The following is a 72,089-nucleotide window of genomic DNA, read 5'->3' as shown; positions in this document are numbered from 1 at the left end:
TTAGCAAACGTTTCTGATAAGAAGGAGTGAGTGGCTCCTGAGTCTATCAGTGCAGTTGTGGATAATCTCTTAATAAAAATGTTTCCTGAGATGCGTTAGCACAACACAACTTATATTCCCAAAATTTCTAACATGAACCTTAAGCACAATAGAACTCAATAACCTTAGGCACACAAAATATTAATAGCACGCTAATAATCCCAAGAAGAAAATTCCGCATGCAAGGCAATATAATACTGAGCTTAGGTAGAAAAGTTTACCAGTCAGTAGGGTGGTGTCTGGGTCCGCCTCCTGTGCATGCATGGCGAATACTCTGCCCTGGGTTGGTTGCTTCCACTGTGGGCACTCTTTCAGCACGTGATCTGTAGCCCCACATTTAAAACATTTCCCAGATCCCCATAGGCACTGTCCGGGATGCTGGCGGTTGCACTTCTGACACACTGGGTAAACAACGGGCCTCTGCGGCGCCCCTTGCTGCTGAACGGGACCCTTGCCCTTCGGCGGTCCCTGAAAAAGTTTCTTTCCTGGCGGCCCCTGATACGGTTTCTTAAAGTGGGGTCGCTGATTCTGCTGCTGATGGTGTGGCTGCGGTGGAGCCTGATAGGGCCTCTTGCCCTGCCTGTCCGCCTCGATATCCCGCTGGTCTTGCTCTGCAGCCAGAGCTCTAGAGACAGCAACTGCATAAGAAGTAGGGCCAGCTACCCTCACGTCACGGCGCAAGATCGGCCGCAAACCATTTAAGAAGTGCCTCAACTTCGCCTGGACATCATTAGCAATGAGGGGCACGAAGTGACATCCCCTCTCAAACTTCCTAACAAAATCTGCCACGCTACTGTCCCCCTGCCGCAACGTCATAAACTCGTTGGTGAGTCTGGTTCGTACTTCCTCAGTGAAGTACTTGGAGTAGAAAACTTCCTTGAAACCATTCCAAGGCAGCACCTGCAAGTTGACTGCCACAGATGCACTCTCCCACCATAATCTGGCGTCCTCTGTCAGAAGGAACGTGGCACATCTGACCCTATCTGCGTCGGTCAGTTCCATAAAGTCAAATATTACTTCGATGGACTTGATCCATCCTTCAGCGACCATCGGGTCAGTAGTACCCGAAAACTCCTTCGGACTCATCCTCCTAAACCTCTCATATACTGCCTCTGGTTGGGGCCTCGCCCCTGCGCCTGCTGCTGCCTGGTTTCCCACAAACTGTGCGAAGAATTGTGTCATACCAGCAAGCATCTGTGCCTGCATATCTGGTGGTGGAGGTGGTGGTGGATTGGCCCTCTCCTCATCTCGATGTTCCCTGTCCTCAACTCGGTGCTCCCTGTTCTCATCTCTTGTTTCCCGGTTAACCAAACGTCTAGGAGGCATACTGTTCCAATAATTCACCCAACACGTAAACCCAATATGCATGAATATATATCAATATTTATGATGCACGTAAATCAAACTTAAAACATGCACATACTGAAATCATAACTTGATGATTACTACATAACATATTGCAAAACTTTAAACTTACAGACTTGAGGTGTGACTTCGTGAGCTTCTTGCGACTGGCAGTAGGCGTGACCCTTTACAAGAATACCGCTCTGATACCAACTGTAACGAACCGTACTTCTCATACTTAAAATTTGCGGAAAAATTAAAAATTTTCTTAAATAAAAACATCCACACGATCGTCACCCATCATTCATAAAATATCTTTAAAATCAACCATCACAATTAAAGTTTGCTAAAAGAAAAGCTGTCTCACATCCAGAACATAAAATCAGAGTATAAATGTTTTCATGCTTAAAATCTTAAAATAACGTAGGCGGTCCTCGGGTCTAGCCTCCCACTCAGTCCAAGCCTGCCCCTTGGTCAGCACCTCCGGTCTCCTCAACATAGTCACCTGCATCGATCAAGTCTAGTGAGTCTAAAGACTCAACACGTATAAACTAGGATAACGAGTACTACATAATAAAATCGCATGCATCTTAAAAATAGAACGTACATAATTTGAAACTTGAGCTTGCATAATAACTTGAACTTGCATACATATATAGACGTGCCATAACGTGAAACTTTCATGATCATAACTGCATACTTGAGCATACTAAAACATACATGACTTCATTTTGCATAGAGGATGTTTCAAAGCAAGTGACCCATACATAATAAACGCCTGATCAGACACACCACAGTACTGGGCTGACAGGGACGTATCCACTGCCGCATACATGAGATCCCCGTTCATAATTTAACGGGCTGGTTGGTCCCCGTTCATAATTTAACGCTTCCCAACCACGATCTAACCCGTTCATAATTTAACGGGGCGGAGAGGTCCTCGGCCACGTTCACCGACTTCCAAACCCATTCATAATTTGGTCACAAGTCAATTAGCATACCTCAAAAACTTAAACATATTTTCTTTGCACGTCATACATACTTACTTGGCGTTGAGGGATTCGTTGGACTTCGATCGGGGCCGTTGCTGCACATACTGATCATGAATTGACATGCTTAACTGGCATACTTAGACGTAGGTAATCATGCTCACTTACGAGTTCATTCAATTCCTTAGGACGTTCTACAATTCCCATGACTCGACTTTGTAAATCATAGTACTAACTCATGACGTCTAACCTCAAAGCATACTAAATTATTTTTCCCCAAAAATGACGGACACGGACCCCGTACCTACATCCGTGTAGGGGTCCGTGTAGGCTCTGGAAATTGACACCGAAGGAAAGCAAAGGCACGGACCCCGTGTCAGGGTCCGGGTGAGGGTCCGTGTAGGTACTGGAAATATACACTAAGTGAAACCCAAAGGCACGGACCCCGTGCCCTCATCCGTGTAGGGGTCCGTGTAGATACTGGAAAAAGACGCCGAGAAGAAAACAACGGCACGGACCCCGTGTCAGGGTCCGGGTGCGGGTCCGTCTGGCCACTGTAAGTTGGAACATGCGTGAAGAAATCTGACACTCAAATTCTTTTCCGTAATCAACTTCAATGGCTACAAAACTACTCCTCAAGAACATTCCTAGCACCCTAAGGCATCATACCGAACCCAAGTGAACATAGACATCAACCCCGAGGGTATCAATTCACAATCATCGACACCAAAAACACGAATTTGACATCAAGGATTAATCCTACGACTCTAGAACCAACTTAGTGCCTATCGACACGAAACAAAACATCAATGACCATCCCAAACATCATAACCGAAGTACCTATACGTAGCAACAATCGCCCGTCGATCTCCAACGAAGCCTGCAACAGAAAACTTCAAGAGTACATCAATATCATAACTTTTCTGAAAACGCAGTTTGAGCAGTCCCACGAAAAACATCATAACTCACTCAATTTTCATCCAAAAATCTCGAATTTTATATCAAATCGAAGGCATCGAAAAGTTCTACAATTTTCTAGTTGAAAGATTTCTCAAAATCCCGACAGAAAAATCGCAGTTTTCATCAGAACAGTAAATTACGAGATTTCAGATCTAAAAAGTATTTCAAACGCATTGAAACCATTTTCCGCTCAAACGACGAACGTCACACATGGATTTTCACGCATTAAATAACACGACACATACTATGACAAGATCGATGCAGAAAGAACAGATTATACGTGCCTTTTGATATTAAAAATACCGTATGACGACACCGAAGCGGAGATGGAAGCGAGGTTGATCCGGGACGAACGTGGCACCGATTTCTTGCAATAAAATTCACTGAAACTAAGCTGGGAATTACAAGGAAGGGGGCGGCTGCTATGCTTATTGAAGAACCCTAGGTTTTGCTCTTTTGAAAATAATAAAAACTGAAAGATAGAGTGTGGGTGTGTGTTTAGGCGTGTGTTTTAGTGTAATTAGGAGACTAAATTTTTAGTTTAATAAAATAATTATCTCCTAAATAAAATACTAACTCTTTTCCAACTTTAAATAAAAATAAAAGGTTCAAGTGCTAGACTTTAAAAGTTTTAAAATGTTAAAACCACTAAATAACTAACTTAGACTTTAAAAATGCTAAAACACCATAAATTATTTAAAATTCCCCCAAACTCAACTTAAAATAAAATACCACATTTTTAAATTGCCAAAAATCGTCCCCAGTCTTTTCCTCTATCCCGCCTCGACTGTTCGTGTAATGCCCGGAAATTTAATCCGAGTAATCTGTAATTATGGATTTATAATTTGATATGATTACGAAAGGATTAATCGGGACACGAAATAAGAGTACACATGACTTGGGTAAGTTTCGGACAGAACTGTTGGCGTCCGAGCGGTAGAAAATGACCGCCCGAGCGCCATTGTGCAACAAGAGTATGCTCCGGGCAGAGGAGGTGGCGCCCGGGCGGTAGTTTATGACCGCCCGAGCGCCAACGCAGATGTATGCGGACAGAATCCTTCGCGCCCGGGCGGTAGATTTTAACCGCCCGAGCGCCGAGCTCGCGCCCGAGCGCCGAGCTCGCGCCCGAGCGGTAGATTTCCACCGCTCGAGCGCGAGACGTGTTGCGCGTAGATTTCGCCATTTGCCCTAATGCATGTGCGAGAGATATATATATATATATATATATATATATATATATATATATATATATATATATATATATATATATATATATATAGAAACATGCAAAGCTTTCCTCAGAAATCAGAATCGAGAGAAGAGGGTCGAGGAAAGTTGTTGAAAATCCTTACGCCTTTTCTGAGAAATCCGTCCGTCTGAATTGTAATCCGACTTCGATATCAAGTTCCTAGCAACGTAGGCTATAACTTGATGTAAGTTTTACTACGTTTTGACATGCTTTGAAATTAGGCTATTGTCAGAATTTAATAGAATTCATATATGATGTTCTTGACTTGTTAGACATCATAGAATCGAAGTCAGATTTGGAAACAGACTGATTATGAAATTGTTATGAATTTCTGGGGTATATTGATCTATACCGGACAGATTTGAATTGTGATTGGATTACGGATTGTATTGGATATGGGTTATGGATTGTAACTATTATCTGAGGATATTGTATTGACGGGGATACTGAAATTGTACCGTTATACCGTTGATTTTGAATTAAATCCAGATTGATCAGATTGTTATCAATTTGAATGGTATATTGACATGAGATTATTGATATTGTCATTGCCAGACAGACTGTGAGTTCAGGACTTCGACTGAGCCAGAAACCGACGAAAGAAAGGTATAAGTCAATGTGGTATTGGGAGATGGACTTGAGTCGGTTTAGACTTGAGTTTCCCTAAATCACATACTTTATTTTATTGCATGGATATTTGCATTAAATTGACTTATGTACTTGTTCTCTTGATATTAGATAACAGGTATTAGACAAGTTATCTTGTGACAGAAGTGCCGGATAGTGGTGGTATCGCCACGGCACATTGCACGATGTCTCAAGATAGGATATTAGCGATAGAGCTACAGTCCATGACGGTTAGGTCAGGACACCGGGTGTTTGGTTATATCGAGTAACAGGGAATGGGAATTCGTCTATTACGGAAGTCGATATAGGAACACCGGATAGGGTTATATCGAGTAATAGAATTACGGTTCCTCCTATTACGGAATTCGATATAGGAATACCACATCTGGAAACCGGGATCCCTAGACTAGGATTGAGTCTAGTCTTAAAATGACGTAGCTACTAGTATTGTCGACAGCTTGATTTGATATTGTTTATGTTTCGAATTATGATACATATTCATGTTACCTGATTACATGCTTTATATTTGATTATATGATCGCATGTTTCATTGATTTATACTGGGATTTATTCTCACCGGAGTTATCCGTCTGTTGTCTTGTTTGTATGTGTACTTGACAACAGGTGGGACAGGATCAGGGTCCAGGAGATGAGAGAGATCATGATTATAGTGGAGGCTCCGGACTTGGACTAGAGATAGGGTTGGACTCTTGACATTAGTTGTTTAAACCTTAGTTTAATTTGAATGTATGCAGTACAGGACTTGGATTGTATTTTATATACTGAGATGTGTATATGCTTGTATGTCACTACGTTCCGCATTTAAAAAAAAAAAATTAGACCCTGTTTATAATTGATTAATTAGTCCCAATGATGATTAAGAACTTGATTAGCGTCCGGGTCCCCACAGTTCGCCTGAAACATGAAACTCAAAAGACATTTTAACGTGCATTACATAAACGTAATTAATTTAAAATAATGCATTTAAATAAATTATGCATGACTAAACTCTTTTAAAATTAAGTAAATGCTTTAATAATTAATTTCATGCATGGGTTATACATGTACTGAATTTGGGCACTACAAAAATATTTTTACTTAAAATAGCTTTTCATGAACATGCATAAACTTAAACATTTTCCTTTTCTCGTATCATATCATATTTCCTTTCAGCATATCATATTTTCTTTCATCATATACGTATAAGTTTTCTTTTTATTGAACTCAGATCGTTAATTGTGACTTTTGTATCAGCTGAAGGTCGATAGATCCATCTACGTGTAACCACAGTACTGGGCGACGGGGACATCAGCGAGACTCTCACCTGTCAAATGAGTCTTGGCCTTACATATCATCGTATCATCATAATCATCGTATTAGTCACAATCACTTCACCTCCTTCAACTTTTCATATTTTCATCACTTATAAAAATTCATGCAGATATAAATCATTTTTCTTTTAAACCAAGTATGCAACATATTTTTAGCAGTAACGTGACTCATGTGACCCTTACACGCTGGAAAATCGTCCCTCCAAGTTACCCTACCATGGCAGCCTCTTTGTGCAATAATATCATAGGTTTTGGATCACAAAAACTTGAGTTATTGACATTTCATGGCATAAAAACGAAAATAAATACAAGGTAAACATATTTTTCATGCAATCATACTTCGAACATATAATATGGTGTGATGGATGAGAAAAAGGAGATTAAGGCGTGCCTTTTCATATTTTACGCACAAAAAACAAGTTGAGATACGGAGAACGTTGACGAATGGATCGGACCTTGCTGAATTTTTCACTTCAAAGCGTGACCTTCCCTTCAATAATATGTGTGTGTGTGTGCTTGATTTCTGCTAGGAGAATTCTTGCATGTGTTGTGTCTAGTGTGCGTGCGTTTAAGGGTTTTGGAGTAGGGTTTAGGGCTTTTTATTTGTTAATTAAATCATGTGTACAAGCTTAGGCCCATTAAGCACATTAGTGAATATTTAAAATATTTTGTTTTGGGAAGTTCGTGAAAATATTAGCCGAGTTCTTGAAAAGTTCATATTTTAGTCGAAAAGCGAACACTAGTTGAAAATACGACTCGACGCTTAAAATCACTTCAAAACACCCCAAATTCGAAATTTCCATTTAAATACACCACACATTAAATAATTAAAAATAATTGTTTAATAAAAATATTTTCCCTTATATAATATCTGGTCTCCATTCATCGACTGTATCTTGAATAAGCTTTAAAACACAGTTTTATGCATTCATGTAGAAAAGTGCGTTTCAAACATGCAAACATGCACACCATATTTAATTCATGCCTTCTTAGTCATTTTTTATTTTCCCTAGATTTCCATGCAGTTGGATTATGTTATTGTGTTTTGGACCTTACAATTCCTCTCCCCTTAAATGAAATTTCGTTCTCGATATTAAAACTCACCGAATAACTCCGGGTAGCGACTCCTCATGTCCCCCTCGGTTTCCCAAGCAGCTTCTTCCTCTGAATGATTTAGCCAATTGACTTTGACCATTTGAATAACTTTGTTTCGGAGTCTTCTTTCTTGCCTATCCAGAATTTGTATATGTCTTTCCTTGTATGACATGTTTGGAGTCAACTGCAGGGGTTCGTGATTTTGTACATGTGAAGGGTTCAACGTGTACTTTCGCAGCATCGAGATATGAAACACATTGTGTACTCCAGCTAGCTTTGATGGCAACGTCACTCTATAGTCTAATGTTCCAATCTTTTCCAAAATCTCAAATGGTCCTATGAACCTCGGACTAAGTTTGCATTTCTTGCTAAATCTCATAAAACCCTTCATATGTGATATTTTTACAAATACGTGGTTGCCTATGGCAAACTCTAGCTCTTTTCGTCTCTTGTCAGCGCAGCTCTTTTGTCGGCTTTGTGCAGTCTTTATCATATCTTGGATTTTGACTACTAGCTATGTTGTTTGCTTGATCAAGTCCAGACCAAATATCGGTGATCTACACTTCCTTCCATAAAGTGCCTCATAGGGAGCCATTCCTATTGGCGATTGGTAGCTATTGTAATAGGTGAACTCTACTAGAGGTAACTTCAATTCCCAACTTCCTTGAAAATCGATCATACAAGCTCGAAGTAGATCTTCCAAAATTTGAATCACTCTTTCAGACTGACCATCAGTTTGAGTATAGATGTTGTACTGAATAACAACTTGTTCCCCATCACTGCATGTAGACTCTTCCAAAAATATGATGTGAACCTCGGATCTCGGTCAGAAACAATGGACACTGGAATTACATGCAGTCGGACTATCTCTCGAATATACAGCTCTGCATATTGTGTCGTGGTAAAGGTCGTCTTAATAGGTAAAAAATGCGCTAACTTCGTAAGACGGTCAACTATCACCCAAATGACATTGAACCCCTTGATAGTCCTTGGCAATCCTACAACAAAATTCATGGTAATATTTTCATATTTCCACTCCAAAATATGAAGTGGTTTAAGCTTTTCGGGTGGCCTCTGATGCTCAGCCTTAACTTGGTGGCATGTCAAACACTTGGACAGAAACGCAAGATGTCTCGTTTCATGCCCGGCCACCAACACAACAACTGTAGATTCTTGTACATTTTTGTGCTTCCAGAATGGATGGAGTACGGCGTATTGTGAGCTTCCTTCATATAACCTCTAGTAGTGAATCGTCACTAGGAACTTATAACCAATCTCGATATCGAACTATGTCATCGTCCTCAGAATACAGCTTCCGACCCTTAGCTTCATCTCTCAGTCTCCATTTTTGTAATTTCTCATCAGAAAATTGACCTTCTTGAAATCTATCCTTCAGAGTCTACTGAACTATCATAGTAGCAAGATTGGGGGCCTCACCCCTAGCATATACTGCAAGCTCGAATCGTTGAATCTCGGACTGCACTGGTCTTTGAAGTGATAAATGAGTAATGACTGTTGTCTTTCGACTCAGTGCTTCCGCTGCTACATTAGCTTTTCCCAGATGGTAGGTAATATCACAGTCATAGTCCTTTACCAATTCTAATCATCTTCGTTGCCTCATATTCAACTCTTTTCGGGTGAAGAATTACTTTAAAATTTTATGGTGAGTGAAAATCTTGCACTTCTCCCCATATAAGTAATGTCTTCAAATATTCAATGCAAACACTACTGTTGCAAGCTCTAGATCGTGTGTCGGGTAATTTTTCTCATGAACTTTCAACTGTCTAAACGCATAAACTATAACTCGGTCATTTTGCATCAGAACTACGCCCAACCCAAGTTTCGAAGCGTCTGTATAAAGAATATACTCTCTTGCCCCTATGGCATCGATACTGGCGCTGATATCAAAGCTTGCTTCAACTTGTCAAAACCTTATTGGCATTTGGGTCCGGGTCCCCATATAAACTTTGCATTTTTCTTTGTCAAGCCGGTCAATGGTACCGCAATAGAAGAAAATCCTTGTATGAACTTTCGGTAATAGCCAGTTAGTCCCAAGAAACTATAGATCTCGGTTACGCTCTTTGGTACCGACCGCACTCTAACTGCCTCGACTATGCTTGGATCAACTTCAACTCCATTTCTAGAAATAATGTAGTCTAAGAACGCCATTCTCTCTAGCCAAAACCCGTACTTGCTGAACTTGGCGAATAACTTTCGATCTTGCAATATTTTTAACGTCGTTCTCAAGTGCTGACCATGCTCCTCTCGGCTCTTCAAATAAATCAGAATGTCATCAATGAATACTATGATAAATTGATCAAGATACGACTGAAATACGCGATTTAAGTATTTAAATAAAATCATGCAGTTTAGGTGTACATTTAAATTCTATTGTGTTACATCCTGCCATTATGCTACTAAGGGTATCCGCATTCGTTATTGTTATAACACTCATCACATTATCAAAAATGGTAGGATCCACATGCCACATACAAATTATATTAACATATCTATTCTCCACATTCATTTTAAATAACAGTACAACATATAAAAATAAATAACACTTGCATAAAAATAAAAAAATATATATATATAAATTAAACTTAAGAGAAGATGCAAAACTTATTGTGTGAAAAGCTAAAAAAATTAAAAATAAATAAATAAATAAGAAGAATGGGTCGAGCTCTTCATTGTGTGAAGAGCTCGACTCAGCTCCTCGACCCACCTGGGTTGAGCTCTGGACACTTGGGTCGAGCTCGACCTAGGTCTGAAGAGTGGGTCGAGCTCGACCCAAACAGTACATTTTAATTTATTTTAAAATCCGATTTTTTTTTTTAAAAAAATGATAAATTTAAATTTAAAACAATACATTAAAAAAAAGAGACATCATCACGTGTGTTAAGCCACCATTGTTAACAATTCTCACGCCCTATCCAGCGCATGAATGTACGCACGTTAAATAATGTGTGTGGAGTGTACAGACATACACTAATATGAGATTATGACTACTTTTTGTTTTCCGGAATTGAACTCGTTCATTTAAATGAACGAAAGTGGGGTAAATGCTGGCATGTGATTGTTTGAACAAACATCTGTATTGGTTTGAACTTCACTTGAGTATTTAAACACTCTATTTTGAACATGAAGATGCTCTAATAGTTTATTTCTGTGTGATAATGGTAATAGTAATATAATGATGTTGATCATACTAATCAACCTTAGCTTTAAAAAAAATTCAAACATGTCTAACATAATATGCATAGCCATTAATGAATTTCAATGTACTCTATTTAAATGACGAAAATTCCATGCTGTGGTAATATGGATTTGGGGAAGGAAAAATAAGAGCTAGTTATTTGCTGCCTAGCTACAAGCCTAGAAAGCCAACAAGTTTCATATTTGACTAATCTCTTCTTCCATTTCTTTTTCTTCTTTTGCCCTTTTGTGAAGTCAAATTTGACTTGTCAATTAACGTTCCAAGAAGTTTCAAATATCGGCCGCCTCCAAGAAAAGGTCGAAAATGTTGGAAAACGAGAATTAAGGTATGTACTATTGAAGAACACAAAAATTTTCGTGTGACAATTTCGCAGATTAATTTACTGACATGAATCTTCTATTTGGGTCACTCATACTTTTTTTTTACTTCTCATATCAAAATTATTACTTATTATTTTAAATATTGACAAAGTTTGCTCGTCTCACGGATAAAAAGATATATAGATATATGATATCGTTTCACAAAAAATCTAGTAATAGACAAAATATTATTCGAGGCTTGTACAAGATGATGTTATTATATAAATGTAATTTTTTGTTTGATGCAATTGAATTTGAAACTTGGTGTAATACAATTATTGAGTATGTCTTTTGTGAGACAGTCTCACGAATCTTTATCTGTGAGATCAGTTAACCCTACCGATATTCACAATAAAAAATAATACTCTTAACATAAAAAGTAATATTTTTTCATGAATGACTTAAATAAAATATTCGTCTCGCAAAATACGACTTATGATATCGTCTCATACAAATTGTTATCATATTATTTATGTATAAATGCATCATCATGTGTACCTGGGAAAGATGACTGGATTTTGCAAATTCTTAGTTGGAATTAAAGTAAATACACTACGCGTAGGGTGTGTTTGATTGAGTGGATTAAATAAGGATAGATTAATAGTTAAATATTTATCGTTAAAATTTTAAGATGTTTTAATAATCATTTTGACCTGGTTTAAGATCCAATTTTATTAATCAAATAGTTATCCATAAAATTGGATCTTAAACAGGTCAAAATAATTATTAAAATAACTTAAAATTTTAACGATAAATATTTGACTATTAATCTATCCTTATTTAATCCACTCAACCAAAAGTGTACGGGACCCACTCCAACCTTCATTATACAAAACAAAATAGTTCCCACAAGCCCTTCAATACGTCTCTCTATTAATTCTCTCTGCTCTCACTTTCGAACCCCGCTGAGCCCGAGGAAGGAGCAATCCTTTGACGGAGGGAGAAATTAAGCCGAGGTCATGAGTTACTACAACCAGAATCAACCCCCGGTCGGTGTTCCTCCCCCACAAGGTTAGGGAAAAGATGATCCGTTCTTCGATTTTTCTGTCTTTTTCCTGTTGGATGGAAGAATTTTTACTTGATTTTCTTAAGGGGGTTTTTTATTTACAGGATATCCGCCGGAGGGGTATCCGAAGGATGCGTATCCGCCGGCGGGTTACCCTCCGCAAGGCTATCCACCCCAGCAGGGCTACCCGCCCCAGGGGTATCCGCCACAGTACGCACCTCAGTACGGTGCGCCTCCTCCTCAGAAGCAATCCGGCAGTGCCGGGTTCATGGAAGGATGGTACGTAAACGGATCCGATCGTGTCAATTTTGTTTAGATTTTCTTAATTTAATTTTTTTGTTAGCGTTCAATTGACTGGCGGATTTGCCTTGTGTTCAGATCTGGGTGATTTTTTTTTTAGGTTATTTTCTATAGTTTTTTGGGTTTTTCGATGATTTGACCACCGCGTCTCTTCCAGGCTGTCAAAGGCTCCGATGACAATAGGCTCGCTTTTTCAGGGATTATAATATATAAATTATTATAATTGGATATGTGGATATCATATTGCCCTATTTTTTAATTTATGATTTGCTGAGTCTATCTATTATTCTAAAAAAAATTATAAAATTAAATTTTAGTTCATACGATTTACAGTTTGAAATCCAATCTCCAAATTTTAACTACAAATATTTATATGAGGATTAATTAAATATATTACTTTGGTGAAATATATTTTTCATGCATAACTTTCTTTGATTTTTTTCGAGTGAGTCTCATGCGAGACCGTGGATCCGAGTAAATTCTATCGATATTCACAATAAAAAGTAATACTCTTAACATAAAAAATAATACTTTTTCATGGATGATACAAATAAGTTATTCATCTCACAAATACGACCCAGTCTCACACAAGTATTTGGTTTTTTTTTTATATAGTACTATGCATAGGATAATGTTTAGAACTTAGTAGGATAATGTTGGTGAAATGAGAAGTTTGTGTATCGAAATTTTTGGAAAATAAAGGTTAAATATCTTGATTTCCTCACTTTTTTTAGGAGCATACTCACAAAATTAATGGTTTTGGTAATTCCACGCGAGTCTGGACTTCTGTTCATTTTTCGTCATAATAATATATCTGTGTTTGCGACGCTATGGAAATGTGAATAAATTGAATTATTATTGGTGCAGTTTGGCTGCTCTGTGCTGCTGTTGTCTGCTGGACGCGTGCTTCTGATGAAGAAAAGAAGGAACATTGGAAAATGGATATCTCTTCCCCATTAATCTTTCATTTAAGGGTTGCTAATGCTTGTCATTTGTGTCTGAGATTGCCCTTTGAAAATAATATTGGACTGGTTTCTTGAAATTCCACTCTCCTTTTATTATGCATTTTTTTGCTAAATTTCTTCACTGGTTTTGGCTTTTGAGTATATAGTACATCAGCTCAATGTGTTTTCATGCTATTTATCTCTCCATACACTCCTCCAAGTTCAATTTTGCAAAACAGAAATGAGGACAAAAATAAATTTTACAGGTTACAAGGAACTTATTGAAAACTGGATCGAAAGAAAAATATTGTAGTAGTTTTTTTGTGAAATGGTTTCACGAATCTTTATTTGTGAAATGAGTCAATTTTATCGATATTCACAATAAAAAGTAATACTCTTAGAATAAAAAATAATACATTTTTATGGATGACTTAAATAAGATATATGTCTCACAAAATAATATTCGTGAGATCGTCTCACAAGTTTTTGTCAAAATATTGTATCATCAGGAATAATTTCATAATTTCTATCAAACTACAATGTATTTGAGAGCATTGATTTAAAATCTATGGTTTGGATAGCTTAATCCAAATACAGGTTTCAATTCATTTGACTTGTTTGGATATGTTAAATTCAAATTATGTTGAAAGTCAAAAGCGATTTTCAATAATAATGTTGATATATTTCAAATGTGTTAGTCTAGGATGACGTTCAAAATACGTTCTTTTAATTTTATCTCTCTTTTAACTTACAAAATTTTCCATTATTTTGTTACTTTGATTGCTCACTACTCATTAGTTTCCAGAGGAATTTGAAGTTCGGGTGGGTAATATAGATGTTGCCTCTACGGGTACTGCCCTTAACCATTTATTAGCTGCCAAGTGGCAATTAATTTCAAGCTTTTTAAATAAATAAAAATTTATCAAAACTCATATGTTATCTCAAAAAGCCGGTTCACTAACCGGCTTTTCGTCATAATTATTTTGCCTTATTTTATTTTCTTGTTATTTATATATTAATATTAACAAAAAAAAAGATTGGGAAAAAAACTTAAAAATAAAGGTGGAAAAAGGAGTCTCGAATTTGACGAGTTCTCATTTTTAAAAAGTGAACCATGGTTAGTGAACCGTTTTTTGAGATAACACTTAAGTTTTCATAAATTTTTATTTATTTAAAAAGTTTGAAATTAAGTGCCACTTGGCAGCTAATAAATGGGTAAGGGCAGTGCCCTTAGAGGCAGCATCGACGAAGCCGTTGGAGTGGATATGGAATGGGTGGCTTCAATTTTAATTTCTTTCGAATAAAATTTGGAATTTATAAAATTATAATGGGACATGCATTGTGACGGGGAATATTCCAAAGAATTGGGCATATGTTCCACGAAAAATTTGTGATTATTACAAATTTTAAGTTAAATTTATAATATATAAATCAATAATAGTTAAATCCTTAATTTCACAAAATAAAACAAACATAATGTGGACGAGTAACCCTTGCATGAAAGCCCCAAGAATTTTCACATGGCAAGTTGCGAGTTTTCACGTGAACTCAATGTCTGTTTGTTTTTTTTTTTTTTGGGTACACAATTGACTTTTTTTCTTTTCTTTTGTTCATAAAAAAAATAGTATTACTACCACCAGTTGATGTGATATTCGCAATTATTTCTATACTACATTGAATATTAATTAATTAATTAGTTAATATCCTCAAAATGAATGTAGAAAATATTTCAATAAAAAAATCTCTTTTACGTAAAATTTCGGTTAAATCGAATTAATCGATCGAACATAGCCAATTTAGAAATTCAGTTTGGTTATTTCGGAAATTTTATTTTTAAATTAAAAAAAATTGATTATATCGATTACTTCGGTTCGGTTAAGGTTTTCAAAATTTTGAAATCGATTAACCGAATTAACCGATATAATAAATGCTATTATTTAATAAATTTTTATTATTTATCAATTTTTATATAAATTTAAATTTTTAATTTTAAAATCAACCTTAATTCTAATCTAATTCTAAACACCTTGATTTTCTCGTTCTCACTTCTCTATTATCCACTATTGACTTCATCCGCCGCCCACCCATCTTTAGTCATCGGTCGATATGATGTCCGTCCATGTTATGTTATTTTATAAAAAAAAAACATGTATTAATTGTATTCAAACAAAACTTATAAATTTGTGATGTGTGTGATTTTATATTTTTATGAATTTTTCTAGATTGTATTGTTCAAGAAAAAATTACATACATAATTAAAATTAAATTAAAAATTTTTTGTAAAGTTAATCGGTTAATTCGGTCGGTAATTCGGTTCGGTTTTCATCGATTATGAAAATTAATTCGGTTGGTTCAGTTATGGATAAATATTTCGTTTCGGTTTGGTTATGACATATTCGATTTGGTCGGTAACAGAACCGATCGAATGCTCACCCCTAATTGAATGGCCTCTGCATCGGCTTACATGTTGCTTCTCTCATTAGCTTACAATGCTGAATAGTTTAACATCAGTCTATGATACTGAAGAGGCTTTATATATGTGTGTGTGTGTGTGTGCGCGCGTGCGCGCGTGCACACATAAATGATTGATAGCTTTATCAATTAATGTGTTCCAATAGATTCGATTATCTTCGAGATCTTTAATACTCCGATTAGATCTATGATATCGAGAAAATTTATTTTTGACATTTTTCCGGTTAATCGTAGTGAGTTTTTATCTTTATTGAGTACTGTTATAATTATGAGTAAGATAATTTTTATTAAGTCCAATTTTTAAGAAATATAATCTAGCATTGTGTGTGAATAAAACCTGACGGAGAAAGTTTTGTAAAATAACTTTATAAAAGAAATATATGTATTCAGGCTTTTCCTCAGTAGAAAAGGGCATTTGGTCTAGTGGTATGATTCTCGCTTTGGGTGCGAGAGGTCCCGAGTTCGATTCTCGGAATGCCCCGATTTTGTTGGTTTTCTTAAATCAGACAAAAAATTTAAAATCGAACAGTTAGTACCATTTATCAGTCCAAACATTGTAATTTTCTTACATAATTTGTAAATCTATATATATAAAAACAGAGTTTTTGCCAAAAATAGTAATTTCCCTCCAAAATGTCATTTCTAAAAAAGAAAAGATTTATTATGATTATTGATATATGTGTACTACAATAAATAATCACTTCAATTATTGTTTGCATTGATTATATCAATTCATTTAATTCAATTTTGAATTTAATTAATTTTATATTAATTCAAATGTAATTTATATATTATATGTTTTTTAATTTTTTTTATTCAAATTAAAACTAAACTCTATTGAAAAATAAATTATATTAAAATTTTGTATTGATTATATCAATCAGTTTAGTTAAAAACAATATAAATAAATTTAAAATACAAATGATTGCAATGTTCAGTATCACTCATTAAGTAAACCATTCAAAAATAAATTTTTCTATTTTAAGTAATTTCTGCCCAAATTACTTACTAAAAAAGAAATATAATATTTAATTAGTTTATTTAATTTTTCTAAAAATAAAATTGGTTGAGTGTTAAAAGTTATCAGTACAACAAAGTTTTCCAACATTAATTTACCATTTAATAATCATAATTTTTTTTATCTCAAATACATATTATTTCGAAATTACCTTAATTTGAAATAATTAATATGTTGTAGTTTTCTTCCAAAACCATATGTATATAGTATATCTTGAATTGTCTTCTTAAAAATTCAAATAAGAGAGCACAAAAATCTATATATATATTTATAAAAGCAGAGTTGTCTACTATTTTTAGTAATTTTTCGCCTAAATAAACATTCTATAAAAGGAAATAATCGAAACATGTTATTATAATAAATGACTAAAGTTATTTAATTCATTATTAAAACTACATATTAATGTATGTGTATGTATAATCCTTGAAAATTGAATATATTCTTGGAATAACAAACAAAATTAAATTACATTTCAATTTACCAATACAAATTCAATTCCCTTCTGGGAATTATAAACCTCATACATGTTGGAATTAAAAACGAAATACAAATCTAAATTTACATTTGAATTCTGAATTTTGACACATGTCCCAAAATTTTTGCTCCGTTTGAAATCGTTTCATTTAAAATCGATGTTTTTTTTAATCTATAAATACATATGTAATCGTTTCATCACGCACAACAGTCAGATCACAAATGTGATATTATTTTTCAGCCGAAATACAAAAATGGCTCTTTTATTCATTTTTTATTGTTAAGATCTATATGTATATGAAAACAATAGACATTTCAGTTTGTTAAACCGTCATTTTATGTAGAAAGTGAAACAGATTATCATACTTACTAATTTTAATCATTAATTAGAAAAAATAAATGTCCGTGCATCGTACGGGTGAAATACTAGTTACAATAAAATGTAGCTTTAAAAATTTAATATAAAATTTTAGGGAAGACTAAGGAACTTCAAACTAAAATAAATCCATGCCAATAGTTTAACCCAATTAGCCAATACAAAAATAAAAATAAAAAATTATTGTGTCACACCCCTTGGGAATAAACCCCACCTCATTTTTACTTGCTTCATTCATTTAATTATCACAAATTTTTTAGACGAATATTTTATTCGAGTTATTTATGAAAAATAGTATTTTATTTGAAAAAAATATTATTAATTATTATAAACTAGTATTTCACACGTACGACGCACGCACATTGTTTTATGTAATTAATGACGAAAATTAGTAAGTATGAACATTTGAATAAATAATTAAAATACAAATAAATTAAATATATTATACAATGTATAATTAATATAAAAAAATTAATTTATGAATTTCAATTTTTTTAAATACAACGTTTGTCGTTGAATATTTTGTTATCAATAACACATATCAAATTTTTAAGACACTTATGAATCATGACTCTGGATAGCATCATAAAACTCACAATGACTCAAAACCCTAAAAATATAGAAAGAGTAAATATTTGTACTTCATAACAATAATCAGATAGATTTGTGAGAAAAAATTATACAGCCCTTTAACCATTAAAGATGGTGCAAGCTATTTTCAAAAAAAAAAAAAAAAAAAGATGGTGCAAGCTAAAATTTCAATTGTTTTTATGTGCAGGTAGATAGGAATAACAAACTAATCGAATTTTCAGCGTCCAATAAATTTTCAAAGGGTCGATCGCTCAGATGACATTAAACAGATAAGCCATTTTTATTTTGTCTAAAGTGAGGGATGAAAGATATTAAAAAAAAAAATTTCGAAAGCATGTCGTACTTATTTATATTTTCGAATTCAAATAATATTCAGCACAACCTAAATCAGGTGATGGAGCCGAGATCAAATTTTTGAATGCTATTTTTTAGACTCGTTTCTTCTTTGAGTCATTTATCAAAAAATATTATTTTTATGCAAAAGATATTACTTATTATTGTAAATATAGGCATGATTGACCCGTCAAACAAATAAAAATTCGTAAGACCATTTCATAAGAGACATATTAATTAATTATTCAGTTCTCATTCAACGCTGGTTTTAGTTCACTTTGAAACTAAAATAAAAATTTATTTTAAAAATAAAACTTTTAAAATTTAACCACTACGTACGTAAGATATCCAAATAAATAACTTGGTCTTTTAAACAAATCATTAGTGTCAAAATATTCATTATCCATATTACTCTTATTTTTACTTGAAACTAAAATTCGGACGATCCATTTTCAATTAAAAAACAAAAAAACAGTGGTGGTACATCCATCTTTACCTAAATTTAGGAGGATCCACATATCTTACTATTTATTAAGTTTTGGTATAATATAGTTAAAATACTTATTGTCATGGCCTGTTGTTGTTTTTATAAAAAATAAAATTATTTCAAAATTACAGTTCGATCTCTCTTTTCATAATTATATTATAATCCTAATTTAAATATAATCAAATTAAATTACAATATATAAATTTCAAATTAGAGCATGACACGTCATTTGTGGGGACCCGAACTTAATTCGTCTTCTTAATCATTATTAAGAATCAATTTAACGATTAAGTAATGTGGTTCATAAATTTTTTTTCTTTAGAATGCAAGCGCGGAAACGTAATGTATTCGATCTGATATATATATGTCAATACAAAAGTACAAGTCTTGTACAACATTTATTCATCGCAAACTAAAGTTCAGTCACTACATCAGGTACTGAAAGTCAATCTACTCTAAGTCCGGATCTCCACGCTAATTGTAATCTCTCATCCTCTTCCTGATCCATTTTCTGTGCTTCTTTGATTCTAACAATCAGTTCTGGCTCAGCTTGAATAGCATATAATCTCAAAGGTTGACAATCGGCCTCAAATACTAATCCAGAATGACAACAATCTTCAATCAAATTTGAAACACCAATAGTCGATAAGGACAAAGAACATACCTTTCGACTCAGTGCATCAGCTGCTGCATTCGATTTTTCTGGGTAGTATTTGATTTCACAATAAAAGTCTTTCAATAAATCAAGCCATCTTCTTTGTCCCATATTCAATTCAGACTGTGAAAACAAATATTTCAAGCTTTTATTATCAGAATAGATTCCGAACTTCTTACCATATAGGTAGTGTCGCCATATCTTCAAAGCAAATACAATGGCAGCCAATTCAAGATCATGAATTGGGTAGCGAGTCTCGTGTACCTTCAGCTGTCTCGAGGCATAAGCAATAACATGTCCTCGCTGCATCAGAATACAACCCAATCCTCGGTGAGATGCATCGCAATAAACCACAAAATCACCAGTACCTGAGGGAATAGTCAGTATCGGTGCACTGGTCAGTCTTTTCTTCAATTCAAGAAAGCTGGTCTCACATTCTTCAGACCAAACAAATGGAGTATTCTTCTGAGTCAGCTGAGTAATCGCATGCTAGAAAAATCTTTTATAAATCGACGGTAGTATCCTGCCAAACCCATAAAACTGCGAATCTCGGGTATTGATGTCGGTCTCGGCCAAGAAATCACTGCCTCAACCTTACTGGGATCAACTGATATACCGTCTTCGGATATAATATGCCCCAGAAATACAAGTTGTCTCAACCAAAACTCGCATTTCGACAGTTTAGCATACAGTTTCTCAGTCCTCAGAATTTTCAACACAGTTCTTAAATGCTCAGCATGCTCAATCATATTCTTCGAATAAATCAGAATGTCATCAATGAATATAATAACGAAATCATCAAGATATTTCTGAAATACACGGTTGATCAGACCCATGAATACAGCCGGTGCATTCATCAAACCAAATGGCATGACAATAAACTCATAATGTCCATACCTGGTTCTGAATGATGTCTTCGAGATATCAGAATCCCTGACTCTCAGCTGATGATATCCAGATCTCAGATCGATCTTGGAATATACAGAAGAACCCTGCAACTGATCAAACAAATCATTTATACGAGGCAAGGATATTTGTTCTTTACCGTAGCTTTGTTCAGTTGCCGGTAGTCAATGCAAAGTCTTATTGAACCGTCTTTCTTTCTCACAAACAGTACTGGAGCACCCCAAGGAGACACACTTGGTCTGATATACCCCTTGGCCAGTAAATCCTCCAACTGTTCTTTCAATTCTTTCAACTCAATCGGTGCCATTCTGTACGGAACCCTCGAAATCGAAACTGTACCTGGCATCAACTCAATACTGAACTCTATCTCTCGAATTGGAAGCAATCCAGGAATCTCATCTGGGAAGACATCAGCAAACTCACACACCACTGCAAATCCGCCAATGATGGACTCGATTTCAGTAGATCAACTGAATAGACGAGGAATCTCTCTGCTCCTTTCTGTAACAATCGAGTCATAGATAATACGGATATCAAAAAAATTCTAGATCTAGAACCATTACCGTAGAATTTCCACTCATCAGTCATATCCGGTCTGAATCTCACAATCTTGTGGAAACAATCAACATTAGCTATGTACTTGGTCAGCATATCAATACCGATGATACAGTCAAAATCAGACAACCCAAGTACGATGCAATCTAACTCAATCTCATGCTCGTCATACTGTAGCATACAATGTTTCACAGAATTCACTGATATCAAACATGTCCCCAAAGGAGAAGAGACAGACACTATGATAAAGACTCAACTGGCAATGGATGACTCAATGCAAATTGTTCAGATATAAATGTATGAGAAGCACCCGTATCTATCAATACATAAGCAGGGTAACCACATCAAAAATAGTTACCTGCAACAACATCATCTGGTGCTTCCTGGGCCCGCTCCTCTGTCAAAGCAAATACTCTGACCTGCTGTCTAGGAGGCTGGCTCACGGTCTGGCTACCTCCTGGCCTCTGTTGTGACTGAGCTGGGGTTGGTTGGAACGAATGAACAGCAGCGGATTGTCTATCAGTCTGTGCCGCTGATCCGGAGTTATTCGGTAGTTGCCGTATTTGTAGACAGCATGGACATTTTGCTAGAGTCTGCCCTCAAAGGGATACTCAGAGATCTCAGGGTGTTGATTCTCCCCCTCCGAGACATGATTTCGTCCTCGAAATTGTAGGTAGTCAAATCATATCAGATAAGAAGATAACAGAAGCTAAAATAAAAGACTCACATCAGTGAAATAACTCTGGGAATTCCTGTCTCATATCTGATTCAGTCTCCCAGGTAGCTTCCTCAATGCCATGAGGAGTCCACTGGACTTAACAAGAGGAATAATCTTCGTTCTGAGTTGTTTTTCTTTACAATCAATAATCTGGATTGGTTTCTCGATGTAACTCAGAGATTCATCAAGTTTTGCCTCGTCTGGCTGAATAATGTGAGAATCATCAGGGAGATACTTCTGCAGTATAGATACATGAAAGACATCATGTATTCCAGATAGAAAAGGCAGTAATGCGAGTCGATAGGCACGATCTCCTATCTTCTCGAGAATCTCGTACAGCCCAATATATCGTGGAGACAGCTTCCCTTTCTTGCTAAATCTGACAACTCCTCTGAAAGGTGAAATCTTTAAAAATACTCGGTCTCCTGTCTCAAATACCAACGGTCTACGTCGAAAATTGGCATATTTGGCTTGTCTGTTTTGAGCTGTCTTCATTCTCTTCTGAATCAGCTTTACTTTTTTCTGTCATATCTCAATTATATCAGGTCCAAACTCAGGTACCTCAGAGATATCATCCCAATACAAAGGGGATCTGCATTTTTTCCCGTACAACGTCTCGAAAGGAGCCATCTCAATACTTGTCTGATAGCTATTGTTGTACGAGAACTCACAAAGTGGCAAAGAATCTTGCTAACTAGTGCTAAAATCAAGTACTACAGCTCTAAGCATATCTTCCAATGTCTGGAGAGTCCGCTCTGACTGTCCGTCAGTCTGTGGATGATATACGGTACTCAGATGTAACTTCGTACCCTAGAGTGTGCTACAAACTCTGCCAGAAAGTGCGAAGTAAACCGAGGATCATGGTTTGAAACAATCGACTTCGGCACTCCATGCAGTCTGACCACTTCTCTGACATAGATCTCTGCCATTTGGTCATGTCTGTACGTCATCTTACACGGAATAAAACATGCTAATTTGGTTAATCTGTCAATCACAACCCAAATCGCATCACAACCTTGGGAGGAACGTAGTAGCTTCGTTACAAAATCCATGGAAATGTGATCTTATTTCCATTCAAGAATAGACAAACTCTGTAACAGTCCTCCTGCTTTCTTTCTTTCGGCTTTCACCTGCTGGCAATTCAGACATTTGGATACAAATTCAACAATATCAGCTTTCATCTGTGTAGGGGACCCGGACGCTAATCAAGTTCTTAATCATCATTGGGACTAATTAATCGATTATAAAACAAGGTCTAAAAATTTTTCTTTTTAAAATGCGGAACGTAGTGAAATCAAGACATATATACATATCAGTATATAAAATACAAGTCCTGTATCATAAACATTTATTCAAACTAGAGTTTAACAACTAATATCAAGTGTTCAAACCCTATCTCAGATCAAAGTCCGAAGTCTCCACTCTAACTCGATCTCTCCTCATCTCCTCGACCCTGAACCTGTCCCACCTGTTGTCAAGTACACATACAGACAAGACAACAGCCGGATAATTCCGGTGAGAATATAATCCCAGTATAAATCAACGAAACATGCAATCATATAAACAAATATAAAGCATGTAATCAGGTAACAGATATATGTATCAAACTCTGAAACATAATCAATCATAGACTGTCGACATATACGTGACTCCACGTTTCAGACTAGACTCAATCCTAGTCTAGGAATCCCGGTCTCCAGACATTGGCATTCCATATCGACCAACAGTAATAGAAAAGACTCCAGTTCTATCCACGTCGATATAGTATCGATCACCAGTAATAGAGAAGCTCTGGTTCTATCCACATCAGTATAGTATCGATCACCAGTAATAGAAGAAACTCCGATTATATCCACATCGATATAACATCGATCAACAGTAATATAAGAAGTTATAATTCTATCCACATCGATACAATACTGATCACCAGTAATAGAATGAGCTATAATTCTATCCACATCGATAGCCAATTATCCAGTAGCAGACTATGGCACCTCCGCCAATACAATATCTCATGACATCGAGCAATGTGCCCGTGGTGATCCCACCACTATCAGGCACTTCTGTCATAAGACTACTCGTCTAATACCTACTATCTATAATCAAGAGAACAAGTATATCAATCAAATCAATGCAATATCAATGCAATAAAGTAAAGTATGTGATTTAGGGAAACTCAAGTCTAACCGACTCAATTCGATCTCCCAATACCACATTGACTTATACCTTTCTTTCGTCGGTTTCTGGCTCAGTCGAAGTCCTGAATTCACAGTCTGTCTGGCAATGACAATATCAATAATCTCATGTCAATATACCTTTCAAATCAATAACAATCTGATCAATCTTGATTTAATTCAAAATCAACGGCATAACGGTACAATTTCAATATCCCCGTCAATACCACATTCTCGAATCACAGTTACAATCCATAACCCATATCCCATACAATCCGTAATTCAACCGTAAATCAAATCTGTTCGGTATAAATCAATATACCCTAAAAATTCATAACAATTCCATAATCAGTTCGTTTCCTAATCTGACTTCGATTATATGATGTCTAATATGTCAAGAACATCATATATGAATTCCATTCAATTCTGACAATATCATAATTCTAAAACATGTCAAAACGTAGTAAAACTTACGTCCAGTTGTAGCCTACGTTGATAGGAACTCAATACCGAAGTCGGATTCAAAATCAGACGGACGGATTTCTCGCAAAAGGCGTAAGGATTTTCAACACAATTCCTCAGACCTTTTTCTCGATTTTTGGCTGAATGATTTCGAAGGGATAAACGTTATATATATATATATATATATAGATATATATCAATGCATGAATTCGACGAGGTGGCACAATTTTCGCAACACACGTCGCACCGCGGGTGCGGTCTCGTTAGCACAGCGGGTGCGGTCTCAGTTTTTCCAAAAATTGCTAACCTACTGGACATCGACCGCGGGTGCGGTCTAACCATGAGCGCGGGTGCGGTATTGCATCGGCAATACATTCTGAAATTCTAAATAAATGGCCGCACATTATCTTAAATCGTGTCTCCGTTGGCTCTTTTGTAATTACGTTAAATTATAAGTCAATAATCTTTGATTAACAGTGATTAATTCTCGGGCATTACAATCTGTTTCCACCAAAACTATCTTTTCAAATCATTATACATCTTTCTGCCACCAGGATGGATACTGAATCGACTGCTATGCGCTTCGGACAATATCTGTCATTTCAACTCTGATACCACCTGTTGTGGGGACCCGGACGCTAATCATCTTCTTAATCTTCATTGGGATAAATGGATCAATTAATTAATCTGGGTCTAAATTTTTTTTTTTAAATGTGGAACGTAATGGAGTCAAACTCATATACATATCAGTATAAAAGTACAAATCTTGTACAACATACATCAAACTCAAACTAGGGTTCGACTATTATACATCAAGTGCTGAAACCCAAATCTATGTCAAAGTCCGTAGTCTCCACTCTATATCAATCTCTCCTCATCTCCTTGACCCTGATCATATCCCACCTGTTTCCATGCACACATACAAACACGACAACAGCCGAATAACTCCGGTGAGAAATACATCCCAGTATAAGCAATGTATACATGCAATCATATCAAACATATAAAAGCATGAAACAAATATCAATAACATGTAATGTAATCTGAAAACATGAATCGATATAAAACTGTAACTCAACTAGTGACTCGTCATCTCCGACTCAAATCATCTCTAATCTAGGGATCCCGGTTCCTGGACATTGGAACCTATATCGACTTTCAGCGATAAGAGTCAATCCACTCTTAAGCAACATCAATATAAGTCAATAATACAGTGTCCTGGCATATCCGCCACAGACTTGGCACATCCGCCTTTCCTATTATGACAATGTGAAATGTGTCTGTGACCACTCGATCACCATCAGGCACCTCTGTCAGTGACTCTTGCTCAATAGCTATCTGCTATACTCTGCTTTTCTATAAATAAAGAGACTAAACATATCAATGTCAAAAAATTGCAATAAAATAACATTGACTTAGACATTCGTTCGTAGTCTCGGTCTGAAGAATTGGAAGTTCTGAATTCAAGCCTGTCTCTGTCAATCTGAAATGACATATCGAGGATAGTAATATCAACATTCCATTCAAAATTCAATACTGAATCTGATTAATCTGAATTTAATTCAAATCAACGGCATAACGGCACGGTCCCAATATTCCCGTCAATACTATATTAACAGATATCAATTACAAATCATAACCCATATCCGATATAGTCTGTAATCATTCCATAGTTCAAATTTGTTCAATTTCAATCGATATAATCAGAATTTCATAACAATTTCATAATCAATCTGTTCTTCGATCCGACTTCGATTATACGATATCTAGTACTCCCAGAGCACATAATACAGATCAAATAACAATTTCCTCCAATATCATAATTTCAAATGATAACAGAACTCAATAAAACTTACGTCCAGTTGTGGATGTCGACGAGAGGAGCATGGTACTTGTTGGAACTTTTCAAGTTTGCAATCTTGATTTTGATGTTAACAAAACTTGTTATTGTGTTTCTAATATATTTATTCAAGTGTGAAGTTGCAAACATAAGAAGCAAGCTGAAACTGAATTTTGCACAAACTGAATTTCTGGCGAGCTTCGGTATTTTGATGATATCTCTCAACTGGATTATCCAAATGACAATCCGCCAACTACAATGATTAGAAAACTCAATTTGGAACAAATCGTATTTCACGTCAGTTGGACAAAATCAGATATTATCATGGTCTAACTGATCGCTCAATTACCGAACTTATCACACGAAAACAGCAATCAGTTGAGTTTGAGCAGCTGCGGTATTTTGGTCATATCTCTCATCTCGGTTATCGAAATGAAGCGATTTAGTATGCGTTGGAAATATAAGACAATGATCTACAAATCATCTATAGAAGTCAAAGTCAGAATCAAATCTTAAGATGCTGATAAATGACGATGAAGTTACTGGTTCTGCACAAACTGAAATCAGCTAGGCTGATCTCAGCACACCAGCTGAAACTGAACCAACTGTTGACCAGCTAACCAACCAACTGAACTGAACCAGCTGCTGACCAACTGAAACTGAACCAGACCAGCTGAAGACCATTTGAACCAGACCAACTGAACTGAACCAGCTGAAACTGAACTAGACCAGCTGAAGACCAGTTGAACCAGTCCAACTGAACCAGTTGAACTGAACCAGACCAACTGAACCAGTTGAACTGATTGACCAGTTGAGTTGACCAGTTGATCAGAGTTGACCAGTCGAGAAAATGTCCAGCAAGACAAATTTGACCGTTGCAATTCCAAAAACAGTACAGAAACTTTCCAACGGTCATATTCTTGTGTCTAACGTATATATTAGTGTTGGAGCCTATAAATACAACATATTGAAGATCAAACAATAGCTTTTGAAGAGGATTCAAAGCATGGGCAGTTAGCATGAAGAAATCAGCTAGTTGAGAGCACAATCCCTTGTGTGAGGATACATTTGAGATATACACTGTAAATGATAAATTTCTCACACACAATCACTTACACATATACAAGAGAGTTGAACTTCAAAGATTAGTTGAGTGAGTCTTGCACAAAGACAATAAACTTGTGTATGTAGTCTTTGCATATGAGACATTAAACAATATGCTGATTGTGAGGTGCTGGCTACAATCTTGAGTGCTAGGAGTTCTAGTTGGGTGCTTCCCTTCCGGATTAGGTTTGTACAAGTAGTTGTATAAATCAAAGTCTTCTAGTGGATCCTTCCCAAGGGGAAGAAGGGGTGACGTAGGAGTGTTTGAAATCTCCGAACATCCATAAAAAAATTCGTGTCTATTTGTTTATTGCATTTACTTATCATTTTCATAGTTTTAAAGATGCATTATTGAAGCATTGTATGTCTTCTTCAAATACCAAAATATTGTATACCAAGTGTTTCATAAAATGCTTCAACTGAATATTTTAACTCATTCAACGTGCATATATTTTAAATGGTTTACAAAATATTTATTCGGTTTCTACGAAGGATTATTTCGAGTAATTTCCGCTTGATTTGAACACCAAACTCGATTTAATTCATCGGTGTTCATTATTTCAAGAACCGAGCTATTGTAGCTCAACGATTTTCTCCCTAATCGATCCCATCAGTACTGTGTTCGGATTGAAAATCTGATACACGAATAGTATAAAATCACGGTTTGAAGATTCTAAAAATCTTTGCAATTCCTTTGAGCTCTCGGCTGTTTCTCCTTTATCCGAAATGTTGAGGAAGACCAAATTTTATAATCAAATGCATGACAAGTGTCCCACTCAAGCATAATTGCATTTTAACCCCTGAAATCTTCACTATTTTCAATTTGGTCCTCACAACTCTTTTTAATTCAATTTCAATCATAATTAATTACAAAAACCGTGGAATCTAATTCATCATTCCAAAATTCGTAAATTAAATAATCTCGGATTAAAATTCTAATATCTCGGGCCTTACATCATTAATTTTTACAATTATGATATTAGCTCTATCTGAATATAGCGATCTAAAAGTTTTATTTTATGTCATTAATGATTAAATTTAGTAAACATTTTAATAATTATTAAAATTATTGATATAATATAATGAATATATTTAAATTTTAAATATTATAAAAAATAATGTATACAAAATGTTTATATCTTTTGAGATAACAATTAAATTATGATAATAATTTTCTGCTGTTAGGTTGAATTTTTTATCTTGCTCGAGTAACAATATTACAGATAATATAAATATATATTGTGTCTATCAATATTAATTATTGTGTCTATCAAAATTTTATCTTGCTCGAGTAAAAATATTACAGATAATATAAATATAAAATTAATTATTGTGTCTATCAAAATTTTAAATAATAAATAAATATTTTTCAAATGGTTAAATTTTTTGTCATTTATTAAATAAATAAATTTCGATAAAAAATTTATTTGTTTTTTAGAACATGTTAAAGATATTTATATTGAAGTTCTAATTAAAATACATGATGATAATAATAGTTATTTACAATCAATATACCAAAATTTACTATGACACTTTTTTGAAAGTTTGAAAAACATAATATTATGTAAAAAAATATATTTTATTTAATATGATAGAGAATTTTGAGAACTAAATATAGGAAAATACCATTCAAAAATTAAATCCGCAATTAAACGAAATAATATAATCAATGTAGACACTTAAATGTAGTTTACAATTTCAAGAGACATCAAATGTAAATTTGAATTTTAAAAAAGTTGAAAAGATTTCACATTTAATTACGTATTTATTTTTAAATATTTTATTATGATATATGAATACGTTAATACTAATAAATAATTTTTTTGACAACAATTATTTTTCCTCGAACTTTCTAAATATTGAGAAGCTCTATTTTTATATAAACTAGTTTTTCACCCGTGCGACACACGGAGAATTATTTTATCTAATTGATTATTAAAATTAGTATGTATGATAATTTCTTTATTTTCTCTACAATGTGACTTTTTATCAAAGTGAAATGTTTATTGTTTTCATATGTATATAGATCTTAACAATGAAACACTAAATAAAAGAGTCATTTTTATATTTCGACTGAAAATTAATATCACGTTTGTATTAAATAATGAATGACATAATGTGTCTATCAATTATATTGTTTTCACATATAAATTTATGTACGATGTAGAAAACAATACTTGTAACAAAATAAAATGATAAACATGATACAAACTTTTAATGTGGTTTTAATTTAAATAAATAATTTAAATTAAAATATAAATAAACTAAATGGATTATAGATCATACAATTAGAAAAAAAACAAATTACAAATTTTGAAAAACTTCCTTAAAGACAACATTTGTCGTTGAATTTTTTGGGTTGTTATCACTATGACATATCAAAATTTTTACACTCTTATGATTCGTAACTCTGGATACAACAACGTACAATTGATCATGACTAAAAATAGGGTTCTTAAAAAAAAGTCCTACATGTGACAATGATTGCCTCTGACTTTTGTTAATTATCGTTGCATATGATACAATCAAAAAATACTGAACTGTCTTCGTTGAAATTTAAAAGGAAGTCTTAGATCAGAAGGCGTCAATGACATTCTTGAAATAAGCACTTTATGACCTGCATTACTTCCAGTAAGAATTTTTCCTTCCAAAACATGCTTTTCGAGCCTTGTCACGATCAATCTAGTGCCATTGCATAATCTAAGAGAATGATCTATGTTGGAGATAAATTACTTTATTTAATTAAAAGAAATCATTGTATTTGTAATATCACTTAATGTGTATATCGATGTTGCAATCAGCATCTTGACTGAACCATGAAAACTAAATTGTTGAGATACTCTGGCTCTCAAATCCATGTTTTTGTTTAAATATTTACAACAAAAAATAATTAAAATAAATGGAACTAATTCTAAAAAAAACATTTATAATGATACCTCACAAGATAAATGTATTCAAGTATAAAAAAATGGTATTTAATATAAATTTATTTAACAGTGATTATTAACAATAGTCTCCATAATCAATTTTGGCCTTGAAGTAATTTACCTAACAAAATTTGTCTGTTGAGTATGTCAAATTCCATACATATATTTTAATTCTAAATATGTTAATTAAAATTTTTTCCTTGTTTATATTATTTTGCATGAATAAAAAAATTATAATAAAAATGACAGTTTATATTAAATTGATACGATTATTTTTTAATCATCTATAATAATTCAAGAATTGTTGGTTTAAGATTAAATTTAATATATTGAAGAGAAAAATGATTTTATACTATCATTCAAATAAATATATTAGATCTCAAAAATAAAATCAAATTAAAAATTAGTTCATCTAAAATATAGATGAAATTTTTTAATTATAATAACCTTACATTTATATATATACGCCATTAATTTTAAATTAATAAAATGATTTCAATGGAGCACAATTTTTGAAACGTGTTTCAAATTTTCAAAATTCATATTTAAGTTTTGAATAACAATTTGAATTTGGTTTATAATTCTCAGAATGAAATTTAATTTCTGGATTTGAAACTTGAAATGTAATTTAATTTGGTTTGTAATTTCTAGGAGAGATTCAATTTTCAAGCAGTTATACACAGACATTAATATGCAGTTTTAATAATAAATTAAATATCGCAGTTTTAATAATGAATTAAATTATATAGATATATATTGGAAAACCTTGTTGTAGTGATAATTTTTAGCACTCAAACAATTTTATTTTTAGAAAAAATAAATAAACTAATTAAATATTGTATTTCTTTTCAACAAGTAATTTGGGCAAGAAATTACTTAAAATAACAAAATGTAATTTTGAATGATTTACCTAGTAAGTGATATTGAATATTACAATCATTTTGTATTTTAAATTTAATTATACAATTTTTAATTAAATTGATTGATATAATCAATACAAAAATTTTAAAATAGTTTACGTTTTAAACAGAGTTTAGTTTCAATTTGAGTAAAAAAAACAAAAAAAAAAAAACATATAATACATATATTACATTTGAATTAATATAAAAATTAATTAAATTCAAAATTGAATTAAATGAATTGATATAATCAATGCAAACAATAATTGAAGTGATCATTTATTACAATAAACATATGTCAATATTCATTAAATATTTTATTTCTTTTTTTAGTAAGTAATTTTGGCGGAAACTTTCCTATTTTTACAAAAACTTTATTTTATACATAGATATATAGATATATCAACTGATCATTAAAAAAAGAAAAATAAAAAATCACGCAGAGTCAAGTAATAGAAAATACTTGATGACATGTCATGACAAGTTATGTTTGTTTTTTAGCCCTTCGCATCCTCTTCGAGCACCTATGAAGTTCATATTTCAAGAATAAATTTTTTACCACGAAGCAAGAAAATTCGAAGACCAGGTATTGTTTCTTCTTTCTTTAACAAGTGCACGCAGTGATTAATTGGCTAGTTGAAATGATTATTGAGTTGAATTGTTCAAGATTTTCTCTGGAGTTGTTCTTTTCTTTGTCCATGGTGGATGAAGTGGAATGATTTTGGTTGAAGACAGTGGAGTTGATACTGTAAAACCCGGGATTTTGAAGTATCGTGATCTCATCAGAATAATATTAGATTAATAATTTGATGGTGTAATCTTGGATATTAATATTTAAATCAGTCAGAATATAATATATTTTTGAGTTATCAATCTAAGGATTTATTAAAGAATTTCGAAGATTTCGCAGATAAATGTCTAAGATTTGAGTCGATATGGAGATACCAGGATAAAAGATCAAGCAAGAGAATTTGTATGGGATAAAAGATTTAAATTTCGAACAAATCACGGATAGATATATCACGATTTGAGATAAAAGATTTAAGTCAGATTTCAACGCGATATCACTCGATCCCGATAACAGCCAACCCCTATAAATAGGAGGGCCCTGTATTCGAAAATCACACCTCACAACACATTCAAATTTTCGAGAATCTCCCCCTAGTCCCCTTAGGAGTTTTCGAGCACAGCGAAGCGCTGCCGCCGTCCAGCCAGGGAAGTAGGAATTTCGAAGAACCCAAGTTTTTCAAGAATTTAATGTAAGTGGGCTGTTTTAAATTTCGGTTTTATGCATATTAAATTTTCGGTTTTTGGTTTAAAAATGCGGTCGAGTACCGTCGTTTTGTCTATACGTTTTTACGAAAGTTGGTACGTTTTGATTGACACTGTGAGAATTCCCTGAAAATGGGTGGAATTCCAACATATGACCCCTAACAGTGGGATAGAACTGTTTTACGGCCTCGCCCCCTTAGAGGATCAAAACTTAGGGACTGACGTCAGTAAACCATGAAAGGTGAAAAATCGCAGTGTTATTATGTTACGGATACGATGTTACGATTATGAAAAACATGCTATGTTATGATTCGAAATTGTTATAAAATGTTATGTGGTATTCAAATTCCCCCACTTGCTGAGTATTTCCCAAAATACTCACCCCTTACAATCTTCCTCAGATAAATCTGAAGAACAGGTTGAAGAAGAAGAATCTGAACAATTTTGGGGATGGTGAATTTTGTGATTTTAGTTTAGTCGTGTTATTTCTTTTTGAATTTTAGTACTTTTAATTTCATGTAAGACGCTTCCGCATTAATTATTTCAGTTGTAAAGACTCAAGTTTTGAGAAATTATGATTAATAAACTGGTATTTCGGTTTATACTGTGCTACGAGGCTGGTTGTTTTTAATTGTGTGATTGATAAACAACGCCGATATCGACTAACCTCGGTATCGGGGATTTTGAAGTATCGTGATCTCATCATAATAATATTAGATTAATAATTTGATGGTGTAATCTTGGATATTAATATTTAAATCAGTCAGAATATAATATATTTTTGGGTTATCAATCTAAGGATTTATTAAGGAATTTCGAAGATTTCGCAGATAAATGTCTAAGATTTGAGTCGATATGGAGATACCAGGATAAAATATCAAGCAAGAGAATTTGTATGGGATAAAAGATTTAAATTTCGAACAAATCACGGATAGATATATCACGATTTGAGATAAAAGATTTAAGTCAGATTTCAACGCGATATCACTCGATCCCGATAACAGTCAACCCCTATAATAGGAGGGCCCTGTATTCGAAAATCACACCTCACAACACATTCAAATTTTCGAGAATCTCCCCCTAGTCCCCTTAGGAGTTTTCGAGCACAGCGAAGCGCTGCCGCCGTCCAGCCAGGGAAGTAGGAATTTCGAAGAACCCAAGTTTTTCAAGAATTTAATGTAAGTGGGCTGTTTTAAATTTCGGTTTATGCATATTAAATTTTCGGTTTTTGGTTTAAAAATGCGGTCGAGTACCGTCGTTTTGTCTATACGTTTTTACGAAAGTTGGTACGTTTTTGATTGACACTATGAGAATTCCCTGAAAATGGGTGGAATTCCAACATATGGCCCCTAACAATGGGATAGAACTGTTTTACGGCCTCGCCCCCTTAGAGGATCAAAACTTAGGGACTGACGTCAGTAAACCATGAAAGGTGAAAAATCACAGTGTTATTATGTTACAGATACGATGTTATGATTATGAAAAGCATGTTGTATTTATATGTATGTTTCGAAAATGGTATAAAAAAGTGTTTATGTTGTTTTCAATATCCCCCATTTACTGAGTATTTCCCAAAATACTCACCTCTTACACCCTTCCCCAGATAAGTCCGAAAAACAGGTTGAAGAGGAAGAATCTGAACAGTTTTGGGGATGGTGAAGTGATGATTTAGTTTAGTTATGTTATCTTTTGAATTTTAGTATTTCAGTTTTATGTAAGACGCTTCCGCATTAGTTATTTCAGTTGTAAAGACATAAGTTTTTGAGAAATTATGAATAATAAACTGGTTTTCGGTTTATACTGTGCTACGAGGCCTGGTTGTTTTTAATTGTGTGATTGATAAACAACGCTGGTGTCTACTAACCCCGGTCTCGGGGCGTGACAGATACAACATATGTTCTGGTTCGATATTTGTATTTCTTGTATGGGTTCTCATTGGTGGGTTCCTTTCATTGACCTCTTTATTGGTATATTTATTTGTAATTTTGTTTATTTTTCATTGTTTGTTGTTATTTTGGTTTGGTCTTGGACTTGGGTGGATTCATAAATGGGGCGGTTGGTTACAAAATTCATCAAGAATGGTGTAGAAGGGATGGAGTGTCGAATAGGCAGGTTGAATTCTTTTTTAAAAAAAATTCGGAAAATATTTTGTTTTTCTGGTTAAGACTTAGTAATATCTTGTTAGAATTGGTGTTCACTGAACCAATTTGTGACTTGAGCTTGTTGACTCTTATGTAAAAATGTTTTTATCAAATTATAACATTTATTTTATATATATACCCATGTAAGTTGCATAGATAAACTTTTTGAATATGGAAACGGTACAATTAGTTTTGCTTCTCAACATAAGATCATGAAACTCATTACGAAGTATACCGTATATTCTAAACAGATTCTTAGTCGAATCTACTGCTTAAAATAAGGATAAAGTTCGCTTGAGGTTGAGACTAACATATGTGATGTAAACGCCGTATTTCATTGGCAAGAGCATGAATATATCCATTCATACATATTAGTAATCATTTGATAATGCAATGAATAACCCTCACTCGGATTGTCCAACTGGTTATCACTTATTGAGTGAAATATTATGCAGTTATGGTTGTACACCATTATTCGTTTAATTCGAGACAACATAGATGCTCTACGTACTAACAGTGCGAAGGATTCATCGTTTACCTACGAGTGAAGATATCCTATGTGATCTGGTGAGTTAATAGTGCAAAGAATTTCTGGCAAAAGCAATAAATGTGTTTAAGGGAAATGCGTCTTCCTAGTTGCACATATGATGTCACTATTATTACTCAAAGATACATCACATCATTATCGAATTCATATGTAACTCTCGATATATCAATGATTGCAGATTCGATCGGGATATATGAGTTGAACGGACCATACTGTAAGCTAATAATAACTTAAGGTTGTTGCAGGCACTATAAGTGATACATAGGGGATCATGGGGCGATGCTACCATAAGCTCTTACCATGATCTAATGGGTGTAATAAGACTTGAGTTCTGACATTCTTGATCAAAGTGTTGATTAAAAGAATGATGTTAATTAGGGTAAGCCGATAAGAATAAACATTATTTTGAATCATATGAAGTTGTGTACTCACGACTAGCTATATCCATGAACCATTGAGAGTTCACACAAGTATCGGATTCTGTGTTTCTGTCGAGATAATCAAGTTTAAGGAGTTGAATTTGACAACTTTAGTTTGATGGAGATCAAACAGATTGCTTATAAAAGAGTTTATAAGTGTATTCTATATATTGAAAGTTGTGGAAGTTAGCTCAACTGTTAATTAAATGAGAATATTAGGAATGAGTGTTTTGTTTTTGGTAAAGGAATTTACAAAACTAGCAGCAGTAAAAAATGGATCATAGAAAATTTTGATCTTCAAAATTTTCAATTTTCATTATATGAATAAGATTATTAACCTTGATACATCATCGCTGTCTAATCGTCGATCGATGTTATAATAAGTTCACAATTATTTATTTAGTAATATAGAATCTATTAATTAAATAATAATGTTTATAATAGTGATTACTATATGTACATAATTTTCATGGAATATTCTAGAATGATGTAAAATTGATTAATTAATTTACTAACAATTAATTAAGAAATTAAATAATTGTTATTTATTTTATATATATATCTATACGATGTGGGTATATATATAATATATATATATATATATATATATATATATATATATATATATATATATATATATATATATTATATATATATACTAGGAATGATCACGTGCGATGCCACGTAGGTGACTAATAATGAAAAATAAAGATTTAGATAATTTGTAAAATCGTTTGAATTAACATCTTGTTTATAAGTATTATTAATCTAAATATAACAAAACACAATAAATATAAAATACATGAGATGATAATCAAAATATTCATTTATTTATATAATATTTTTCAATTCGTGTAACTTATAACATAATGATAGCTCTATCAAATTAACAAAAATATTTTCCATTCCAATATTATTCACAATGGAAAATAATAAAAATTAAAATTATAGAATAATGATATTACTAAAACCAAAGTCACAATATTTTAAATGAAGTGATATAGCGATTGTCAAATAAAATTAGTTAAATAACTAAATAATCATAATGATGTTAAAATAAAACCCATAAACTTGTTATTAAGTTAAATATCAATTTTGTTTTTGCCAACTTTTAACTCCTTGCGAATTTTGTTTAACTTTCTCCTTTTTAAAAATATATATTATACATAGTTAACTTATATCATAATAGATCATTTGAAAAATAATATTGATGATTAATAATTTCATGTTAAATAAAATTTTAAAATAATATCAATCAAATAAATATGTGTAGAAAACACATATACGCAATATTCAGTTTAAAAATATCATATCTAAAAAATTTAATTTCTAATAAATGATAATAAATTAGCGTTATAATTCATATTTATTACAAGGATTGTCTTAATTAAAAAATTATAAGGATTATCTCATAAATTTAATATAAAAGTATAAAGTAATTTTCATTCTTTTTAATTTCTCATTAATTTCTTTTCTATGAATAACGTTGAAATAACTCAAAATTATCAAATTATATTGCATATAAAATATTCAAAAAAAATTGCAAAAGAGCATATAGAATTTGCATGCTCTCAATATCCATTTTAATTGGAAAAAAATCATAAGAAAAATAACATTTTCTCACATAGTTTTTATAACACTTGTAGAAAAATGTAAGCTTGAGATATATATTGAGACATTAATTAATATCACAATTATTAAATTAAAAATATAAAAAAGTATCATACTAATATATTTGTAATATTTTTCGTCGATCCAACTAAAATAATGAAATAAAGTATTCTCATTTTCCATCTCAACTCTTAAATCATAAAATTAAAAATTCACCAAAATAAATAAATGAAACATTAATTAAGTAATAGTGTGTAAAAGTGTAACTAAAAAAATTCACAAATCAAACTCATATATTTATAGAGGTATATATAGATCTGCTAACTTTTAACCATTTGCAGATTTTGTTTGACTTTCTCTGTTTTTTTAGAATACATATTATAGACAGTTAATTTTATATCAGAATGGATCATTTGTAAATTAATATTGATGATTAATATTTCATAGTAAATATATTATTTAAATAATATCAATCAAATAAATATGTGTAGTAAAACACATATATAAATAAAATAATAAGTAATACAAATTTTAAAAATATCATATTTAAAAAATTAATTTCTAATGAATGAAAATAAATTATCACTATAATTCATATTTTTTAAAAGAATTATATTCGGTAAAAAATTATAAGGATTATCTAATAAATTTAATACAAAAGTAGAAAGTAGTTTTCGTTCTTTTAATTTATCATTAATTTCTCTGTCTAGTTGAAATAAATCAAACTAATCAAATTATGCGAATAAAATATAAGAAAAAATTGCAAAAGAGCATATAGAATCTACATGGTCTCAAACATTAATTAAGTATCACAATTCAATAAAATAAAATATCATATTAATGTTTTGTAATATTTATCGTCCATTCAACTAAAATAATAGAATAAAGTTATTTTTATTTTAAATCTATATATATATATATATAAGATATATATATATATATATATATATATATATAATGTATTATCAAGAGCTGACTTTGTATGATAAATATGAGAATTTAAATTAATTAATGAATAAGATTAAGATAATGAATCACAATATGAGCAAGATTCTTGATGGAATCAGGAATCAAATCAAAGCTTATAAATAAGGTCATATGAAATAACACAATTTTACACAAAATTTTGAAGATCTCCTCCACATAGAAAAATCTGCCTTCTAGAATTTTCACGACCAAGCCGTCCTAAGATTTCTGATTGGTTTAGTGTCCAACTTTGAATAAGCAAAGGTAAATTAACTAAAACACATACATAATGAATTGTTATAAATCATATGACGCTCAAAGAAAGTTTTGAACGAAATTAAAATTTTTAAACTTTTCAGTTTTGAACGAAATTAAAATTTTGAAACTTTTGTTGTGCTCAAGTTCAAGAAAACTGTATTCCAAAATATATGTGCTGGACAAACTTTGTTTAAGCAATATAACTTTGCGGGAGGCCTGAATCAAAGTCTGGTTGAGGCAGAATTAATAATCAAATTTGTAAATTAAATGCCTGAAATCAATAGGGATTCGAGGCCGTGTAATCCTCTACGTTCTTCTCTTCTTTTGGTTCGTGAGGAATCTTCTTTTGTATTCCTAGTCTCAATTCATGTATGTCTACACTATGGATTCTGTAGAGAACTGTACTCAAATTGTACAAATATGTTTCTTAGAAAATATACGATTGCTTCAGTGTTTTTACTTTTTAGTCTTCTAGATTCGACAGATCATTACCCGATTGACTGAAAATTCTCTTTACTGTCTAGACTAGAGTTTGTAAAGTTCCTGTGGTAATATGCTAAGATCTCTGTTATTCCTTGAGTCTAGATTCTTGTTTAATCAAATTATTGAACATTTTCACTTAGCTGAATCCACAAATTCCCTTTGAGTGTTCTCTTGATTGTCCATAATTTCTCTTTCCCTTTTCACATTTTTTCCCTTTTGGCCATTGAAACGAGAATTTCAATTCCTTAATCTTAAGAGGGTCTCCGTATTGCGTTGTAACTTTCAGTTTCAAGAACCCATTTGTTTGTTTATTTTTCATTTATTCATACTTTTGTTCTTTTTTCGTTGTTTCTTATTCCCTTGGTTTTTTCTTGTACTTTCTTGAATGAATTAGTTAATGGGTTATGTTGTTTTGTTGCTTTAAATTCCAAGGACTCCTTTTTTATCTGTTTATAATTTAATGTTTGTTTGTTTTTATGGCCGCTGTAAGTTCTTGTTACTGTGTGCCATTCCCCAAAAAACTTCAGACCAGATGACTGTGTTATTTAAGACAACATGAAGTCCGAAATGCAAAAATTGGCTTGAGATAAATACAAAGTGGAGCATTTCTAAAATCCCATAAGATAGTCAAACTGTTACATCCACAAATCAAGAACTCAAATTAGATTGCAAATAGAATAGAAATAATTTCCCAGAGATGATCTATGTGCACAAATCCTAGCCAAATGCTAGTATTTCCATAGCTAAGCTAGTTACAACTCTCAAAACAAAACAACCGAATGACCATAATAACTCCCTCCCTCACATATTTATTCCTTCCTTTCTTTCTAGACTTTTGTAAGGATTTATAACAATTGAGCTTGTTTTATCCTAGGCCCATTACACATAGGGCTTGGGCCGTAACATAAACACATCAAATTTAATGTGGACGCACAATCTTGGTCATTGTCAAACTTTTAGAGTATGTTTGGTGTTGTTTTCATTGTTTCCCAGTGTTTTATGACTTTTAGAGTATGTTTGGTTTTGTTCCCATTGTTTCCCAAGGTTTTATGGAAATGTGAATTATCAACTATATATTCTTGTTTTTTGCAGGTCTTCGCTGCAGCAGATTTGTTGCATGTCATTCCAATAATAATTTATGCTGAATTAAACCAACTTGTGCTCTACACCAATGGATCGGGTTTTGGATGATTTACTCCACAAAAGGTGCCACCGTCTTGTTTGACTTATAAATTTTGCTTCTCATTATTTTCAAGTTCTTTGATGACCTACCTAGTATACTTTGTGAAGGGGATCAACAAGGGAGGGAGCACTATCTTCGATTATTTACAGCTTTACTGTTAAATGTCGCAGCCAAATTGCTGGAAAAAAGTAAGCACGTGCACTGCTTTCTTGATCGGTTTCTGAATTAGCATTCATTTCAGCTCTTTTTGCTTGATGATTCATGAACTTGAACAGCTATATGATTTAATAACGGTGTGCTTCTTTACCTGGATGTTTTAGTGAAAGAGACTAACTATGTTCCTTCACATAAAAAAACATTTTTTACTAGCCTTGATACCGTATCCAATAGACTTTTGGTGCTCTGTTTCCTTTCTCACTTTGTTAAAGATGCCTGTGTGGCTAGTTGTGTACAAAACTTTGAGATGAATTACTCTTGATCTTCTGCAGCTTTGCGACATTAATGTATAGATGCTTGAACTCTTTCAAGAAGGCGTCTTCCAAAGAGATTGTTTTAGCTTCTCGTGTCCTCGGTTATTCTCCATCCTTAGCAACACATTTTGGTAGAAATTCTCTTTTGCAATAGCAGCTGCTTATACATAATTTAATGCAGGACTCTTGGCAATAACAATAGGTTGTGGGGATAACGCACACGAACTTTACAAGGAGTCAGTTCCCATAATCTCACAAACATTCAGTTCTAGGAATGAAACATTTTTATTATCTGTATGTATGATTCTCAATTATGGATTTGCAGTCTAGAAGTTGAATTACTCATTTTTGTCTCAATATTAATGCTAAAGGAAGTATCCCTCCATCTTCATCTTTTTGTCCATTATTTGAGTTATACTGTTATGTTGTCTACAGGTGATCGACTGTTTGTCAATCATCACATTTGTTGGTGGAAATGATTTTGAGGAAACTGAAGCTTCCATGCAGATAATGTGGAACTTCATTAATTCCAGACCCATCGAAAATGTATGTGCGTCCTTGTGTTTGAATATGATTAAACTATGACGCACTATTATGCCATAAGATAACATAGACATTTCTCAAAATATTTTATTATTGCCAAATGTGGTGCTTGATTCAATAGATTTATGGTGAACTTTGTCAAGATCATTTATATACTTCAGTTTGCGGATTCTATTTTGTTGAGATTTGTTGAGACAGAATACAATATTTTAACAATAAAAAACATTAATGCTTGTAATGCCCACTAAAGGTATGATTAGTTTGCTGTAGCTTCAATATTTTTCTCAGTTGTTTATCTCATGTATTGACTGGTGATAACCGAGTGATGTCCATTTGGAAAAAAACTAGTCCAGAGAGAAAGAGAACTATTGACGAGACAAATCCAATTGTGACTCTACTTCTCTTATTCATTTTGTTACTTAGTTAAATGTATTCCTAATGAAGGTGCCTCTTAAAGCTCTTGATGACCAGACTGTAATTTAGAAGCTATGGTTTATGATTTCTAGACCGCATATATTTTACATCATGATTCTACCTGATATTTTCTCGTTGACTCCTTCTTCGACATTTCTGAATTTTCTCTTTCATTTCTGTTTTAATCTCAGGTTGTAGAAAGAAAACATTCAGATTCTATTCTGTCTGCTGCCATTTCTGCTTGGTCGCTTCTTCTGACGACAGTTGATGGCTGGAACATCAATCACAATCGCTGGAGAGGGTAAAGTAAATACTCACAAATGATTAAATTCCAGTATATGATTAGCAGTGTATTTAGCAAAGAATACTCGTGTATCTGTGAAGCATTTGCTAATGTTCCCTGCTTGGACCAGGAAAAAATATCATTGCCTAAAAAACGTATTCTTCAATGTCACTTAACAGGGCAATACATTTTTTCATGGATCTACTAGAAGTGGAGGATCGATCCATTTCTATGGCAGCTCTGGAAGCCCTGGCTTTAATATGTGAAGTGGGATGTCTTGAGAAATTTGATAGTGATTCTTCTGCTGATAACATGAGTTTTATAGATAAAGAAAAGAACATATCAAATCAGTGTTCCTCTAAGCATGAGTTGCAACAAATTGTATCTAATCACGCCAAGAGACTTGTAAGACTAAGTGACCTCGACAGTTCAGCTACTAAAATTCTGAAGATGAACTTTTCGTGGGACGTTTTGAAAGTTTTGGAGGTATTAATTTATATTCTTCTGCACTGACAGTAAATTCTTCTATCAAGTTTCTAATTTCTTCAAGCTTTTCAGGAAGGTCGTTTTCATAAAACTAATTTGAAGATTGGTAAACATAGCATGCAGTTACATACACTGTCCCAATTGCTGCAGGTATATACTTTTATATGATCTGCTATTCTTCATGTCTTTGATGCTTAGGCCACTCTAATTTTTTATTGTGTTCTTTTCCAGGTCAAATTTCTCAAACAGTACCTGGAACGTGGATTCATAACGCACATGCTGGTTCCTTTCATACTTCTTAGTATTGTTTAATACTCTGGTGTGACAATTCTTTGCTTTTATTATATTTAATGATAATAATGTTTATACAGGAAAATGAGTTTCTACATGATGTTTTCAACTTCACACCCAGAAAACAAACAGCAGATGCTGGATTGTACACTTCCGAAAGAGAAGAGGTACACCCACCTTCTCTTTTGAGTAACATGAAAGAGATAGTTACCTTATTTTTTGCATAAAAATTGGTTTATTTATCCGATTTTATTTAAACATAGGTTGTTATCCGGGTTTTTGTGCCTGAACATAGACAAAGTGACTCTGAAGATGACTCGCCAGTAAGTTTCTCAAGCTTATCTCAACAGTATCACGTTCTTAAATTTCAACTTTGTTTCATCATATGCTGTTTTCCTGTAAAAATGTATTTGCTGTCACGGATGAGGTGTTATTATCGAGTTTCTTTCGCTGCGCAGAGAGGTAACAGGCCATTGAACTCAGCTCTCCGCAAAGCAAAGACTCAGTTATTAAACAAGCAGCGGATGCTAAAAGGTTCCACAGCCTCAATTCTTTTTCCAATGTCATTGAACTTTGTTGAGATTAAAAATATTGAGGAATCCAAGCCTTGAGAGCTCCAAGATTGAGTCATCTTGAATCCTTTCATATTTATCTATTCTGATAACTGATTTTAGAAGATGAACCATTACTGACTTGTTTCCTGCTTTTTGAAAAATTGAGTTGTTTTAGCTTGAGCTAACTTGAAAGACGTCCGATATAAGTTGTCCCAATCGACTGCTAGATCATTTTCTTGTCGAATTCGAATAATAAGATCCCCATGTATCACTTGACAATATTAGGAGCATAATGCGAACATATAATACTAAGAAAGCTTTTTCTGGTTCATCAGGCAAAGAACTTGCAACATTCGATGATTAATGTTGGGATGAAGCTGCAGCAGTCTTTGATTCTTAACTCTATGAGCTGTTGTTTCGGTTCAGTGGCACACACTATGGCGGTAGCTAACTATCTTACCTTGAGATCTTGCTTGGCTTGCATAATACACAAGCTCGCCTCGATACGATTGTAGACAACTAATTCGACAGCTTTGGGAGTTTTTTCTCCTCCCTGTTTCTCATTTGTTTGGCTCGTATTTCGGGCTAATTTCTATGAATTCGCCATGTATAGTTGGTCAACAAGCACTATGAGAACCTGGAACATGGCGTGGGGCTCTCTAAAAACACAAAAAGGTCCCACATGATCTAATGACTCTCGGTCTCGGGTGAAATCACCCTTTGATGGAAGCAAATCCAGTATTTGGCCACATTTATCACCAGTTGATTGTGTCCATTTGATTTAGCCATCTTATTTTTTATAATCAAAACATTTTTTCCCCAATATTTTGAGGACTGCTAGAAGTTTCACATAAAACGTTGAACTTTGTATAAAGCATGATGCTTGCTTCCATATTCCTGGCTGCTTTTTTCCAAGTCTATTTTACCTTGACATGATTTTCTTTGACCAGCTGTTTTTTCCCCATTTCTTGTGTATGTAACGTATCGGATTCAGACGACCGTCCTCACTGTAAAAATAAGTCTTTTCAACGAGCTTATGACCTTACTTAAACGCACACTAGAAAACTTCCTAGGAGATCATACATTCTATAATTGCTCCAAGTCAAACACGTTTAACTTTGGAGTTTTTATGTGACGAGCTCTCGAAAAGTAAGGACATAAGAACGCTGAAAAAACTCGCCTTGGTACAGTGAAAAAAATCATTGAATTCGGGACATTAGTGTGTATGCCAGAAATATTATTTGAGGAATCAGATTTTTGAAAGTGGATTTTATTTAAATTTTCATTAGTAAGGAAATCAAAATTTTGAAATAAATTTAAAATATGTTTCTCTAAAAATGATTGATTTGTGAATGAGAACATGGTAATAGTTAGTGGATTTGATCGCGATTTTTTTGGAATCGAAATCAAGTTTGTTTTAATAGTTTTTGTTTCAAAATCGAAAGTGTATAGATTCCGGTTTCGGCTGAAATCTTGTTGAATCTTAGCCAAAACTATGTGAATTTATAATCAAAATTTATAAATAATATTAAAATTTTAATTTCTCTCCCTGAAAAATATTAAAGTTCTTTGATAATTTGTAGACAATTTAATTTAAGTGATTAAGGTATGACTTGATGTAAATTAGATATATTCATATTTTAACCCTTTGTAATAAAAAAAAATAAAAGAAATAAATATTTAATATTTTTTGAAATACAATTGTTAAATGATTAATTTTAATTTGTTTGATTAACTTATGATGCGTACCGTAATTTTTTTTGGTGATAGTTAAAAGTTGAAAGGAATAAACTTCAATTTAAATTGATTTAATCGTGACAAATTTGGAACCGAAAATATCTCGAACTGAGTCGTACCATGTCTAAACAGAGGCAAATAACATTTTGCATCATTGTAAAAAAATAATAAAACTACAATAAATAAATATATCGTATAATAATATTTACAATAATTATATCGTAAGATTTTAGAATAAGTTTTTTGTGAGACGGTCTCACGAATTTTTATCTGTGAGACATGTCAACCATACCGATATTCACAATAAAAAGTAATACTCTTAGCATAAAAAATAATATTTTTTCATGGATGAACCAAATAAAATATATGTTTCATAAAATACGACCCGTAAGACCGTCTCACACAAGTTTTTGTCACTGTTAAAAATACAACGTACAATAATATTTACAAAAATTATATCTTAAGATTTTGTTTCTGTATTTAATTTATCATGACATTTTAATAAAAAAAAATTAAGAAATCACATAATTTTTATGAGTTGGTTTTTTGTGAGACGATTTCACAGATCTATTTTCATGTGACGAGTAAACTCGATCCATAATTAAAATGAAAAATAATACTTTAACTAAAATATAATATTTTTTCATAAGTTGGATTTGGTTAAATATATGTCTCACAAAATGAGGTTATGAAATCGTTTCACGTGAGTTTTTGTTTATTTTGATTGCCATGTGTTTTACTTAAAACTCTCATACGGGCGAAACTAGAATGATCGAGTTGCTTCTCGCAACAAATCTAACTTTTTCGGTTTTAATAGTGACATTGATTGTCTAAGGAAGAACCTTCACCTAATCTTCAAGTGCATTGAAACCTCTTTCCGACTTTTTTTATGAGGTGCGGCATCGGATATTATTGTTTGATCTTTCCTATATTTCTTGGTTTGTTTTTGCAAGTAGTTTCATTTTCCAAATGTAGGGGCTAAAATTGTGCCATTTTAGATGCAAAAATCTCTTGTTTTATTAAAAAAAAATAGCAATATATATAGATATATCTTTCTCTATGCAATTTTCGATAATAAAAAATTTGTTTCTCATATGTTTTTTCAAAAATAAAATACTAAAAAAAGTGTAGATGATCTTTGCATATTCAAGGAGCGTTTGGTATGAGAGATTAGGTGAGTTCATGGTTTTTTAACCCACATAATCTCATGTTTGGTAGGATTTTTATTTAATCAAGTCAATACCAATGATTAGGTTAACGGTAAATTTGCAGTCAGTCCCCAAATCAAACAAATTTTGTTCCTGACTCTCTAGTGAGAGAGTTTTAATTCACAAGTGAAGTTGAGGGTTTTTTGGGTGATGGGGAGTAGAAGTAAAAGTTGAATAGAAATAGGGACTGATAAGTAAGTTTCCCATATAACTCATATAAAATAATCATTTATCACTCTCTGAGATTATTTATCTAACTCTTAATCCATCATATTTTTTAAATTTTACTCTTCTCCTATATCCAAACTCACCATCACTTCTCGTCACCGACCGCCGTCGTCGAAGTGGATGGACAATCTTATCAATTCATCAAAAAATTCTTAATTATCTCATTCTTAACTATCAAACTAAATATAATATTATTTTATTATTATATATTATATTTTTATTTTTGATTATTTATTCCTGTATATTTCATAATTTTATCCACCAACCAAAACGACAAAACTTACCTTAGATCGTAAATGTTGTATTTGATTCTCTTACAATACAAGCAACGTGTCCAAGCGCCACATGAGTCAATTCAACTCCCCTTGCAAATTCCACGTCTTCCATGGTCAAACAGCCCAAATCTCACGCATGAACCTCATACATTTGAGTGCTTGTTTCATTTGATTCAACACCCGGAAGAACTGCACAGAAGGAAGAAATAACCCGAGAGTAGAAAATCTCGATTCTTCCAAGATTCGTTGAAATTTCTATCAGATGGGTTGTTCCACAAGATCAAAAGGTAGAATCTTGCTGGGGATTTTGCTTCTGATTTTCTCAGAATTCGTTGTGGGTCGGTTCGTGGTGGAGAAGAACAGTTTAAGGGTGACTTCACCGGACAGCATAAAGGGTATACATGACAGTGCCATTGGCAACTTCGGGATTCCACAATATGGTGGGAGCTTGGCTGGAACTGCGGTGTATCCAAAAGAGAATAAGAAAGGGTGTAAAAGTTTTGATGATTTTGGGATTTCTTTCAAGGACAAGGCTGGAGCTTTGCCTAACTTTGTTCTTGTTGATCGTGGAGGTATGTACTCTTTTGGAGAAACCCCTTTTTTTTGTTTTCTTGTCTAATTTCTCTGTTTCACACTAGATATGATGTTATTCTAATCTGGGATTTGTCGTTTGGGTGCCATTTTCTGATAAGATTCTATAATCTACGGTGTATATTATTTTTGTGATCCAATATGGCACTTCTGCTTTTTATAGAAATAATCTAATCTGAGATCTTTCATTTGGATGCGATTTTATTCTATATAATCTACGCTGTATCTTCTTGTATGAAATCAAATCTGGCATGTTTACCTCTTTTGGAAATAACTTGATTTGATAGATGGTGGTTGGGTTTGAAGTCGTTCCTTTTGAAGTCTAATTGTTTGTTATGGATACGCTTTCTGTTTATTCTCCCTCATAGCTAAAACAGCCTTGGCAACGGAAACCTGGCTGTTTAGATAGGGCTCAAATTATTTACTTTTTTCTACGCGTGATCTTCTCATTAGCAAAAATCACATTGCCGCCTTCCTGAAACAATGCTTCAAAAAAATTAACACACAGAACCAACTATCCTGATAATTTTAAAAAATTGAAGAGGTCGTATGTCAAAAATGTTAGTCAAACAATGGTTAAATAGCTAAGTTTTTTTTCAGAAATCAGGTGCAGGTAGGACACGGTCTATGACTGGTGTGGGAATTGATTAAAAGTTTGTGGATTTTAGAGATATAGTCACTGGTAGTGCCAGTTGAGAGGTTTGAAAAATGAATAATCATGTTACTTTTAATTGATAAATGAAGCTTTTAGCCGGGTCAGAGTCTGATCTTATTGTTTCTTCTGAGTGTCATGGTTGCTGATAGTAATCACAACATTGATTTTTGAATCTTTATATTCTATTTAGCAACTTTTGTAACTACGGGAAGTGCTAAAAAAGCTTAGAGAATTATGATTTATTTGTTTGATTTTCGGTAAGAGGTTGACTCCGTTAATAATTTGACTCCATGCTGCAGATTGCTTTTTTGCTTTAAAGGTTTGGAATGCTCAGAATGCCGGTGCAGCTGCAGTTCTAGTTGCTGATAACATTGATGAACCATTGATAACCATGAACTCACCTGAAGAAGCTGGTGCATCCGCAAAATATATTTCGAACATAACAATACCGTCTGCGCTGATCGATAAAAGTTTTGGTGAGAATTTAAAGAATGCAATCAGCAGCGGCGACATGGTGAACGTGAATCTTGACTGGAGAGAAGCTGTTCCCCATCCAGACGATCGAGTGGAATATGAACTGTGGACTAACAGCAACGATGAGTGTGGAGTTAAGTGTGATATGATGATCGAGTTTGTGAAGGATTTTAAGGGTGTGGCTCAAGTCCTTGAAAAAGGTGGTTACACTAAATTTACGCCTCATTATATAACTTGGTATTGTCCTCAGGCGTTCACTATAAGTAGGCAGTGTAAGTCTCAGTGCATCAACCAAGGACGATATTGTGCTCCAGATCCTGAACAAGATTTTAGCTCTGGTTATGAAGGAAAAGACGTTGTTCTTGAAAACTTGAGACAGCTATGTGTGTTTAGATTAGCCAATGAGACCGAAAAGCCATGGTTATGGTGGAACTATGTTAATGATTTCCAAATTAGATGCCCCATGAAGGAGAAAAAATACAACAAGGAATGTGCTGACAGTGTTATCAGCTCATTAGGTAACCGTACATGTCTTTCATCACAAATTATCTGTCTTCATGTCATGTTTATTTTGTTTCATTTTTGGTGCATACCAGGGCTTGATCTTAAAAAGATTGAAAAATGCATGGGTGACTCTAATGCTGATTCGGACAATCCTGTTTTAAAAGAAGAGCAAGATGCTCAAGTACGTTATATCTTGATGCTATGTTTGTCTGTGATGATAATCATGTAAAATGTCTGAGAAGTAAAAGTTCTATAGGTTGGAAAAGGGTCCCGTGGTGATGTAACCATATTGCCTACCCTAATGGTGAATGATCGGCAATATCGAGGTCTGTTTCTTGGGTAACATAAGTTCCATAATCCATCAATCAATCTAGGTACTATCTTATCCAATGTGTTTATATTTCAGGTAAACTGGAGAGAGGCGCAGTTTTGAAGGCTATATGTTCCGGTTTCGAGGAGACTACAGAGCCGTCTGTTTGTTTGAGTGGTGGTAAGTTGATCCAATTGATTGATGACTTTAGATCAATCAATTGTTATTAAAAATGAAATTGAAGCTGATGTTGTCTTGCCTGCAGATGTTGAAACAAATGAGTGCTTAGATAATAATGGTGGCTGCTGGCAAGACAAGACGTCTAATTTTACGGCTTGCAAGGTTCTTTCTGCTTTAATTTACGGATTTTTATCTAGCTTCTTCAACTTCTTCTGATAATATTTGTGTATGCATATTTAGGACACATTTCGAGGAAGGGTGTGTGAATGCCCTATCGTGAATGGTGTGCAGTTTAAGGGTGATGGCTACAACTCTTGCGTTGGTATGTTTAATGATATAATTTATTTTTCAGTTTGTTCGTTTGAGTGGTGGGTAGTTTCTGCAAATGATGTTAAAAGGCCTACTGGAAATAGTTATTTGTAGGAAGTATCTTGTGACTTTGTATTAATTTGTTATACTTGTTTTAGCATGTTTATTGTTGATTTATATCTCATCTTATCTTTAGCATAGAAAGATTAATATAAATTTTGTTTCTTTCTTTCACAAACATTTTGACCCCCGAGGTACAGTAATTTAACTTGATCTGATTTTTTTTGTACGCAGCAAGTGGACCTGGGAGGTGCAAGTTGGGCAATGGAGGCTGTTGGCACGAAAACAGAAATGGAATCACTTTCTCTGCTTGTGTGGTTAGTGATTCTTTTTAAGTTTGTCTTCATCTTTTTTCCGAGCTAAAAAACTTGAATAAAATGGAAATTATTTTATATTTTGATGTCAGGATAACGAGGATGGAAAATGCGCGTGTCCTTCAGGGTTTAAAGGAGATGGTGTTAAAAGCTGTGGAGGTAAGAAATATATGAGTTTCACTTTTTTTAAACTTAGATCCATCCAGAATAATAAAATTATTTTGGTAACTTTTTGAATACCATATTATAATTGTTGCTAGACACATTTCCATCTCATATCATTCTCAGCTTAGTTTTTACCATATACCACACCCGTGGTTGACGTCATGCGGTAACACCATGATACAAACATGAGGCAGCGTTGGCAAAAGTTTAAGGATTATATCTCTACCCTTAAATGGTAGTTACAATAGTTAGTTACAACCAATTGAATAAAAGGGATACAAGAGACTTGATTGTATTCATTCAAAAATTGCATAATAAGAATTCTCCCTCAATTCCCTTTGAAATTCTCTTGTTCTTCTTTGTTCTTCGTCCTCATTCTTAGCAGTCCGGCTGACTCGAACTAGCCATCCTATCAATTGGTGCTCTTGTTGATTCCATCCTATGGCAGACAACACGAGTCAAGCAAAACTCGATGAAATTCTCGCCAAACTCACGTCATTACATGTAACTCAAATGCTCTTGATTGATAAGCAGAGTACCAGTATGGATTTGCTTACTGATTCGAGAAAGAAATTTACAGATGGCTTTCGAACATTAGATGCCAAGGGCAGAGTATCTCCAGTGTAATCTGAATTCATTTGCCAACAGTCTACCATCTTCTCAGATAGACCTTAATTTTTTGCAACAGCGGAATCCCAAATTGACTGTGCAAACTACTCAACTTGATTCCATTCTCCTAAAAGTGCCTCGCTAGTCGCTTCTGAGGTGACAATTCCACAGCTTGGATTGCTTACATACAAAGGTACTTTGATCATTACAATACTCCGGATTCCTGACGATCGAAAAATGCTTCATTTTATTTGGATGGTATTGCATTAATTGGTATGAGTGGATGAGCTGCAACCCTTTCATTTCTTGTTGGAAGGAATTTTTGGTAGCATTAGATACGAGATTTGGTCCTCATGGCCCCATTTTTGGCAACATCAACAAGGTGTTCGAAGAAAACACCAAGGGGGATAAGGGAGGCGCAGGGAACAGGTATGAATATCCTGCCTTTGGGCTTGAGGAGAAGAAGAGTGCTGATAATTTTTACAAAGTTACTAAAGTTGTGCATGAGAAACCTGCTGATTTTTTGTTCGGTGAGTTGGCCGACAGTTCCAAAAGTGAAAATGATAATGCAATTAATTCCAAGACAAGTGACTCCTTGTCCATGGGAGCTGAATTAGTTTATAACTACAATAAGTATCAGTTTATTCTTGGCGAAGATACAAGTGGATTCATAGGAGCACCTGCCCTATCTGTTCAGTATAATGATGCTTCTATTGATTATGGAAAAATTATCAAGATTTCTGATTGGAATTCACTAACTGAGAGAAAGCTAACTAGCGTGGCAACCACCAACACTCAAGTTCTGCCCTTCATCTTCACACAAAACCAGGCTTAATGCATCAATTGGTGGGGGAGAGGAAAGGGTTGTTAGCAGAATATTTCAAGCAAGATGTCGAGGTTGAGGGCGGGCTGCTGGTCAAAGAGCACTGGCAAGATAGTGATGGATTGAGAGAAACACTGAGAAAGGTTGAAAGTGTTGCTCTTGAGGGAGTCGCTTACACTGGACAGAGTTCAGAACAGGCGCTGCATATCATCAGAGTGACGTCCAATTTGGTGGAAAAAAACCTTGGTAATAGGGATGAAATAAGAATGACACTGGAGCAGAGCATCAATTTGCTAGAAATTAAGTACGTTGATGAGGAGGGGCCACAGATCTTCTGGGTCAAATGGATTAGAAAGGAAGTTCCTTACATGAATTGGGGGTGGTGTCGGGTAGGATTATTTCACAGGTACAGTCTTAAAGCCTTGCATGATGGTTTAATGAGGTTCATAGAAATTATTATGGTTTCAGTTGCTGGGTTTGAAGGTCCAGAATATGTTCCAATATTCCAATTTCCAGCGGCTTCAATTGTAAATCAAGTGGTGTCCACTCTTCTTATCATTCTTAACTACCCGAAAATAAAATAACACAAAAGAAATTCTTATCTTGGTCACTCAAATATTGGTTCAGCGGGACGGGTTGCCGTTGGAAGAAATTGTTTTCTTTCATGGCACATGTCCTAGCTTTCACCTTGAGGACAAGGTATTATCCGAACGAGTGAATAATGATACGAAAATAAGGCAACGTTGGTACAAGTTCAAGGATTATATATCTCCTCTTAAATGGTAGTTAAAATAGTTAGTTAGTTACAACCAATTGTATAAAAGAGATACAAGAGACTTGATTGTATTCATTCAATATATGCATAATAAGAATTCCCTCTCGATTCCCATTGAAATCATCTCGTTCTTCATGCTCATTCTTAGGAGTCAGGCGGACTCGAACTAGCCATCCTATCACACCATTACCAAGTTGTGGGAACATAGAAGAGGAATTACGCATAATATCGAGTCACCAATTCAGAAAACATATGCAGTGACTTGGTTACTCTTTATCTTTTGCATCAAGAATGTGAACGTGTAGCTAAACGATCAAATACTATTTGTTCCTAGATGCAGTTTGCTTGTTTAACTTTTGTTCTCGTATCTTTCATCTCTTTTAACTCACAGATATTGACGAATGCCTGGAGAAGAAAGCTTGTCAATGCCCTGAATGCAGCTGCAAGAATACGTGGGGAAGTTACGAATGCACTTGTGGCAAAGATCTTTTGTATATCAGGGACCATGATACCTGCATAAGTTAGTTCACTCCTAAATATTTTGTTGTTTGTATGTATGGGTACATTCATAAATCTTCGGACTTATTTCTACGATGTTTCTTGTACAGGTAAGAGGGCTACTGGTGAGAAGTTTTCCTGGGTGGCCGTTTGGCTTATTTTGATTGCATTGGCCATGGCTGCCGGCGGAGCATATCTTGTTTACCGATATAGGTGGAGGGTAAGTTTTCTACACTTAAATGCTCTCTTTCCTTGCATGCAAACCGCCAAAAAGAAAGGAGTTTGTTTGAGAGCAACGACGCAATAATAGGCACTTATATTTGTTTCATCCAACATGTTATACAAATTATTAGAGCCCTACGACATTTTGTTATCCATATGTATCGACTTATCATCTCTATATTATGCATTCTCCATCATCTCATCCCACGAACCGAACCATCTAGAAAAAACTTACTACTAAGCTCAATACCAAGTCCAAAGTGTATCTGTAGTCTGCAAGTTCAAGAACACTCGGCACACTATCATATCTAAGCCATCCACTGGAAGATCCATTTTCTTACATCTTACCGTTTCTTTTTCTGTGCGCCCATTTTCAGTCGTATATGGACTCGGAGGTAAGGGCTATAATGGCGCAATACATGCCTCTAGACAGCCAGCACGAAGTTCCAAGTCACCAAAAATGAAGGCAGTGCTTGAAAATGAAACTGACTTGGATATTTTTCTGGACAATGGTGATACACTGGGCGCGACTTGCTGTCCGAAACCGAGGTTTTGAAGGTAGATAGATACACAAAACGAGAATTGTCCTAACGTCTGCATTTCTTTCCATGGACAATATATGGGTGTTGATCACATTTATTCTTTTAGTAATATAGATAAAACAGCAAAGCGTTCAACTCTATTAATAGATATACGTACATTAATCAAATATACATTAAAAATTAGTTATGTGTTTTTAATCAAATACTAAAGTATGTCTCTTGTGAGATGGTTTCACGAATTTTATCTGTGAGACGAGTCAATTTTACCGAAATTCATGATAAAAAGTAATACTCTTAGCATAAAGAGTAATACTTTTTCATGGGTGATCCAAATAAGACATCTATCTCACAACTACGACGACGTGAGATCGTTTTACCAAATTTTGTCTATACAATGCTATTAAAACTAAATAGAATTATACATTAAATTTATAGATGAGTATGTGTTCGGTGCTTCAACCTTTTTCTTGTTGGATAAATTTTATTATTCTCGCTCATATTAATATTAAACTTTTTGTAGGTAGTACGTATTTTTTATATATAAATATATTTAAATTTAAAGTATTAAATTGATTTGGGAAATAATTGATTTTATCTATATTACAAAATATTTATAATTTTTTTCTAAGTATTTACTTACTACAAATTTAGAGTGACTTGAAATTATATCCAAAACTTAATTGCTAAATAAACATTAAATTACATATTACGGCCATTATTTTGATTGTGGTTGAAATCCTTCGTCGGTCGATCGATTTCTACTCGATTATTGTGTTGATAGACAAATTAATTAATGCTAAATTGTCTTAAATTAATTCTAAAATGTACGGGCTACTAATTAATATTTACTACATTTACGAAACTTCATAAATTTTCTCTTGCTTACTTTTATAAATTTATTACTCTTGCTTTACTTAAAAATCTTTGTTTGTTCACAAAACAAAACAATGGGAAAAATGCGTAAATTAAAGAGAAAAAGAAGTTTATAGAGGTTCGAGAGGATCTCGAACACTTCCTCTCGATCTTGATAATCATGCTAGATTGCATATATAATACAGTTGCATTTTTTTTTGACGAACTTACGGATTTTATATATATATAAGACAGGTCGATCTTGTAATGGACGAAGCGATTTCCACAACTCTTTAGTTGGCTCTAAACCATCCGATCAATCCGTGTAACATAACTCATCCTCTCTAATTATAACCGAAGTTCGTGCAAGATTATGTCCACATAGGCAAAAACTTGTGTGAGACGGTCTCACGGGTCGTATTTTGTGAGACGGGTCTTTATTTGGATAATCCATGAAAAAGTATTACTTTTTATGCTAAGAGTATTACTTTTTATTGGCATGTTGACCCGTCTCACAGATTGAGATCCGTGAGACGGTCTCACATGAGACCTACTCGTCCACATAATACTCATTTCTTATCTATACCTTTCAAATTAAATAAATTACAACTCACTAATCTTTTATTAGATAAATACTAGTGCCCATCGCTTGCATGTATATATTAGAAATTACATTAAAATTAAAAACATTTAAATTGTTCTTTTTACAATAGTTTTTTGTTATTAATATACTTAGAGTTGAAGTATGGAAATTGGTTTTTAGAAAATACCAATCTACCAAAATATTACTGGAATATAGATTTGTTACCATTTTTTTTTACAGAAGAACATTTTTTCCCGTTATAATATTTACAGTATTTATAGCAATAATAATAATAATAATTAATATCTTTATTATAACTATTTTAATTAAAATAATAGTAATTATATTAAATGAATTCATTATTATAATAATTTTTTTTAATTAAACTAGCAATGTTAACATTAGTAATAATTATTCTAAAAAACTAATAAATAGAAAAGTAACTACAATAACAATAATAATAATAGTTACAGTTACTTTAATATTAATGATTTTTATATTATAAGTATAGTACACAGTACTAATTCAACATGATTAATATATTAATGTAACCAAGTGATTAATTTGGTGCATAATTAAAGAATTTTTATTATAATTATAATTAATGCTTGCAAAAATTTATCTGCCTTACTAAAATTTCTACAAATATACATTTGGTATATATCTCAAATATCATAATCATTGTACAGAGTCTGGATGGAGTAATCAAGCAATACTCTATTACTTGCCCATATTCAGAGTACTTGAATACTATCAAGAGCTGATTTGAGTTTTGCATAATCACACCAAAAAGGATAAAAAAGTTGATATGGATTACAACCGAAGACTCGTTAATGTAAACCAGCAGCCCTGATATGACGATCAGTGCACAATCAAGAGTACGTGCACAGAATAATCCAAGGCATTTTCGGGTTTTCTTGTTCACCTAAATCCGGAGGGGGATGCCTGAGGACCAACCCCAGCTGCTCTTCTCATTGCCAACAATTCGTCATAGTTCTGATGACGACAGAAAGAGTTAAAATAAACTAAAATGTGCCGAGGCGAGAGTGTTAAAAGTAGACAATAACATATTGCAGAAAGAAATACCCGTTTCTCAAAGGCAGCATCTTCAGAGTCGATGATCTTGTCAGCAATGCCATAGTTGATAGCCTCCTGAGCTCGGAAATACTTTGGGCGTTGGATGTCCTTCTCAAGTTCTTCTTTTGGCTTTCCAATCCCCTTGGCTAAAAGCTCGATGTAGGATTCTGTGTTTGCGTCTAGCTCTTTGGCCTAAGGCAGTGCAGAGGATATAAACGTGATGTGTACAGAGACTATGACATAAATATAGGGATGAGAGAGAAAGGGAGACCTTAAGCCACATATCTATGACGGATCCACTTGATTTGCTGACTTTAGGAAGATATAATTTTGCTGCAGAATACAAATGAAAACAGTAACAGCCAAACAACGGATAGAAAGTGTGAGGAAATTCAAATGAAAACAGTAAACAGCCAAACAACGGATAGAAAGTATGAACAAATTTCCCTTTGGTTTGATATCTAAGATATAACTCTGGCCTTTTCAGGTAAAATGTAGAAGCTGCTTTCTGAACTAAAATTGCTCTTCATATCCATTTTTATTGTGAAACTAAGTGAATAAATTGTTCTTGGTATCTTACGACAATAAACCGTTTAATACCAGACAAAAAATGACTCTTCAGCACGCCCTAAAGAAATTTCTGACACCACCAAACAAAAAGCCCAAACTGAAATATTAATACAGCTGTAGCTAGACTTGGCTCAAATCTTCTGAATAAATGTTCATAGAGACAAAAGTTTTTCTGTTGAAGGAAGAACTGGTGTTCAGGATTTATGACTCTGACCCCTTACTGAATCAATGCCGCTAAACAACCAAGTCCAAGCAAATATTACATTAGGTAGATCAGTAGATGACTGGAGAAAATTTCATTGGAATTTCTCTTTGGACCAATGAAATTTTCTCCTTGGACCAATGAAGAAAGCATACACATCACGTGTGGCAAAGTGTTCTATTATCTAAAAGAAAATATTATGTTACAACATCATACAGCAATCTATAATAAATAAATAAAAATGATAAAGTAAAAATAAATTAAAATTTTTTTACGTCTAGTGACTTATATTACGTAAAATGAAAAAATAGACAAATTATCTTAACAAATGTAGTAACATTAAACTTTCATGCTTGAACTATTCACAAAAATCATACACAATAAATAAATTATTAAAAAAAGAAATGCACTGCATCTCGTACATCCCAATACAACGGCAAATTATGGCGCTAAAGTTTAAAATAATCCGTAATTGAAATTTTTATAAATTATGTAGAGATATTCTTGGCATTGTACCTTTAATACATCAAATAATTTTTCTACCTCATAACCTTCAGCAAACAATAACAGATAACAATAGTAGATAAATGTGTAAAGATATCATATTTCCAAAACTACAAAATACAACATTCTCTTTTGGTTGATGTTAGGCCATTTTCGGTGTTGCACATTTGGAGCCCCAAAACCATTTGCATGAGGTATTATCCCTTAATAATTAGAGAGAGATGCTAAAAGATGAGTCAGAATGCATGTATTCACTAATTAATTCAAATGTGCTAGCCATAATATCATAAATTGAATGTCAGTATTTGAAATAAAGCTAAGTAGGACGAAGGTGAACAAAGTCTTACTGGATGAGTTCGGTTGTAATGCTCGATATCCTTTTGCTCCAAGAGATAGAAGCATTGCTGCTTGACCATATGCCATTCCACAGTTTACGGTATAGACATCTGCTTTACAGTACTGTAAACGCAAGAAAAAAAGGTTGGGCTGGAAGTTAAAAAGCTACCAGAAACCAAAACATCAAGGCAGTATATATGTAGATAGGCAAATCTTAATAATATATCAGTTTTTGTTTCATCTCGTGATTATTGTAATGTATTTCAAATAAAAGATGTGAATCCACTCAGATTTTTTTTCTTTTACTTCACTTAAGTTTTCAATACATTTCATAAACCAATGAATTAAATTCTATGCCATACTCAGGGGCTTACTGCCATGGTGTCAGCAATTGCGTAGGCCTCAGTTTCTGATCCAACAGTTTCCATCTTTTCATCCTATGTGAACATACAGGGGCATCAGATGTTGATTAAACATATGCATAAGATGGACAGTTAGAATAAACTTGTATATTGATTCAAACAAAATGCAATTAATTGTAATATGGGTCACAGGAGAAAGATTCGATAACAAAGAGAAAAAAAAAAGAGTGCATACTGCATAGATTAAAAGATCACCTGGGTTCCTGATGAATTAATGTATAGATAAATTGGTTTTGTTGGGCTGTCATAATCTAACCACATAAACTGTGCAACGATAAGCTCCGTAACAGCAGGTACAATCTGCAAATCGAAGAATATCATGACATGAATAAAAAAGCAAAAAGAAAAGGCAATGAAAAAGAAGAATAGAAGAAAAGGCGATAATAGAAACAGATGATATACTGGCATGCCCAGATACACAATTCGAGCATCTAAAAGTAACGAAGGCAAGTCAGGAGGAGCAGTTCTAGGCCTTCCAGATCCTCTACCACCTCCGCGGTACATGCTGACAGACATGCTGTATTTTGAGGGACCTCTTTCATCAACACCACTCAAACTCCACATTCCGCCATTATTCAAATAATTGCAGGCTGATGAAATACTTTCCTGAAGCACAATGACAATCAAACATCTTCGATTAAAATAAGATTCTCAGCTGACAAAAAAATAGAACTTTTTAGTCCGAATAAATTCGCAGAGATATCGCAATAGAGAATTTTCCATTCAAATTATCATCTTGATGCTTACTATCTGAATAAGAGAAAAATGTATCTAAACCATAGTTAATCCCAATAAGAAGGCCCGTACCCAAAAAAACAGAAACAAATTTCCATCCTTTTTCATGAATAAACTTAGCCAATTGCTCACTGTTAAAACTTGGAAAAGATGAAAATCTTGAAAAGAATCAGACCTCCGTGACTTTTTCAGCCTGCCGGCGGACAGGACTATCTTCGGTCATGAACATGTCCATCTGTGAAGTTGTGAGGCCATAAAGATACTGAGGTGTGTTTTTGTAATTGTCCATCACTACAGAGTACAGCATAGGTGGCAGATTAATATCCAGCTAAATAACAAAATGAGAAATAATTTTAAAGATAAACCAGAAATGAGAAAACGAGCAACCTCCCATAACTTATGTTACCTACAATCTTAAACTACTATTAACCCTATCTGATAGTCCAAATCAGAGCCATTGCCCTACAGTCTAACAAGAAAACATTCAAATACACAGTCCTACTTCTGTTCCAACTTCCAACTGAAAAGAAACCAGCTCAAGTAATAAAATTTTCCATAGACAAACCTAGTAGAGCACAAATCATGCGAGCCCATCAACAGAAACATCGCAACGTACTTTCAAAAACCTATCTTTTGTTCAGCTTAATTTTCATTTATGATACAAAAACACAGTTTTTTCATCCAAAGAAAAACATCTTTACATTATTATTCAAATATCTGAGACAACTAAGTCGGCATACACAAAAAACAAGAAAAACGAAGGACCAAAAAATTTCACAAAGATGGTAGCTAAATCCCAAATCCCAACAACAGTTACCCATCGAAATCCTTAAAAAGGGCAAAAGGATAAATGTTCCTCACATCCATCCTTGAGATTTTCCTGTCTGAACTGTTTAGGTATGTGGTCGTACGATTTCTGCGCCACCGGGGACATGAACCCGCATCTCCTCGAGGCGGCGCTTCTTGGCTTGGCAACGAATACGACCTTCGAATTACGCAGAAAAGAGGCAGCATAGTTGCTAAACAAATCTCGATTTTCTATGGCTGTGGATGAAATAGGTGACAGCAGTAGAGAAGATGAAGCAGCCATGAGAAACTCAGTCTAAATCCAATTTTCAAGAAAATATTTGCTAAGTTTGAGGAGAGAGGAGGATGGATGATACAAATCAGTTGCTTCGGCAAACTATTGGGCCTGACTCGACTTTTATCGGGCTGAATTTGTTCTTCATTAAATGGGCTGTATTAATTGGTTTAGGCCACAATTTGGTGACCCGAAATACTAAATGGGTCAATTGCACGGGTTTGAGGACGCATCCATTAACAAGTGTTCTAAAAAGTCTGTTTAAGCTTGGAACTCGACAAAAATGCTCCGTTTTGGAGAAAAGCGAAAAAAACGGTTAATCTGTAGTTTGACCGAATTAAGAGTAATTAAGGTGTTTATTTATTTTTAATCGCGTCTATTTATTTTTAAATTTTTTATTTTGAAGGTATGTCTTTTTATTTAATAAATTAGATTTATAATTTAGATGTTTATTTTTAATTTTAATTTTGATTAAGCATGTCTGATAATAATTTGATAAATATTTAGCATTTTTTAATGTCATCTAGTTGCAAAAACAAATAAAGATTGTAATTTTGATATTTTTATGTTTTTATAAATATGAGCATTAATGCATCAAACTTAAATTTATCATATTTATGTATTATTTTATCTATTTATTGGTTTGAGATAATTACACTAAAGATTAAAAAAAACGTTTTTTCACGCTTAAGCATGTGATAATCTCGCTTAAGGTTGAAAAACTTGGAGCTCGACATCCGTGATTCAGGGAGCTTCACGTATTTTAGAACCTTGCCATTAACTTAATGATGGTTGATAAAATCGAAAAACGACGTGCTAATGTATTCCAAATTCTCATCAAGCATTATTACTCATTAAAATTTTCAAGTAGAATATTTGATTAACCAATACATGATCGGATTATCCAGATGGCTAGACAATGTTAATTCTTTAAAAAAACTTATTTATAATCTTATGTGAGTATTTTTTTTATGAATAGGTGTCAAGTTCTCACCTATCTATATCAGTGAGATGGAATGAGTCAGTCGATATCTAGAATGGACAATAATACTTTTGACATAAAAATAATGTTTTTACAGGGGCCAGTTGGGTAGAAAATTTGGATCACAAAATTAAACCATGAAACGATATTAAGGTTGCGTTTGGTTGCAGGATAAAATAAACTAATGATTAGTATGTAAATGATAAAGAAAATGATTGTCGTAGATATGTAATATATGGTAGTATGTTTGGTAAGATTTTTAATTGTAGGATAATTTTGAAATTTTTGATGAAAGGACAAAATTGCCCTTCATCTTTTTTTTATTCTTCCACTCCGGCGGCGGCGGTCCGACAGTCCGGTGGCGGATCCGGCAGCCGACGTGACGGCGACGGCGTCGGTCCAACGATGGCGGTGAGTCGGCGGTCCGACGGCGACGATGGCGTTCCGACGAAGGTCCGGTGACGGCTGTGCGGTGAGGTCCGACATATGTCCGGCGGCGGCAGAGGTCCGGCGAGGGAGGCGGCGGTCCGACGACGGTCCGGCGAGGGCGGCGGCGGCGGTCCGGCATCCGAGGTGGTTCAATAGCGGTGAAGGAAGAAGGATAAAATTGGAAAGAGATTAGGGATAGAGGAGTGATTAATAATCCTACGGAAGAAGGAGGTATTATTTTATCACACGTAATACCACTTAATCACTCATATAAGTATTGAGCTGATTAAATAAAAATCGTACCAAACGCAAGATTAGGTGTGATAAAATAATCTATCACACTTAATCCGTCCAACCAAACGCTGCGTAAGAGTTTTTGTATTTTTTATTCATGGTTTCTTATAAATTTGCAAAAAATGAATAATCCCGATGACGTACAACTCATGTAACATCAATGTCTCATCATTAGACTAGGCCTCAAGTACATGACCAAATTATATATATACACACACATATATATACACATATATTTACATATATATGTATATGGTTTTCTTTTGAAACTTAAAGTTTTTAAGTTCCAAAAGGAAAAAATCTTGTTAGTGGATACATGGCTTTCCCCAATAAGGAAGTTTCTTGATTTACAAGTTTAATATAATTATCAAGACCTGAGATAATTAACCGCATGCAGACCCATTTTTAATTAGAAACCACTCATTGCATTTTATCACTAAACAAAATTCATACAAAATCGTGAGATTCAATTATTTGTGTCTTATTTCATATATGTGCCAATAATTAGTAAAAATATTTCAATTTTTAAACGTAGAGTCCTATAAATAGAAATAATTGAAGTTGAAAACCCTTCAATACGAATAGTAGTACTCTTCTTACTCATTCCACATCCAAACTTCGATTCATATAATATTCCACAAAATCTCTTCTTCCATCGATCTTTCTGATTTTCTTGAATTCTTCTCGCCTTCCCTAATCTTCCAGGCAGTGTTGTTTGGATACATATGGCGTCTCGCCAAGAATCTGATTCTTTTTCCGCCTTGATTCTGGCGGCAACACCACTACCACCACCCATGGTGGCTCCCAGATTGGAAGAGTTTAGAGATCGACCGTGTTTGTCGAGGAAAGCCCGGCGCACGGCGCATGGACATCGTCGCTACTGCGATTATTATACTGAAGAAGAACTTGAAACGGCTGATGCCCTAATATTGCTCTCACTCGGTCGTGGTGGTGTCTTAGTCTCCTCCTCCACTGCCGCCGAATCTGCATCAGATATCGACTCGGGAGATACCGGAAATAATGTTACTGCTCATACAACCACCATATCAAGGGACAACAAAAACCCTCTTTTGCTACGTATATCGGGAAAGGAGAAAAACCGCATCTTACACAAGTCACGTGTTAGAGAATTATCATCGCCTCAAACACTTAGGGGGCACGAAACTGGTCATCGCCCCGCCGCTCAGTCGAATTCAGTCCCTGATGTGAACGTAGCTTTGAGGGTTTTCGAGTGCTCGATATGCCACAATGTTTACGACTCCGGTCCGGCTTTGGGTGGCCACAAAAGGAAGCACTATAGTCCGTATAAAGCATCCGCCTCATTTCATACAGCCACTAATTCCCGACGTGGAATCACTTGAATCTTCCACCGGTGCTTGTTAACGATGATTAAGAATCGATATATAATATTGTAAAGTAGTAAATGAACCAGTTTGTTATGTATCCATTCGTTGATTGAAACTTCACAATTCTAAATAATAACTTCTTGTGTTATATGTTTGGTTGTGTTCTTCTTTGACGAATTAATTTAGTTTTGCATCGATTTTCTTGTGTATCATAATTCTTTGATAATGGGTCTTTTTTCATGAGTTATATCTCAGATTCTCAAAACTACCCACTCAAATTTTAGTTATCTAGTTCTGATATATTCCAAGGGAAAAAATATATTTAAACAGATAATTATTATACAAAACTTAATGGGACAATTTTTTAAGACAATTAATTTTAAATGGACAGGAACACTGATCAACAATTATTTTTTTAAATGAATTTCTATAGTGTATTTCAAATATATTTGTAGAGATTATTTAAAAAAAATGATATTCCAATCCGGATAGTTAGCAGTTTTCTTCTAATATAAAGTTTCCCAATTCAGGATTTTTAAAAAAAAAAAGCGATCTTACGTTTCAAGAAAATCTCCAAATTGATTGACTTGTTTGATTTTCTTGGATTTGTGTAATAATAATTCAAATAAAATCTCCAAATTCATCACCTAAAATATTCAATATGAAATTCAGATATTTGAAATTTGTAGAAGCTAGCATATTTTAGACACAATTACTAGATTTATTTAGTTGAGACAATATTACAAAAGGATATATAGTGTGTGGCGCTTCTGCTGAATGAACCACCGCCGAAAAAAAAGAGAGCAATATTAGGACATAATCTGCTTCGATTTCGTCAGATTATTAAGTATACGACGTAATTATCTCATAAATTTGGTGTTAGAGTTGGTATCACAGGTTTCGCAGGTAATTTTATGGATTAGGAGTAATTAAAATATTATCACACACGAATCCAAGAAAATCAAACAAATCGATCAATTGGTAGATTTTCTAAGAAAACTTTATTTTACAAGAAAACTGCTCAATAGGAGAAGTTGTCTATTTAATTTTTTTAATAAAACTTGTCCCGTTGTTTTTTTTATGTTAAAAAATGAAAAATTGAATTTTTTTGGTTTTTTATAATTTTTTATTTTCGATTTTCATTATCTATATAATCAAACTTTAGTCTTAATCCGTTATAATTATTTTTTTGACAATATTAAACCCTTTTCGGCTGTTTTAATCATGTCGTTGACGTGCGTAGTGTCACATCAGTCTTCCCCATGATAAATGTCTAAATTTTTAAAAACGAAAGATACTAGACTATTATATCAAAAAATTTAAATAATTATTCAAACAGTAATACTTACTAATTTTAATCATTAATTGCATAAAATAACAATTCGTGCATCGCACGGGTGAAATACTAGTTTTCTCAAGCATAAAGTTTTATGATTGTTAGTGTTAGAACAAATCTCTAATTAATCAACCGGTAATTATAAGATTTTCTTGAATCTGCTGGATGATAAAATTTCAACTCCCAATTTGTAGAAAGTAGATATCATATATTAATCGGTTATATCTTAGATTCTCAAGATTGCTTAGTCCTGACATATATATTCCATGAAAGTTTAAACAGATATTTTTATAATTTAATGCTAATTTTGAATGGAAAATTTAATGCAGTGAGTGAATGATCAATCAGAGGAACAACAAATAATCACTACAATAATTAAAGAGCATATTATTCAACAAAACATATAGATATCCAAAGATTTTTTTGTCATTGAAACACATATATCCTAAAGAATTATTATCCACAACAATTATTATGACGTAGGACTTGCATGCTTAATTTATATGGACGTTAAACTGTAGTGCTTTCTTTTGTGGCCGCCCAAAGCCGGACTTCATGAGCTTGTGCTCCAGTATGATTTCTCCTTTTTTGTCCAGAATGAATAATGACCTCCAACGCTAGACTATATTCTACAACGAGATTCTTATAGTAGGCCAGATCACCCAGGGCTTGAAGAATCTTTGTGATTTCTAGTAGCTCACCTGCATCAGAAATTTGTTCTTCAATATCTCTAATGAATCCTTGAGACTCAAGAATCCGATAAATCAATGAGGGGAACAGCAACTTAAAAAATCGAAGACTTCAATTGTTCCTACGTCACCCCTTCTACCATATCGGGTAGGATCCACTAGAATACTTTGATTTATATAACACCTTGTATAAACTCACTCCAGAAAGGCAGCACCTAACTAGAACTCATAGCACTCAAGATTGCAGGCAGTACCTTACAATCTGCATAATGTTTAACGTCTTTATGCCAAGACTACAGACACATTGTTTTACGTCTTTGTGTGAAGACTCACTTAGCAAACAATAAGCTTGTTGGAAATTTTCAAGTTCGCAATCTTGATTTTGATGTTAACAAAACTTGTTAATTTGTGTTACTAATAATCTACCTTAGTGTGCTAGGTATGATCAGTCATGAGCTGTTTACATCGCAAACTGAGGACTCAACTGATCGCATAAACTGAATCAGTCTAACTGTTACGTCAATTGAGCAGTCCAGCTGATTGTCCAGTTGATAGGTGGTTCAGTAGGAGAATCTCAGAAGCATGGCCAGCTGAATGAGTGTTCAACTGGTGAAGAAACCCAAGCTGATCAGTTCAACTAAACGAGAGTGAAAGCAGTTCAACTGACGAGTCAACTGATTTCACCAGCCCAAATGAAGAACAGTTCATCTGACTAGTTCGAAGCATCAGTCAGAATCTTTCAATTGCAGATAAAGACAAAATCCTTATGAGGATTCCAGCTATACACAAAGGTACAAAGTAATTGTCCAGTCAAAGGACAATAATGGACGTTGCGGTCCATTAATCAGTGAGTGAATGATTATTAAGATTAAACAGTCAAAGTAATAGGGGCTGGATAGCACCCGCAACCTGACATATATATTCCATGAAAGTTTAAACAGATATTTTTATAATTTAATGCTAATTTTGAATGGAAAATTTAATGCAGTGAGTGAATGATTATTAAGATTAAAATATCCCAATAATCTTCTATTTCTAGATCATACTTGTACATTATTCTAGCAATATTCTAGGCTTAGTTTATGTTTATAATTAGCTTGATTATTATTCTAGCAATATTCTAGGCTTAGTTTATGTTTATAATTAGCTTGATTATTGTACATATCTCTAGCCTTAATTTACGCTTGTACCTTGTATATTAACCCCATTCATGAATGAGAAGAGCAAGGAATACCAATTCTATCATGGTATCAGAGCCCTAGCAGCCTAGCAAGCTCTTACCAATTTTTTCCTTCTTTTCGATTTCTTCAGCCATCATAATCAGCCTCTTTCTCCGATTCTTCTCATCATCATGGCAGACGATGGCAAAATCGATCCCAACTCTCCTTATTATCTTGGGTCTGGAGATCAACCTGGAAATATGATCACCCACGTGATCCTCTCTACTGAAAATTATATTGTCTGGGCTCATGCAATTAAGCTATCTTTGAAAGCTCGTCGAAAGTTTGTGTTTGTTGATTGGACAATCACCAAACCGACGGAGAAGAAGAAACAACTCGATTGGGACACTGTCAATTCTATGCTTGTCTCATGGATCACGCGGACTCTTGATCCGAAATTGGCCGCCTCCATTCCTTTTCATGATGAAGCAAAACGCCTTTGGGATTATCTTGAGAAGCGTTTTTGCGTGGCCAACGGTCCTCGTCTTCAACAATTGAGGGCCGATATTACCAACTGTAGGCAAATTTCGAATATGTCTATTGATGATTATTATACTCGTTTGATGGGATTGTATGATGAATTGGATCGTCTCAAGCCCCTCCATGCGTGTGAATGTGGTAATTGTGCCTGTGATGTTGCTGGTCGATTCGCTGCGGATCGGGAGGAGGAGAAACTCCATCAATTTCTCATTGGCATTAACGATGAGTTATATGCAACGGTACGCTCTAATTTGTTGTCCACTTCTCCTTTACCTGATCTCGATCGTGTGTATCAAGCATGCCTACAGGAAGAAAAGTCTCGGGGTATTGCTCGAGATAGAGCGAACAAGGAGGAAATCCATGCGTTTGCTCTCCAAACTGCACAACCCAATGCTCGTTTTACCCGTCACGATAAATCCAAATTGTATTGTTCTGCTTGTAAGCGACCGGGTCATGATAACGATTCTTGTTTCAAAATTCATGGATATCCGGATTGGTGGGAAGATCGGAACCGCGGAGTCCAAGGCCGTGCACGGCCCAACGCACAACCACCTCTTGCGGCTCCTACAAATGCTCCTCGTGGTCGACCCAAAGCCGCGGCTGCCATGGTCGTGACTTCCAACGATGTGGCAGGTGGGGGGAGCGATTCAGTGGATCCATCTCATGAGTCTCCTGGCCTCTCTATGCATGATTTAAAACCGAATCAGGTTCAGATTTTATTAAATATGATAAATAATCACCAGCATGATCAGATGATGGGTGAGCTCTCTTCCTTTTCCTGGATTATTGATATTGGTGCTTCTCACCATGTTACTGGCACTGAATCATGTTTGACAGACACTCATCATATTCCACAATGTTCTGTTGGGTTACCTAACGGCGCGCATGCCATTGCTACTAAGGCTGGCCGCGTTTTGTTGACTGATGGGTTGATACTTGAGAATGTTTTATTTGTACCACAGTTCCATTTCAACTTAATCTTGGTGTCACAACTAATTGATGATTCTAAATGTCTTTTACAATTCACTGATTCTTTATGTGCTATACAGGACCTACGCTCGGGGAGTGTGATTGGAGCCGGTGAACGTAAGGATGGACTCTATTATTTTCGGCGGATTCCTACAGTGTGTGTGGTAACAATTCCAGAGATTTCGGATTTTGAGCTGTGGCATCGTCGTCTGGGGCATCCGTCAGATAGAGTAGTCAAGTTAGTTCCGGCTATTTCTTCCAGTACATCTAGAAAGAAATTAAATAAAGCATGTGATGTTTGTCCTCAAGCAAAACATAAACGTGATAGTTTCCCTGTTAGTGATAGTAAAGCCAGCCGAATTTTTGAACTCATTCACTGTGATTTATGGGGCCCGAATACTATACCCTCTTCATGTGGAGCACATTATTTTTTGACTTTGGTGGATGATTTTTCAAGAGCTGTATGGGTTTATTTATTGCGTTCAAAAACACAAGTTTTTTGTTCGTTTCTTTCTATGATTGCCCGCCAGTTTGAAATACATGTCAAAATAATACGGAGTGACAATGGTACAGAGTTTAAATGTATGTTGGATTATTTTGATACACATGGCATTATTTTTCAAACCTCTTGCGTTGGGACTCCTCAACAAAATGGTCGTGTGGAACGCAAACATCAACATATTCTTAATGTGGGTCGTGCTTTGATGTTTCAAGGCAATCTTCCTATTACCTTTTGGGGGGAATGTGTGCTTGGTGCGATGTATCTCATTAACAGAACTCCGTCTGGCTTGCTCCAAAATAAAACTCCTTTTGAAATTCTCTTTGGCAAGGCACCTGCTTTTGATGAACTTAAGGTTTTTGGTTGTTTAGCTTTTGCACACAATCAAAAGGCCAAAGGTAATAAATTTGCTCCTCGAAGTAGGAAGTGTGTTTTTATTGGTTATCCACATGGAAGAAAGGGTGGAAATTGTATGACATTCAGACAGGTGACATCTTTGTCTCCAGAGATGTAAAATTTCATGAAAATGAATTTCCCTACCAGACTGTTTCTACTTCTCAAGTGCCCGCTTATTCTTCGTCGCCGCCTGATTCTACTGTGGGGATTAATGTTGATCTTTTGGATGACTTGGAGTCTGTTTTGGTTGATGACCCCGCAGCACCTACGATTGGGACTGATACTGTATTGGAACCCACATTGCCTCCCGTGCCCCCTGCACTTTCGTCTCCTCCTACATGTGCCGATGCCTTGGGGCGCGGGTTGCGGGATAAGCGTCCCTCTGTTCTTCTTCGTGACTTTGTTACCCACACTGTTCAAACTTCGAGTCCATCTGAGTGTTCACCGTCCTCTACTAGCTCCTCAGGTACTTCTTATCCTATAGCACATTATGTGAATTGTAATAAGTTTTCTCCACGACACCGTGCTTTCCTTGCAGCTATCACTGAGGGCATTGAGCCTCGTTCTTTTAAAGAAGCTATGCAACATGAAGGTTGGCGCGAGGCTATGCAGAAAGAAATTGCTGCTTTAGAATCTAATGGCACTTGGGAAATGACAGTTTTGCCCCCTCATAAAAAGGCTCTTGGTTCTAAATGGGTATACAAAATTAAATATCATGCAAATGGGCAAATAGAGCGTCTTAAGGCCCGTCTGGTTGTTTTTGGCAATTGTCAAGTTGAGGGGGTTGATTATAACGAAACTTTTGCTCCAGTTGCGAAAATGGTCACTGTTCGTGCCTTCTTAGCAGTTGCAGCGGTCAAGAATTGGGCTTTGCATCAGATGGATGTTCATAATGCGTTCCTGCATGGTGATCTTGATGAAGAAGTTTACATGAAACTTGGCTTCAACGTTCGCACTCCTGGCTTAGTGTGTCGTCTTAAGAAGTCTTTGTATGGTCTACGACAGGCTCCGCGGTGTTGGTTTGCTAAGTTAGCTGCTTCTTTGAAGACCTATGGTTTCCTTCAATCTTATTCAGATTATTCTCTGTTTACTCTACATCAGGGATCAGTTCAACTTAATGTTCTTGTGTATGTTGATGATCTCATCATTTCTGGTAATGATGCTTCCGCTATTGACCATTTCAAGGCATACTTGCATGAGTGTTTCCATATGAAAGATTTGGGTGTCCTAAAGTATTTTCTTGGTATTGAGGTTGCTCGTAATTCAGAGGGCATCTTCTTATGTCAACGAAAATACACTCTTGATATTATTGCTGAAACTGGCTTATTGGGGTCACGTCCCGTTGGCTTTCCCATTGAGCAGAATCACACGTTGGCTCTCGCCAAAGGCCTTCGCTGGCCGATCCTGACAGGTATAGACGACTTGTGGGTCGTCTCATTTACTTATCCTCCACTCGTCCTGACTTGGTTTATACAGTTCATATCTTGGCTCAGTTTATGCAACACCCTCGTCAGGATCATTGGGATGCGGCGCTCCGTACGGTCCGTTACTTAAAAGGGTGTCCGGGTCAAGGCATTCTTCTTCGCACCGATTGTGAGTTATCTCTAACAGGTTGGTGTGATTCAGATTGGGCGACGTGTCCTTTGACTAGACGGTCTCTTACTGGTTGGATAGTGTTTCTCGGATCTTCTCCGATTTCTTGGAAAACCAAGAAACAACATACGGTGTCCCGGTCTTCTGCAGAAGCCGAGTATCGCTCCATGGCTGCAGTCACTTCAGAGTTGAAATGGCTCAAAGCTTTGCTTTCAAGTTTGGGTGTCACACATTCGTCAGCCATGCGCTTATACTGTGATAGTCAGTCGGCACTCTACATTGCTCAAAATCCTGTCTTGCATGAGCGTACAAAGCATATTGAAGTTGATTGTCATTATGTACGTGATGCTATCCGCGACGGTATTATTTCTACGTATCATGTGTCTACTGAGGATCAGCTTGCCGACATATTCACCAAGGCTCTTGGCAAGCGCCAATTCTTGTATCTACTTGACAAGTTGGGCATTTGTGATCTTCATGCTCCAACTTGAGGGGGGGTATTAAGATTAAAATATCCCAATAATCTTCTATTTCTAGATCATGCTTGTACATTATTCTAGCAATATTCTAGGCTTAGTTTATGTTTATAATTAGCTTGATTATTATTCTAGCAATATTCTAGGCTTAGTTTATGTTTATAATTAGCTTGATTATTGTACATATCTCTAGCCTTAATTTACGCTTGTACCTTGTGTATTAACCTCATTCATGAATGAGAAGAGCAAGGAATACCAATTCTATCAATGATCAATCAGAGGAACAACAAATAATTTTCCAAAACCAAAGCACATATCAAATTAAAGAGCATATTATTCAACAAAACATATAGATATCCAAAGATTTTTTTGTCATTGAAACACATATATCCTAAAGAATTATTATCCACAACAATTATTATGACGTAGGACTTGCATGCTTAATTTATATGGACGTTAAACTGTAGTGCTTTCTTTTGTGGCCGCCCAAAGCCGGACTTCACGAGCTTGTGCTCCAGTATGATTTCTCCCATTTTGTCCAGAATTAATAATGACCTCCAACGCTAGACTATATATATTCTACAACGAGATTCTTATAGTAGGCCAGATCACCCAGGGCTTGAAGAATCTTTGTGATTTCTAGTAGCTCACCTGCATCAGAAATTTGTTCTTCAATATCTCTAATGAATCCTTGAGACTCAAGAATCCGATAAATCAGTGAGGGGAACAGCAACTTAAAAAATCGAAGACTTCAATTGTTCCTACGTCACCCCTTCTACCACATCGGGTAGGATCCACTAGAATACTTTGATTTATACAACATCTTGTATAAACTCACTCCAGAAAGGCAGCACCTAACTAGAACTCCTAGCACTCAAGATTGCAGGCAGTACCTTACAATCTGCATATTGTTTAACGTCTTTATGCCAAGACTACAGACACATTGTTTTACGTCTTTGTGTGAAGACTCACTTAGCAAACAATAAGCTTGTTGGAAATTTTCAAGTTCGCAATCTTAATTTTGATGTTAACAAAACTTGTTAATTTGTGTTACTAATAATCTACCTTAGTGTGCATAAGGTATGATCAGTCACGAGCTGTTTACATCGCAAACTGAGGACTCAACTGATCGCATAAACTGAATCAGTCTAACTGTTACGTCAATTG

General features: G+C 34.3%; 4 protein-coding genes and 1 non-coding gene across 14 annotated transcripts; 4 read left to right on the top strand and 1 right to left on the bottom strand.

Moving 5' to 3' along the window:
• Positions 1 to 12,014: 12,014 nt before the first annotated feature.
• On the top strand, positions 12,015 to 13,577 carry LOC140809256 (protein CYSTEINE-RICH TRANSMEMBRANE MODULE 13-like). The gene is made up of 3 exons (XM_073166814.1): positions 12,015 to 12,221; positions 12,321 to 12,495; positions 13,384 to 13,577. The coding sequence occupies exons 1-3, from the start codon at positions 12,170 to 12,172 to the stop codon at positions 13,427 to 13,429; spliced, it is 273 nt and encodes a 90-aa protein (XP_073022915.1). The 5' UTR covers positions 12,015 to 12,169; the 3' UTR covers positions 13,430 to 13,577.
• Positions 13,578 to 16,341: 2,764 nt separating this feature from the next.
• TRNAP-UGG (transfer RNA proline (anticodon UGG)) lies at positions 16,342 to 16,413 on the top strand. Its single transcript has one exon. It is a non-coding gene; the product is annotated as a tRNA-Pro (tRNA).
• Positions 16,414 to 31,929: 15,516 nt separating this feature from the next.
• Positions 31,930 to 44,266, top strand: LOC140808966 (uncharacterized). Of its 8 annotated transcripts, none has more exons than XM_073166377.1 (14): positions 31,930 to 32,037; positions 40,241 to 40,354; positions 40,439 to 40,519; positions 40,820 to 40,902; positions 40,983 to 41,095; positions 41,237 to 41,347; positions 41,950 to 42,059; positions 42,221 to 42,527; positions 42,600 to 42,677; positions 42,759 to 42,809; positions 42,899 to 42,985; positions 43,082 to 43,141; positions 43,277 to 43,352; positions 43,708 to 44,266. In XM_073166377.1, the coding sequence occupies exons 2-14, from the start codon at positions 40,320 to 40,322 to the stop codon at positions 43,734 to 43,736; spliced, it is 1,221 nt and encodes a 406-aa protein (XP_073022478.1). In that variant the 5' UTR covers positions 31,930 to 32,037; positions 40,241 to 40,319; the 3' UTR covers positions 43,737 to 44,266. The 8 variants fall into 8 exon arrangements, 6 of the variants coding, with proteins under 6 accessions (XP_073022478.1, XP_073022479.1, XP_073022477.1 ...); XM_073166378.1 differs by lacking the exon at positions 31,930 to 32,037 and adding an exon at positions 38,850 to 38,992; XM_073166376.1 differs by lacking the exon at positions 31,930 to 32,037 and adding an exon at positions 38,869 to 38,996.
• A 2,601-nt stretch (positions 44,267 to 46,867) lies between these two features.
• Positions 46,868 to 59,806, top strand: LOC140808965 (vacuolar-sorting receptor 3-like). 3 transcript variants are annotated; one of them, XM_073166375.1, is made up of 13 exons: positions 46,868 to 47,392; positions 48,366 to 49,058; positions 49,137 to 49,225; positions 49,301 to 49,370; positions 49,451 to 49,534; positions 49,620 to 49,696; positions 49,775 to 49,856; positions 50,138 to 50,220; positions 50,310 to 50,376; positions 52,981 to 53,109; positions 53,198 to 53,307; positions 53,687 to 53,745; positions 59,722 to 59,806. In XM_073166375.1, the coding sequence occupies exons 1-13, from the start codon at positions 47,083 to 47,085 to the stop codon at positions 59,789 to 59,791; spliced, it is 1,923 nt and encodes a 640-aa protein (XP_073022476.1). In that variant the 5' UTR covers positions 46,868 to 47,082; the 3' UTR covers positions 59,792 to 59,806. The 3 variants fall into 3 exon arrangements, with proteins under 3 accessions (XP_073022476.1, XP_073022474.1, XP_073022475.1); XM_073166374.1 differs by lacking the exon at positions 59,722 to 59,806 and having other exon boundaries at positions 46,870 to 47,392; positions 53,687 to 54,009; XM_073166373.1 differs by lacking the exon at positions 59,722 to 59,806 and having other exon boundaries at positions 48,366 to 49,225; positions 53,687 to 54,009.
• On the bottom strand, positions 55,923 to 60,287 carry LOC140808967 (ATP-dependent Clp protease proteolytic subunit-related protein 1, chloroplastic). The gene is made up of 9 exons (XM_073166382.1): positions 59,994 to 60,287; positions 59,308 to 59,423; positions 58,800 to 59,003; positions 58,593 to 58,697; positions 58,350 to 58,412; positions 57,987 to 58,098; positions 56,635 to 56,696; positions 56,373 to 56,555; positions 55,923 to 56,282 (listed from the first exon to the last, which is right to left on the bottom strand). The coding sequence occupies exons 1-9, from the start codon at positions 60,220 to 60,222 to the stop codon at positions 56,208 to 56,210; spliced, it is 1,149 nt and encodes a 382-aa protein (XP_073022483.1). The 5' UTR covers positions 60,223 to 60,287; the 3' UTR covers positions 55,923 to 56,207.
• Positions 60,288 to 72,089: the final 11,802 nt, after the last annotated feature.

The sequence above is a fragment of the Primulina eburnea genome, chromosome 13 (assembly GCF_022965805.1).
Source record: "Primulina eburnea isolate SZY01 chromosome 13, ASM2296580v1, whole genome shotgun sequence".
Classification (NCBI taxonomy): Eukaryota; Viridiplantae; Streptophyta; class Magnoliopsida; order Lamiales; family Gesneriaceae; genus Primulina; species Primulina eburnea.
The sequence above is the reverse complement of the archived record's forward strand: the minus strand, read 5'-3'. Positions and strand labels throughout refer to the sequence as shown.

Excerpts from the sequence above, each read along its gene's own strand:
- LOC140808966 (XM_073166377.1), top strand. The coding sequence starts at position 40,320 with ATGGATCGGGTTTTGGATGATTTACTCCACAAAAG. Across the intron at positions 41,096-41,236 it reads ATGAAACATTTTTATTATCT|GTGATCGACTGTTTGTCAAT; the intron begins GTATGTATGATT and ends TGTTGTCTACAG. Across the intron at positions 42,060-42,220 it reads AATCACAATCGCTGGAGAGG|GGCAATACATTTTTTCATGG; the intron begins GTAAAGTAAATA and ends GTCACTTAACAG.
- LOC140808967 (XM_073166382.1), bottom strand. The coding sequence starts at position 60,222 with ATGGCTGCTTCATCTTCTCTACTGCTGTCACCTATTTCATCCACAGCC. Across the intron at positions 59,424-59,993 it reads GGAAAATCTCAAGGATGGAT|TGATGGACAATTACAAAAAC; the intron begins GTGAGGAACATT and ends TGTACTCTGTAG. Across the intron at positions 58,413-58,592 it reads TTAATTCATCAGGAACCCAG|GATGAAAAGATGGAAACTGT; the intron begins GTGATCTTTTAA and ends ATGTTCACATAG.
- LOC140808965 (XM_073166373.1), top strand. The coding sequence starts at position 47,083 with ATGGGTTGTTCCACAAGATCAAAAGGTAGAATCTTGCTGGGGATTTTG. Across the intron at positions 49,697-49,774 it reads CTAATTTTACGGCTTGCAAG|GACACATTTCGAGGAAGGGT; the intron begins GTTCTTTCTGCT and ends ATGCATATTTAG. Across the intron at positions 50,377-52,980 it reads TGGTGTTAAAAGCTGTGGAG|ATATTGACGAATGCCTGGAG; the intron begins GTAAGAAATATA and ends TTTAACTCACAG.
- LOC140809256 (XM_073166814.1), top strand. The coding sequence starts at position 12,170 with ATGAGTTACTACAACCAGAATCAACCCCCGGTCGGTGTTCCTCCCCCA. Across the intron at positions 12,222-12,320 it reads CGGTGTTCCTCCCCCACAAG|GATATCCGCCGGAGGGGTAT; the intron begins GTTAGGGAAAAG and ends TTTTATTTACAG. Across the intron at positions 12,496-13,383 it reads GCCGGGTTCATGGAAGGATG|TTTGGCTGCTCTGTGCTGCT; the intron begins GTACGTAAACGG and ends TTATTGGTGCAG.